Source organism: Rhinolophus sinicus, linkage group LG01 (assembly GCF_036562045.2).
Source record: "Rhinolophus sinicus isolate RSC01 linkage group LG01, ASM3656204v1, whole genome shotgun sequence".
Classification (NCBI taxonomy): Eukaryota; Metazoa; Chordata; class Mammalia; order Chiroptera; family Rhinolophidae; genus Rhinolophus; species Rhinolophus sinicus.
Window position 1 is genome coordinate 7,726,417 of NC_133751.1, and position 70,554 is coordinate 7,796,970.

A 70,554-nucleotide genomic window follows, 5' to 3' on the forward strand; every position below is an offset into this window, starting at 1 on the left:
TCCAGGAATTAGGTCATGTGCTGCCGGATAGCATAGTTTCTCTGAGTCAGGCTCCTACACCTCCGAGTCCTTCAAGCTACATATACTACTTCCTAAGTATGAGACCAATTAAAATGTACTCAAATATAATAAAACAGATTGAGATACAGAGCAGGGTTGCAAAGCTAAGGAAACATCATCATCTTTACAGAGTCAACAACCTAGAAACAGCAGACAGCTGGAAAATGGCTGAGACCGCTCCACAGCTGTGAGACCTCCGTCAGACCAGTGGCTCCCAGTGTGACCAGCACCTGGGAACTTTTAGAAATGCACCGTCTTGGGCCCAACTCTGGGCAATGTTTTAACACGCCCTCCAGGTGATTCTGATACCCTCTCACCCTTAAGAACCACAGGACTAGGTTCTTCCTCTCAGGCTAAAGAGATCGGGCACAGCAAAATCACTCACCTTGATCCCAGAACTAGACACTGTGGGGACAGAGCAAGGAGTGCAGTTTCCAGACTCTCAGCATCACGTGGAAAGGTGCTCATTCGGGTGGTAAACGGCCATCAGCTGTGGCAAGTTGGCCGTCAGCTGTAGCCAGTCGGCCGTTGGCTACTGGTCTAACTGCCGTGGCTACGCTAGCAGAAAAGAGGGGCTAGCAAGAAGATGGTGGCTGAGCTAGCAAGCGCGGATTGCAGTTAGCAAGTGAGGTTGGTTCACAGAGAGAAGTGGATGGCGGGTTGTGGATCGTGTGGCTCCTGTTTCCTGTGTCTCCAACCCAGCCGCCAGCGAGAATATAGTGGTGTGACTCCCCTATCTATGGCTCTGTGGGTGTTCCTTTTTGGCCTCACTGTATCCTGCGTTCTTATGTGGGGAGTGGGAGCTGAGACCCCGCATGCCACCCTGCATGACAACTTCTCATTGGGAGATCCTAACGGACACTCCTGAAGGACAGAAACTGATCAGACTATAGATAGCACCATTCATTCCACAAATGTTTATTAATCATTAGGCCCAAAAAAGACATTCACCAATGTATGACCACTTTGTCATGGACTAGCTGGCCGTGAGGCTCGGTGGCATCAGGAGGCAGGAGGGCCAAGTACACAGGGGTGTCCGCCCCCTCCTCTAGAGTCCTGCAGCCGGAAGCCCCAGCCATGTCTGTCTTCACCCAGCCAGGGCAGCACGCATTGAGCAGAATCCTGTCCGCTTTTCTCTTCTCATCCAGACGTCGGGCCAGGATTCTCGATAAGACTGTGACCCCCAACTTGGACACCCCGTACGCCGAGTTAGGCCAGCCTTCCCTCTCATGCACTTCATTTTTTGTATCCTCCACAAACTTTTTCATGAGGTCCACCAGGTCCTCCTCTGTGAGTGTTTCACATCGAAATTTCTCCTGCAGATTTTCGCTGCAGTTTTCAAGAGCATTTGTACCCACGCGACTACTGATATTCACCACTCTGCCTGAAACAGAATAATAAATAATATGGAAATGTGACAAATAAACAATTGTTGGTTGACTATACAAAATATGCGACTAAGTCATGGTGCAGGTTTAATTGCTGATTGGAAAAAAAGGACTCTTAGAAGGTACCAGGGCGGTTTAACATTTTAGGTGAGGAGGTCTGTAGTAGAATCACCAGGTAGGTTATAAAACACCCCCCCCCACACACACACATACACACCCTCCGGGTGCTTCAGAGCCTGCTTTCCTAGGGACAGAGCCCTCACTTGAATAGGGCCAGAGGAGGCCACCTCTATCCCTGACTGCCAAAATCAGGGTCAAGTTATGCCTGGGGGAACGACCCTTGTCTGTCTTTCATGATGGATACTTCCTTTCACATGTTCAGTTGGTTGATGCTCCAACCTGGTTTTGATTTTCCTTATTTTTTAAAGCAATCATTAATACCTAATAAAGTACTAAATGAATTATTCATATTAACAATAATTCACGGCTACTAAAGAGGCAATTCTATCCATGAACACAAATATGCAGGCCAAAACTACAAAACAATTTGAGGGGGCGGCTGGATGGCTCAGTTGGTTAGAGCACGAGCTCTTAACAACAAGGTTGCTGGTTCAATTCCCGCATGGGATGGTGGGTTGCACCCTCTGCAACTAAAGATTGAAAACGGCGACTGGACTTGGAGCTGAGCTGCGCCCTCCACAACTAGATTGAAAGACAACGACTTGACTTGAGGCTGATGGGCCCCGGAAAAACACAGTCCCCCAATATTCCCCAATTGAAAAAAAAAAATTGGAAAAAACACACACACCACATTTCTAATAAGAACCACAGAGTTGTTTTTCCTAAGAATCACAGTTGACTTCTTGGGAAAGAAATCCTCAGGGAAGCAAGTCTTCTCTCCCCTCTCCCAGCATAGCTGTAATTTACACTCATGATTCTTTGTTAATAACGGTCTCCCCTGCTAGACCCTGTCCACTGTATACTCGGAACCCAGAGTAATGCCTGGGTTATGGTAGGCACTCAACAAATATTTGTGAAAAAGTAAGAAAAGTTATTTGTTGAATCCTTGGAAGTGTGGGCAAGATCTTACCTAATAAAGAAACATTTCTTTGGGATGTTCTGAATTAGCTTGACAAAGCTTGGTATGAGAAGAAAGGAATACAGGGGAAATCGTAATAATGCTAGAACAGCTACTACCCCCCTCAAGCCCCCAGATGAGCTGGGTGTGGCCCTGTCACCCTGGGGAGCTGGAGGAGGACTCGCTGAGATTGCAAAAGGCATGAGGCCTTTTTGGGACGTGCAACATCTTATACTGTTCTAGGGTTGCGTTCATGACACGGGGCCCAAAAGCATAGCGTGTGTCACACATATCTTTTAAAGCTAAATGTTTGGGTGAGGAGCCAGACACAGTACTATGAGAAAATAATGCAGTTTGCTATTCCCCCCCTACAGAGAACTAGCACCCCTGGATGATTTCTGTGGGACAGGCCCATGGCCCACTCCTTGTGAAGGGATGAAATCGGACAACCCACACACTGGACTTACCGTGAGGCTTTATTATTGGCAGTAATTCGGTACAGACATTTCTTGTGGCAAAAAAGTTTGTCTTCAGTGTCACCTCTGCTTGAATGTCAAAGGGCGTGGGATCATCAGCTTTCAAAAAGGAAAAGGAAACAAAGACAAACTCAGGCATTTCCCCCTGAAATTCACATGATGAAGTGGATCTCATCTCTACTTAAAGGAAAAACAAACTAACTACAATTTCTAAGTCACTAGGCTGGTGGTTCTCAAACCGTGTGTCTGAGTCACCTGTAGGGCCTGTTAAAACACAGCTTTCTGGGCGGCACCCTCCGAGTTAGGAGCGAGATGTCTGGGGGTGGGGCTCCAGTTCTCAGGCGATGCTGCTGCTACTGGTCTGCCAGCCACACTTGGAGGACCCTTCACTTTGATCACTGCTTCTCAAACCTGGAGGGGCACAGGTGGCCCCGAGATTCTGTTAAGATGCATGTTCTAATTCAGCAGGTGTGGGGTGAGGCCTGAAGTCCTGTGATTCCAGCGAGTGCCCGAGTTGCACATGCCGCTGGTCCAATGCCCACACTGAGGGGCAAGGCTTCCAGCGCACCTGTTTCCCCAGGTGTCGTCCCAGGTATTTATGCACCAATCCCTCAGCCGTTGGCCCCAGGGGGTGTCAGCCACTTCCCACCTGCACTTCCCAGAAAGCGCACAGACTGAGGTGCAGGTTGTGGCTGCACAGCGACGGTGAGCACCCAGGACCGGGTGATGAGGACTCGTTTCACACTATACGAGTAGTTCGTTTTATTCCGTTTTGCCTCTAGGTTTTTCTTCCCCACTAAGTTGTAAGTGAGGCTGGCCTGTTTCTTTCTTTCTACCGGCAGCGCATGACAGTTCAATAAGTTTCTTAAAAGAGTCATAGAGTAAGTAATCTTGACTCCCTCCCGCGCCCCCAAAGTAGCAAAGATGCTACTTAAACCCGCACTTATGTGTTTGATAACAAACATCAGTTCCCGGGGGGGAGGGAACAGGCTCGCTTCCTTTTTGCTGGAGCCTATCAAAGTTCTCCGTTAAACAAAGTCTCCAGTCCACTAACGGGCAAGTGCGCGCTAATCGGGTCTCAGCGATTCATTTCCTGTCCTGGGCAGATGCCTCTTGGCATCTATGAATGCGCTCTTTGAAGGAAAGCGAAAGCCCAAAGTGAGCTTGGAGATCCTTGGCAAGAAAAATGTTTCTTGCATTAGACAAAAAGCTGAAGAGTTTAGCAGGGCGTTGCCCCCTCCCAGGAGGCCGGTTCACTTGCAAAACGCAGCAGCCGACCGTTCCGGGAGGGCCCGGGGCGGCGCAGGCCGGCACAGGCCGGCGGGTGGGCAGGCGGGCGTGGCAAGCTGTGCCCGGAGTCCCGGCCCGCCTGGAGCTGGGCGAACGGCTCCAGCGACTCCGCAGAAGCGAGAACAGAAGGCATCCTGGGGGGCGCGTGTTGTCCTCCCCCGTCACTCAAGTGGATGTGTGGGGCGCCTGCAGCTCGCTGCCCCGCACCCTCGGAGACCCCAGGGACCTCCCGCTCCCGCACCTACTCTTGAAGGCGATGCCCGCGTTGTTGACCAGCACGTTGAGGCCCCCGTACTCCTTGAGCAGGAAGTCGCGCAGGGCGCGGATGCTCTGCAGGTCGTCGATGTCCAGCTGGTGGAAACGCGGGCTCAGGCCCTCCGCCTGCAGCTGCTGCACGGCTGCCCGGCCCCGCGCCGCGTCCCGCGCCGTGAGCACCACGTCCCCCGAGAACTGCCGGCACAGTTCGCGTGCGATGGCGAAGCCGATGCCCTTGTTGGCTCCGGTCACCAGCGCCACGCGGCTGCAGGACGACATGGCTGGGTGGGTGGATGGCGCGCGGGGCACTCGCGACGACAGCAGACGGGGCTGGGGACCACGGCGGGAGGGGCACCTGCTTTGGATACCTGGCCACGGCCAGAGAAGCCGCGCAGAACTGAGTTCTGGTATCCAGTGCTGCGACTTCTAGAGAACGAGGTCCCCGGGCCTCAGCCCCTCCCTGCGAGGAGGGGCCTTCTGTTCCCGAGGTTTCGTAACACCCCACTCCCGGGTCCGCCCCCTCCCCGAGCTGCATCCTCTCTAGAGCCTCCCCTGAGCCAAGCGGTGGTCAGCTGGGTGGAGCGGCTGTCGTTCTCCGAAAGCAAAACCGAACGGTGATGGGTCGATAGGGTCTAGATATTCATGGCGTTGAAGAAACTATTTTAGGAGAACCCCAAGTGGAGAAAAACAAGTGCTGAGTAATTTTCTTGGGCAGGCGCCCATCATCCCCTGTATAAGGAGAATGTTTGCTTTTTCCTTAAAATCCAATGAAATTATTTAGACACGGTTAACTGCTTCTGAGGACGTAGATCCCCCTTTCTTGCTTAAGAGAAACTCAAGAGGGAGAATTAGAGCAAAAAGGTCCCATGAGTAGATTTACGGGTGTGCGCAGGGTACATCGCTCTGTGTGATCCCAAGTGGGAGGGAATGTTTATGAAGCTCTAACCGTGGGCCAAGCCATTTAATGGCATGTTTTTATTTGGTCCGTTCATAATTCCCAGGGCTGCTAAGAGTCTGCATTTTAGGTTTGTCCAAGGAGGATTTCTATAATTTTTTTCTCTCTCAGTGAAATCTGTGTACCTACAAAGTTCAACTGAAAAGGAATTCTCAAAGGTGTGTCAAGGTGTGGATGGGCTTAGAACTCCCCACCCACCTTCTTTGGTGTAACTGAGTGTGTTTGATCCAAGTGCGTTTGAATGGTGACTTGCAGGTTTATGGAAACCTTCGATCTCATTGTGACTCAACTTTTCCCAAACAGAGCTGGCTGAACTGCTTTTGCTTGTCTCCTCTCCGTGAAGTCAACAGGTGAAGTCAAGTGTCAGGCACCTGCTTTGTGTGGTCCCCGACTGTGGCTAAACCAGTATTTCTTTCTTCCCCCTACAGATTATTTGGAACTCTGTTTTGAAAATGTAGGGCTATTCAGGTTTTGTTTCTTCTTGAGTGAGCGTAATTCATGGTTTTCAAAACAGTATATTTCGTCTAAGTTGCTGACTCCGTTGTTATGAAATTGTTCACAATATGCTCTCATTAATCCTTTTAATATTAGTAGTGATGCCATCTCATTCCTGATATTGGTAATTTGTGTCTTTCCTTTTTTTTTTTATCTGTCCCTATAGGTTTATCCATTTTATTGATTTTTTTTCAAGGAAGCAGCTGTTGGTTTCATTGATATTTTCCTCATATTTTCTGGTTATATTTCTGTTCTAATCTTTATTTCTTTCCTTTTGCTCACTTTGGGTTTATTTACTCTTTTTCTAGTTTCCTACCCTGGAAGCTGAGGTCACTGATTTGAGATCTTTCTTTTTTTAAACTTTTATTTATTTTAAGTGTGTTTTTCCAGGACCCATCAGCCCCAAGTCAAGTAGTTGTTGCAATCTAGTTGTGGAGGGCGCAGCTCACAGTGGCCCATGTGGGGACTGAACCGGCAACCTTGTTGTTAAGAGCACCGCACTCTAACCAACTGAGCTAACTGGCCACCCCTCTTTCTTCATTTCTAACATGGGCTTTAAGGGCTATTAATTTCCATTTAAGTACTAAGTTAGTGGCATCCTATAAATATCAATATGTTCTGTTTTCAATTTCAATCAGTTTAAAATACTTTCTAACTTACTTTTTCGATAACGTATTTGACCATGGGTATTTAGAAGTATATTTTTTATTTTCCAACTTTTTTAGGGTTTTTCTAAATATCTTGCTGTTACTGATTTCTCACTTAATTCCATTGTAGTCAGAGACCATACTTCGTATGACTTAAATTCTTTTAAAGAGTTTTAAAAGCTGGGAGAGATATATTAAAGCATAGTTTTATATAATGGTCATAACCTCAAAGAGGGGTAAAAATTGATGAAGGAGAAAAGATATAATTCAAAAACAAAATACAGAGGGTGCCAAAAAAATGTATACACATATTAAGAAAGGAAAAAACTATTAAATGGTAATACTCAATATACACCAATAACAAAAGATGAATGCAAGTCATGTGTATACATCTTTTTGGGCATCCCCGGTATGTGGGAAGGTGAGTGAAGATGGAATGGGGCTCAGATGGGACTTGGCCTTGGACTCAGGCACCTCTTGTACCAGGAGGGAAGGCAGAGTGTGTGTGTCTAGTTGCAGGCATGTTGTTGGCTTACTTCAAGGGCATTATTTCCTCTTGGAAAGATGAGCGATTTGAGGTCATTAGCAAGTGGGACCAGTTTGGGAGATATGAGGAAAGAATGGCCATGTTGTAGAGTGGGAAAGTGAATGTACTAGGGAACTAGGCAGCCCTGACTAGCAGAGTTGGGGGTTCCTTTGTGATCTGTGGTCAAAATGTCAAGAGAGCTCTCTCAGCCTCCTGCGATGTCCCCCCTGCATCTCCAGCTGCTAGTGCAAGCTGGGGCCAGTGGAGTTGGAGGGTTGGTGTTTTGCCAGGCTCACAGGACAGAGTGAAAGGTGTCTGTAAGGAAAGGATTGTAGTGTAAAGCTGTGGCCTGTAAGGATGGGGGAAAGCACACGAGGAAGCTGGAGATGTGTAATGAGGGAAGAACAGTAGGGTCGATGGACTGGAGGTCCCAGCGGGCAGGGAACCCCTGGAGGAACCCAGGTCCTGGGGTCAGTGTGGGATTCTTTGAGGTTAAGGTCTCTGAGGCTGTGTGGATGAACCATGTGACAGGGGCAGGCACATCACGTTGGTAGAAGGAAGTCAAGGGACTGGGGAGCCCTAGATACTGGGTAGATGCTGCACATGGCTACCCACCTCCTCAGAGGTGAGGTCAGGAGTGGAGGGAAGAAGATGCCGAGCCATGTGCTGGCCTCGACGTGTGCGCCCTCTGCAGGTACTGTCCTGAAATTGTTGATTTTTTAAACAAGGTTCCCCACCTTCATTTTGCACTGGACGCAGCAAATTATGTAGCAGGTCCTCACAGCCATCAGTGAAGGGGTGTGTAGGGGATTTTGGGGCAAGTCTGTCTCTCATAGCAGTGATCCCCAACATTTTCATGTTCTATCCCCGGGGATATTAAAAATAAGTACTCATGCTTGGTTCCATCCGCAGGTATTGGGATTTAATTGATCTGGGGTATGACCACAGCCTGGTACTGTTAAAAGCTCTCCTGGTGATTCCAATGGGCAACAAAGTTTGTGAGCCATTGGGTTATAGTAACAAGGAGGGTTAATTGGTTAAAAGCGACAATCTTCAAGAGAGGGGTTTTCGAACAGAAAGGGTTTGTTGATGGCAGAAGTTATTGTGGTAGAATAATGATTCCCTTGCCCAGGTGTCCATGTCTTCATGCCCAGGACCTGTGAATGTCACCTTACATGGCAAAAGGGACTTTGCAGATGTGATTAAATTGAGAAGGGAATATTGCCCTGGATTATCTTCGTGGGCCCAGTATAGTCACACGTTTCTTTATTAGAGGGAAGCAGGAAGTTCACAGCCAGAGGAGACAGATGTAAGGCCAAAACAGAGGACAGAGAGGGATTGGAAGATGCTACACTGCTGGGTTTGAAGCTGGAGGAATGGGACCCCAGGAATGCAGCCTCTAGAAGCTGGAAAAGGCAAGGAAATGGCTTCTCCCCTAGCGCGTCCAGAAAGAATGCAGCTCTGTCCATTTCTTTCTTGACTTAGGATTTATGACATTCAGAACTACATAACATGATAAATTTTTGTTGTCTTAAGATACTACATTTGTGGCCAAAAATTTGAGTCACCAATGTGCAGGTTCCCAGCTGAGGTCAAAAAAGGTTGTTACCAGGTTAAGGTCCGGCTACTCACCGCCTCATGAGCCAAAAATTGAGAGACAACGTTGGTGGAAAGAAAAGCAGGTTTATTCAAAATGCTGGCATTCCAGGAAGATGGCAGATTTCTGTCCAAAGGCCATCTCTCCGTTCCCTGCACAACCAAAAGATTTTATAGACATGTAAGAAGAGGCAGAAGAAAAGAAAGGGGGAGGTCATCCAGCAAGTCCCAGGCGATTTGGAAAAGAAGAAAAGAAGGCACTTCCCAGAGTCTGGTTGGTTTCAGGGATTATGGTGAATCTTATGCAGATGTTGACAAGCTTCTAAGTCAATGTAAACAGTCATTAAGCTGCTGTGCACACAGCCTCTAGCAAACAGAGTCGTTAGGAGGTGTCCTGAGCAGGCTGTGGCTGTCAAAGTAGCAGTTTCACACACATTTGTGTCTTTCCACAACGTCAGACTTTATGAGAATAAAGCCATGGGTCTAGTCCTACGGGCTTGGTGTCCCACGGGCGTTAACCAAAGCTCCAGCCGGAGCACAGTCTCCAGTAGTCAAGGTGGAGCAATTTCACACAAGAGGGTCACCCAGGTGTGCAGGCAGCAGGGTTAGGCCAGGCGAACCGTCTTAGGAAAGGATGAGAGAGAATCTAGTGTTCATCCAGAGTCCCTTCAGCATAAAGGTGCGGAGTGTCGGAGTTTGGCTGGGCTGGTGAGATTGTCAGTAGGGGAGGCGCTCCGTCTGTGATGAGTGCAGGTGTGGCTGTCAGCTTGTCAGTTGAAGCCTGAGTGAGGAGCCCTCAGAGAGCTCTGATCTTATATGCCTGAGACCGGGTGCGGTGCCCCCACCTGTAGTCCAACAGAGCCGTCAGATGGTCACACTCCACCCTGCGTCTGGAGTTACCTGGTCAGGGCGCTCACTGGGTACACCGTTCAGGGGGTGGTCTGGCATGACTGTCACTTTGTAACTGACATAACTATGGAATTATTAGAGTCCATTTTGTGTTCATAATTGATGCTCTGTATAGGTGGGAAGCAAAGAAAAGAGAAAAAAGTCTTAAAAGGGTTTAAGCTAAATTGCATTGTTGAATCGAATTAAAGTTAGGGTGTTAGATCCTGAAAATAGAGAACACTGTGTCACCAGTACAAAGTGACACTCTGCCTTCTTGTTTCTTCTCTCAGACTGCAAACAACTATCCTTTTCATGGTTTATTTAGTGGTATGTATGTGGGTGGGTATTGCATATTTGTGCTTTCGTTGGTGACATTGCTGTTTGAAATGGCCCGAGCATCATGGGGAATCGCTGTCTGGTGCTCTTGAGCATAAGAAGGCTGTGACGTGCCTGATGGAGAAAATATGAATATTAGACATGCTTCTGTCAGGCATGAGTTTGCAGAGGAAGAAAAATAATTTCCCCTTTTTCTTTCAGAGTTCTTAGCCGAGAGCCCTGTAATAAAAGACATTAACAAGAGAAAAACGGGAAGTTTATTAACATGTCTACCTCATGTATACATGGGTGATAGATACTCAGGGAAAAACGAGGAACTCTCCAAGGTGCCTTAGAATTCAAGATCAAAACCATCTTAACGGGAAGAGTAGGGGGCATGAGGCAATTTCAGGGAGAGTAAATGACTTTTAGGAAAGATAAAGGGGCCCTTAGAAGAATAGATGGGAGGTATCACAGTTTGCAACTGTTTGGCTGTGGTTTTCTCTCCTGTGATAAGGTCCCATCTTCTCTGCTTGATGACACTGCTGGGGAGATTTATGACGATTGGAAGATTTGTCTTTAGACAGATAAGGGGCATTTAGGGTAAGCCTCTTCCTGCATTTGCTGGTTTCCAAATGCTATCAGCTCCAAATAGTGTACCAAAGCGGTGTATTTTGGGGTGGCATATCCCGAACTCCTAGTCATATTTTGGGGTGACACATTCTGCCACCCTTCAAGTGTTAGTGCTGTTGACTGTGAGTTCAGTGTTAATAATCAACAACATGGTAGGTCCAGGAAAAAGGAAGAGGTGATTCCCCAGTCTGTGCCCGAGGCTGCTCTGGGAAGCGCTCAGGTCACACCTATGATAGTATGTGATGAAGCTAAGGAAAAGATGGAAAGGTGGCTAAACTTGTGCATTTATGAGACAACAGCTGTTTTTTTTGTTTTGATTTTGTTTTTTAATTGGGGACTATTGGGGAACAGTGTGGTTTTCCAGGGCCCACCAGCACCAAGTCAAACTGTTGTCCTTCAAACTAGTTGTGGAGGGCGCAGCTCAGCTCCAAGCCCAGTTGCCATTTGCAATCTTAATTGCAGGGGTTGCAGCCCGCCATCCCATGTGGGAATTGAACCGGCAACCTTGTAGTTAAGAGCTCGCGCTCTAACCAACTGAGCCATCCGGCTGCCTCCCATTTTTTTTTTTTTTTTCAAGTGTAGTGGAGAGCATTGTAGTGAGTCTGAAAGCCAAGGAAATACGTAGTCACGTTATGCAGGATCAGGAAAATCGATAAACCCTTCTTGGCTGATGCTGACTGGCTCAAAAGGTGATATGGTCTGAGAAACTTTAAGCTTACAGGCAAGCCTTGTTCTGCAGATTAGGAGACTGAGGAAGAATTAAGAAAATACCTGCCAATATTGTAGAGTAAAAGGGTTCTGTGGAAGAGCAGGATTTCGATGCTAATGAAACTGGCTTGTTTTACAAGGAATGTTACTGAAGGCCAATAATTAAGTTTGCCTGCTTGGGTGCTCTGGCCAAAAGACGCATGAGGAGGGGTTTCCAGGAAATAAGGGAACGAGTTTATTAGAATTGGCCAATGTGGAGACGGGCGAGCTCGTGTCCTGTAAGACCCAACTCCCTGATGGCATGTAGGTTACAGATCATATAGGGTAAAATCACAGGATACCATGGCTAAGGGTTCGGGGTCACGTGGGAGCTGATTGGTCAGAGGTGAGAAAAGGGTAACAAATCATTTCTTCAGGTCTTGAGGACACCTCGGAACTCAGCTCCATCATCCAGGACAGGTTTCAAGGAGAGGTGGCCAAGGCAGTTGTCTTGTCTCAGGCTCAGGAGCTGAAACAAAACATAGATTAAGATGCTATCTTTAGCCTGCTAGGGGCTTAAACCGTGGGACCATTAGTTCAGAATTGGGCTGTTGTCTTCTGCTGCCTCACGGGTTAAGGATCTTCTACACGAGAGACTAAGGGCAGGTCATTGAAGTGTGCTGGGAGAGAAGGGAAAAATTGATGGTTTCTAAACTACAGTTTAAAGCAAATCAATATTTCGAGGCCCCTCAGTTTCAGGATGCAAAGGAACCTATATAATGCAAACGGCATTTCGGTTGAAAATATTCTGACCAGAGGCTGGCAGGAACCTAACCTCAAGAAGCAATAGTTCAGTTTTCAGTAGTTCAGTGTTTGCAGTGACTTCATAGAACGTAACTACTGTGAATAACAAGAATCAACTCCATTTCACGCATCCAGCCCAATATTAAACATAGAAAATTAATGGAAAAAAAAACAAGTTTCTCACTTAAAAAACTGAAGACTTTAGAAGTCTTATACAAATTCAATATTTCATATCACCCCAGTGCTTTATATGTATCTTATAATTATATAATACGTAGAAAATATAGAAAATACAGTAAGCTTTTCTGTCAACGCAGTGTAAATGGTCTCAGTACCTCCAATTCATTCCAGTGTGTCACACACATCATTGGCATATCTGTGTGTGCTATCACAAGAGAAAAGTTGGGAAAGACTATATTACAGACTTATTTATCTCATTTCTGTGAGACTCAAACAGCCTAATGACCATCCTTAATGGAATGGTTCAATGCCCACGTGATAGGATACTACGTAGCCACTAAAAAGAACGAGGCCGCTCTAAATGTAGAGCAGAGGTTTCAGAATACATCAAATGAGAAAAGCGTAATGCCATATAGTGTGTATGTTAGTTTTCTATGGCTGCTGCAGCAAATCATCACAAACTTAGTGGCTTCACACGACACAAATTTATTATGTGATAGCTCTGTCAGTACAAGTCTGATGTAGGTCTTGATTGGGCTAAAACCAAGGTGTCAGCCAGGGCTGCATTTCTTTCTGGAGGTTCTAGCGGAGAATTGTTGCTTTTTGGCTTTTTGTTGTTGTTTTGGGTTTTGTTTTGTTTGTTTGTTTGCCTTTTTTAGCTTCTAGGAGCCGCCTGCAATCCTTGGCTTCCTTCCTACATCTTCAAAGCCAGCAATGTTGCACCTCTGACCATTCTTCCATAGTCACATCTCCTGACTACAGCCTGGGAGGGTTCTCAGCTCTTAGTAGGAGGACCTTGGATCCACTTGAATAATCCAGGGTAATCTCCCCAAATCAAAATCCTCACCCTTAATGACATCTGCAAAATCCCCTTTGTCATGTTAAGTAACATACAAGGTTTAGGGAATTAGGACTAGGACCTGTTGGGGATGAGGCATTATTCTGCCTACCAGAGCTTGCTACCTTTTGTAAAAAACAATTTAAACAGAGCTCTGGAAGGATGCATAAGAAGGTGGCAACAGCCCTTGCTTCTGGGTAGCTGGGGATCCGGAGGCTGACTTCTCACTGTATGTAGCTTTCGTTCATTTTGATTTGTAATCAGTGTTCATATATTTGTTTAAAATAAGTGAAGAAAAACACTAAAGCTCTTAAACTGTGTGGTGGTTCATTAGCATTGTATTGTTTGTCTTCTTTTGTATCTTAAATTCTAGGTAATTAAAAAAAAAATACAACTGCTTCCAACCACCAAGATGATCGCTAGATGGCGCCCTTTTGCTCCTTGTCCAGGGACGGCCTGGTCACAGGGTTCCACCTTGGCCAGTGTGTGCATCTTAAACCTGGCAAGTTGCTTTCAGTTTCACTGATTTCTTTACAATCCCTATGCTTGAAGGCTGCTTCCTCCCCTGTAAAATGGGGCTAATGATAGTACCAGCTCATGGAAGCATTATGAGGACAAAAGAAGAATCTGCCTAAACATCTCTTAACAGGCGCATCTAGGAAGCACTGGATAAATGTTAGCTGTTGATATTAACATCCACCTTCCTGGTTAGGGAGTTTCTTCACTAACTCCTAATTGTGTCTTCGGAGCCCTCAAACATTTGTTTCAGGTAAGGAAGAACTGTTTCTTGTGTACTTAGCTTAACAGGCAATACTTAATTCTAGATCTGCACTCCAATTTCCCCAAATACAGCCAACTCCACAAAACCACGTTGTATAGCAAATAAAGTTCAGGTATACCAGAATTCTATGGCTATTATGAACAGTCTCGAAGTGAATGCCTTAAGGGGTATGACACAATTAGCAGGGATTAGTAGAATCATTTTTTTTTTTTTAAAGATTTTATTGGGGAAGGGAAACAGGACTTTATTGGGGAATGGTGTGTACTTCCAGGCCTTTTTTCCAAGTCAAGTTGTTTCAATCTTAGTTGTGGAGGGTGCCGTTCAGCTTCAAGTTGTTGTCCTTTCAGTCTTGACTAGTTGTGGAGGGCGCAGCTCAGCTCCAGGTCCAGTTGCCGTTTTCTAGTTGCAGGGGGCACAGCCCACCATCCCTTGTGGGAGTCGAACCGGCAACCTTGTGGTGAGAGGACGCGCTCCAACCGAGACATCCGGGAGCTCAACGGCAGCTCAGCTCAACGTGCCATGTTCAATCTTTAGTTGCACCTTCCCTTGCGGGACTCGAGGAATTGAATCTGCAACCTTGTGGTTGAGAGCCCACTGGCCCATGTGGGAATCGAACCGGCAGCCTTCAGAGTTAGGAGCATGGAGCTCCAACCACCTGCGCCACCAGGCCGGCCCCTGGGCTGCAGCTTTTAAGAGCTCTGAGACTCACGCTGCTAGACACATTCACCACTGTGCCTAAAATGCAACAGAAATCGTTATGTAGGAAGGCGCACACAAGAATGGTGATATTTGGGACAGCACTTACCTTGTAGGTGGCCACAAGGGAAGGAACAGAATGTATTTTTGGTATACATTGGGCTTTACCTGTTTTAATATTATAAGTAATACTCTTTTATTTCTAATGTTGGATTGAAAGGATCTGGGGGTTTGTTTCATCATTCTTTAAAATTACAGTAATGAAATATTTCCCTTAAAATTAATAAATAAGGAAAGACAATGAGAAAAGTTCTGTGAGCCTACTACCCAGAGCAACTAGTGAAAATTATTTTAAAAACCCAACTATTTAAAATGTATGGAAGTGTTCCTGAAGGCATATACAATAAATGAAGAAACATTTATTCTGGAAAATCTAGTAATCTCAGAAAGAACAAAGAGTCTGTGGTATTTAAACCATGACCAGCTCGCTCCTTCCCCTCTTCCCGTCCCAGTGTAATGGAAACTCCACTCTAGGAGGGTGCATCAGAGAACACAGGCCTCCCTCTCCCCCAAGGGTTATGGTATCTTCCCAAGATGGATAAGACACCAGCATTTCTCATCCTGCCCAAGCTACCTGTTGCTGAGAGGTTCAGTTCCTGGAAAGGGTATCCAAGAGGTGAGGGCTTCCTTCTTCCACTCAGCCCTCGCTTGTGGGACAAAGGCTCTGCCTTGTTCTGGGCATGCTGAGAATACTGGGTTCTAGTTTTCCCTTGCCTCAGCTTGTTTGTCAGGTAGAAGTATCACACAAAGAGAGGCAAACTGATAAAACCAGAGACGACTGCCCCTGCCCCCAACTCTTAAAGCAGAAATGTCACTCAAAGAGCAGTATGCCACTATCCCCACCCCTACCTTCAGATCTGCTGCTCAGAGATTCTGCTGAGGGGAAAGAGGAGGGAAAGAAGAATACAGAGGTCTGAGCTCTTCCAAAAGGTTGTGGTTTTATTTGGCACAGAGTAGGAAAGTTCAGCCCTAAGGGCATTCTGGAAAACAGCGGAAGTTGTGGTAAAAAGTAATTAGCAGGAGGTTGATAGCTTCATTAGAGACAAAAACTAAATCATATAAGTCAGCAAGTTTGCCAGAGAAAGCTAGAGGTTATCTTGTAAGAAAAGTAGCATAAATGGAATCACTTTAAAATGGAGCTGGATCTGCCATCCTCGAGGAACTGCCTCGCATGTCTCACTCCTCAAACCTTTGGAATGTTAGAACAATGCAAAATAACCTTTGGACTGGGCCTAAGGCAACAATGTGTCCCAAAGAACTGTTTGCAAAGATAACAGGAAAGCAGGTATGATGACTACTGGGTTGAAAATTAAAAGCATTGCTTAGAATCGGCATCCCTAGGTTAGCTTATCTGCACCAATAGAAATGCCTTCCTTCTATTGATGTAATTGTTCCCCTTTCCTTTCCCATCGACACCCTTTGTATTGCCTCCTAATCAGAACACTATTTGGGTTTCTGCCTGATTCAGTGCCTCCTGAATAGCTATTCCTTTGGATCTCAAGAAAATGTGTGTTGCCTGTCACTTTGGCCTTTTATTTTTAGGTTAACAGTTAATTATTACAATGGTTTAAACCAAAGAAATAATAGTTTGTTTTATCGGAACACTGAGCACGTTGAAGGGTAGTTAACATGGGCCTGGAGTGAAACAATACAGAGTACAGAAATTCCTACAAGCTTTGCTAATGGCTGGGCTTTTCTCCTGCAGGACTTTCACGAGGGCAATGAGTATGCAAAGAGTACAGAAGATGCCCAGAAACGCAGACACTCAAGAAGGCAGTTCCCTCGGGAGGGTTTGCAGTTCTCCAGAGACAGCTGACGGCCTATTGGAGAGCTGGGATGTAGGAAAAGGCTTTGGAAAAACGCAGTAGAAAAACTCTTAGGATCTGGTAAGTGATAATAAAGGGGCACAGCATGGCTACCTGGTGGGTGGGTGGATGGTGGGGTCAGTGACCAACGTGATTTGACAAGTGTCCTCTGGAAATGTTTGCTTTAGAAGAAGAAATTTGAGGGAAAGGAGGACATCAGGAGGGGGAGAGGCAGGAGGACAAAATATGTATCTGGAGCTCCGGGAATGTTCTAGGTGGCCTTGGGCCCACCATCCACTGAAGATGAGGATGGTTGCTTTTTCCTAAAATGCAGTGAAATATTTAGACAGGGTAACTGCTTCTGAGGACATAGATTCCCTTGATTTCTTAAGAGAAATTAAGACAAATAGGTCCTGTGATTACTTAGGTTCCTGTCATTCCCAGTGCGCCCCCAAGTGGAGGGAAAGTTTATGAAGCTCTTACTGTGTGTCAATAAATTGACACACAATAAATTGACTGTGTAGGCATTTATTTAACCTTTACATAATCTGTTTGCTAAGGGCCTACATTTTGGTTTTGTCCTAGGTTGCAGTTAATAGGTGACATACGAGTATATAATTAGGTGCCATTTTTAAGGTATTAAGGGACAAAAGAGCTTTGTGATCCCAGCATACATTTCCAAACCAGCAGCTGAGATGCTATTGTCTTAAGACATCGATATTCCTCTGGTGAGAGTTTAAAAAACAAATTCTAACAGGAAGGAAATTGAGAGCCTTGTTGAAGGGCGAAGCGCGCAACTTGTAAAGGACACATACTTTTAAAATAAGGGCCCTGCCTTTGCTTTCAGGGGCTATCATTTTTCATTGTCAGCGTCTAAATCACTGAAGAGTGAAAATAATCATGGCAGCAGTGGCACCTTTACAACATGGAGCGCTTCTGGGAAGGGACGCGGAAGACTGTCCCAGAGGCACATTGGGAGCCAGGCTTGGTGTTGTACAGCTCTAAGAAGCTCATCTCTGCAGTGGGTGGTGCTGGCCTCACTTACAGGGACTCACCAGAGGACACTCAGAACTTCCAATGTGATTTCAACATGTTTGTGCACGTGTATATCAGTACATTTAATCTTCACAGCATCCCTTGTACAGTGGAGGAAACTGGTACAGTATGATGTAGCATTTTGCTCAAGATCATGCAATAAGGTAGCAGAGCCAGGACTTTTTGTTTCGAGATATTTGTCTTGAATGCTTTCAAACACGAAAGCTGAAAGAATAGTACAGTGAACACCCATATATCCTTCGAACTAGGTCCAATGTTAAGACTGTTTTACTGTAGTTATGTGTTCATCTTCCGTGTATGTTTTGCTGACTGTTAACGCTGCAGACCTCATGACACTTCATTCCTACATAAATAACACATTCACATTGAAGAGACTAGACAATAATTCTCGTGTCCACTGATACCCAGTCCATAATCCGTTTGCCCCAAGGTCTCAGATTATCTGACGGATGTCTTTCATACAAGTGCCTACTCACATTTCACACTTGGCAATTTTTCCCCACCCATGTGTGGCATTTAAGGAGAACAGACCAGATGTCTTTCCGTCACAGTGTTGTTGTTATACTAGAGGCTGGTAAACTAAAGCTGACAGGCCAAACCCCGCCCCACTCATTGGTTATTGTGTGTGGCTACTTTCATGCTCCAACAGCAGACCTGAGTAATTTCAACAGACTGTGTAGCCTGCAAAGCTGAAAATATTTACTGTCTGGCTCTTTCTATGTTTGTGCACCCTTGGGTTATACTATCCCTTCTCTTGAGCTCACTTTTAGGTCTATTAGATTTCTGAGCAGGTTCAGCACGTAAATAATCTACACGATGAATCTGTAGAAAGAACCATTTATTCATCTACTGATTTTCAGTAATTACTGTCATCCATGCCACTTTTTCTCCCCCTACATCACAAAAGAATTCACAAAACTCTCAGAATTAGTAGCCAAGTCAAAGTGAGTCAGTGATAGAAACATATATATATTTTTTGGATAGGGATTTTTTTTAACAGGGTAAGTATTCTTTTGGTCAATTCAGGACAGATAACATCATGGGACCCATGAATGAAGCTGACTTGAGCTCACCACTGCTCAACTTTTTTCTCCATAACGAACTGACCGTGAGGCCCCTCAGCATCTGAGGGCAAAAGGGCCAAGTACACAGGGGTCTCTGCTCCTTCTTCTGGGCTCTTGGTGGCTTTGGGTCCCGCCATGTCGGTTCTCACCCAGCCTGGACAGCAGGCATTCAGGAGGATCTTGTCCCCTCTCCTCTGCTCTGTCAGGTTCCTGGCATGGATTCTGGACAGGACTGTGACGCCAATCTTTGTCACTCCATATGCGGTATTAGGCCAGCCCTCCTTCTGGTGTATTCCATTCCTCGTGTCTTCCACAAACTTGTTCATGAGCCCCACCAGCTCCTCCTCGCTGATGGCCTCATTTCTAAACTTCTGCTGTAGTTCTGGGCTGCAGTTTTTAAGAGCTCTGAGACTCACGCTGCTAGACACATTCACCACTCTGCCTAAAATGCAACAGAAATCGTTACGTAGGAAGGCGCACGCAAGAATAATGAGTGTCCAATTTGCTGGGATTTTGGACCAGGATATTTCCCTTCGAGTAACAAATACCAATTTGCTATGAGCATTAATGCAGACTGCCCCTGAGTGAAAGACATGAAACAGGTTTGAAAGCTGTCATGCCCATAGTGTCTCAGATGATGTCAGGAATGTTCTAACGGGGAGGGCAGTGCCCAGGAGTTCCATGAGAAAATGAAGATGGTTTATATGGGAGCACGGTAAAGGGAATGTAAGGCGAGACTCATTGCACTCAGGAGTAGAGAGCCTCTTTTCCCCTGAGGCCATTTTGGGGACACCTGAGGCCCTTACAGTCGCTTGTATAGTGCTCTACCAACAGGTGTCTACTGACCAATAAAGAGCTCATTGGTCTGTGGATGGCAGTTCCAAGGTGAACAGAGAGTGTCTGGTTAGGAAGGCTGCCTGGATTGAGGAACGTAAAAACCAATCAGTTCAGTGGGATGAATTATACGCTATTTTCTCTATATTTGGGTTTTATCAACTTGTGAACACTAACTAATGGCATGACAATATAATCAATGAGTGGGTCATTGGAAAATGGACTATTAGAGGGATGCCCATACGAGCTGTGGCCCAATGTAAGTTATATGGGAATTTAGGGAGGAAATTAATGCAGGACATGCTTATGCCCATCAGAAGGGCCACTTCCAGGACTTGAAGGGGTTGGTAACCAGCAAATGGATATGTTGGTATGTTTGTCTCAAGTGACCATCTGGGTCCCTAAGTGCACGGGAGCTGCAGTGATGCAGAGGTGGGATAATTGTGGACATAGGATTTTTGTACCCTCTGAGGCACAAAATGCCAAGAGCCATTCTATCTACTAGCAAGAGAGACAGACTACAGATGGTTATGGGGGAGATTTCCTGAGAGGCAAGCCCTGCAAAGCAGGCAAGTCGGATTGAAGGTTTTAGGCTGGGAAAAGACGAGACACGATGCCAGGACCAGGCAATGCACACCCAGAAGTCAGTGCACGTTTTCCAGTGGTAGAGCAAGACTGGCTCAGAAGACACTGCACCAAAGCTTTACCTCATCCTCAGAGCAGCGGTTTGGTAGGGAACTGGAACCGGCAGTGGAAACACTGGCTGTCTCAACATGATGAGATAAAGGTGTGAAGGGCTGGCTTACACAGATGCACGAGCGTGTACTCACACTCAACATGAGGGGGGCCAAGGAGATTCCCTACTGGATAGATGCTTCTGCTTCTTGGGGAGCCAGGAAAAGAGGGCTAGGGAGGATGCTGGGGTGACGGCACAATTCTTCCCCATATCGCCTCAACTTTCTTGTCCTATCTGACCTGATACAGTGGCCCCAGGACCAGGGCGGCAAGCAGGGATACTTCCTAAGCAAGAAACTGTAATTTAATTACAGTTTTAAACCTTTAGGTCAGAATTCCTAAGCGCCTATAGAGTGAACTGTACCTTTACCCCACATTGGAGTGGCAGCAAATACAGCTGCACTGACTAGCGGCTGACGTAGCCCACAAGGTCTGGACCTGTGCTGCAGCTCATCCTGTATGAATGGGAGCGGACCAGAGGGAAGGCACTGGTTAGACCAGTGTCCTTGTGGACAGTCAGGATTAGCACCGTGGCTGAACTTCACGTCCCTTTTAAAGGTGAAAAGGTTTGGGTAAAAATCAGTATCAATGGGGACAAGTCAGAATGGTAGCTGAGGGTAAAGGAATGAATAAATGAGTTACGCAACAAAAGGGATCCAATATTACGGTGGTGTCTCTGGAGGCTCAGAGTAAGAGATGATATCGTGTCTTAGCTCAATGCTACCGGATGCCTGAAAGGGTGAAGCCATGTGCTGCCAAGAACACTCCTGTGTTTGGGACCTGACAAGGTTGAATGGGACCCTGCGAACCTGAGTGGCATGGCTCTGGGAGATACGGTCATATGAAATGGTTATGAACTGAAACAACTGGAATGTTCATAGCCACTTTATTCATAACAGCCCCAAATTGGAAAGAACCCAAATGCCTATCCACTTACAGAACAAACTGCTGGTATACAATAGAGACGGATGTCAAAAGCATTCTGGACAGGGCACAACTATAGTGACAGCAGGCCGGTCAGTGGTTGCAAAGTTAGTGATGGGAGGAAAAGAGAGTACAGAGGAGCACAAAGGGAGCTTTGCGGGGTGATGGGATGTTCTCATCTTAGTTGTGGTTATTACATGACTGTACAAAATGGCCAAAGCTCACCAATTTGAACACTAAAATGGGTGAATTTTATTGTATGTAAATAACTCAATTAAAAAATCAACGATTAGTTCTCCATTTCAGAGTATAAGTCCTTAAAAAGGCCTGCACAATCCCCTCCTATCTTCACCATCCCTTCCTCTCACCCGCTCCACTCACACCACACGACCTTTCCACTTCTCTTACCCAGCCACCCCAAGCGGGCCAGTCACCAGTCTGTGAAACATTTCTGTTGTGAGACAAGCTAAGGACAGCCACTGAGAGTAAGCAGTTAGAAAATTTGATAGCAACTGGCATTGCTGGAACATCCAAGAGCATGGTCTTTTTTCTAGTAATTCACCGTTAAATTTCACCAAAGTACATGAACTTGACAACTAGGTTAAAAATGGTATTCATAAGAGTCAGACTGAATGTGGCAAAGTTTTAGGAATAAAATTTTGCTTTTTCCTCCATATGTATGCTCAAGAGTGATGTGATGATAATCTATGTAAGTCAAAAGTACTCTGTCCATGAGTATATAATAAATATTCTAAGTGATAAGGAAAAGTTTTGTTCAAGGAAATATTAAAACAGGAATATGAAAAAACGACCAATATGCCACTCTAATATGTATCGGCCATGCAAAAATTTGTCCACTTCTCAAGATACTCATTGTTTTACTAACAGGGACTGAATCAATAGCCTTAGGTAGAAGCCAACCAATAATTTCCTTACTTTGCTTCCGCCTTTATCTCTATAATAGTCTCTTCCCAAACACCTGCCAGCGGAGCATTCCTAACCACTCTCGCTTTGGTGCTTCCCAATTCAAATAGATTTTTTTCCTCAAATAAACTCTTAAATTTTGGCATTTCTCAGTTAATTTCTTAAGAATACTAAATAGTTCTGCACAAATAGTTCTATGCTAACTAAAGAATAAGTAGCAGTTAAGGGGAAAATCAAATGAGCACCAAAACATACAAAAGTATGTAGTGGCTTTATAGGATGGGTTACCTGTTCCTTTAAATCTCTCCTTACCCCACACTGGCTCCTCCAAGTGTTAGGCGTATTTCGGGTCCTACTGCTGTATGCATTATATAAATTCTGTACTAAAATGTGCTCAACCGTCCTTTTGCTGGAAGAAAGCCTTGGCGGAGGTCCAGGGCGTGGCCTGTGAAAGTAAAGGATTCTGTTTGGCCAAAGAAAGGTTTGGCCCTTGGCCCAGGTCTGCTTTAAAGTCTTGAATATCCTGTCTGGTAATACTATCCTCTATTTGGGGGGTCTCGGTTCAGGGTCCGTAATCTGTGTTAGCAATGTGTCTAATGGTGAGGCTACCTGGTATCAGCTGGAGCTCTGGAGGGGCTGGAGAGTAAGGTTAGCCAAGAGGTCAGTCGGCCACGTCTATGAGAACCCCCAACAAAAACACCAGACATGGCTGGGGTGAGCTTTCCTGGCTGGCAGTACACACATGGCTGCTGGGAGAAATCCATGCTGTCTGTAGGACTCCACTGGGAGAGGATAAATGGAGGCTCCAGGCCTGGTTTTCCTGGACCCTGTCCTATGAGACTTTTCCCACTGATTTGAATCAGTCTATATTTCCTATAATATACTGTAATTTTGAATATGACAGATTTGCTGAGTTCTGAGTCCTTCGTGATTATGGCACTTGAGGGTAGTCTTGGGGACCTTTTGAACGTATAAAGACCAAGTAATATTTATCCCAGATGTATGGTTGGTTTAGCATCTAGAAGTTACACTATATCAGTAGACTAAAAAAAAGATCCACATGATCAGACGCCGAAAAAGATTTTAGGGGGCCTGATGAACTGGTGGTGGTGGAGGCTCCACGAGCCTGAGTCAGATCACTCAGCGACAGGGAAAGGGAGGGGGAGGGCCCTGCATGGGAACCTCAGGGAACTCCAACGTGAGGGGCACGAGCAGTTACTGGTCTCTGAGGAGCCTCCTGTACAAAGACCTGAAGGAGAAGAAAGGGCCGCTTGTGCAAAGACCAGCGGGACAGAGAGCACAGATGACCGCTGGACAAATATGTAAAGAGTCCTGAGGGCGAAGGGCAGCTGGCCCAGTGGAGACACATCCAGGAGGCCAGTGCAGCTGAGCAGGGAGAGATGGCAGGGCCTGTAGATGAGACCAGAGGAGGCAGGGCCAGATCAGGCCAGAAACACCGCAGCCGGGCTCTTCGTCACTCACCTTGGGGTTTCATGAGGGGCAGTAGCTCCGTGCAGACATCTCGGGTACCAAAAAAGTTTGTTTTCATCGTCACTTCTGCTTGAATATGAAACGGTGTGGGATCATTAGCTTTCAGGGAAGAAGGAGCATAGAGTTAATAAATAGTAGCCATGTGGTAAAATTCCATATGATATAAAAAAATAGTGCACGTGAAATCTGGTGAATTTTGTATAAAATTGGTGTCTAGTTAATAGTATTGTGCCAATGACAATTCCTCTTTTGATGATGTTCTATAGTGTTGTAAGATAGTACCATTTGGGAAGGCTGGGTGAAGGGTGAACAATGGGATCTCTGTGAACCAGTCTGTGCAATGTTCTTATTTAATAATCCATTCAAAATTCACCCAAGTGCCCTGAAGTCCAAACCAAAAACTGTGACAACCTGGAAAAGATCCCAAGGAGTCCGAGCCAAGGAAACGAAGGTCATTTGGCGAGGAAACACTCCCCATTACCCTAGTACTCTGATCTAGCGGCACTCCGTCCCCTCTCTCTACTTCCCTAGGGAGGCATTCTGCACTCCATAGGCGCGAGAAGCCCCGTCGCAGTGATTCCCCGACAGATCCAGCCCACCCTGGCTGGAGGTGCTCGGGGCTGCTGCTCCCCTGAGACCAGCCCCTTACTCTTGAAGGCGATGCCCGCGTTGTTGACCAGCACGTCCAGGCCCCCGTACTCCTTGCGCAGGAAGTCGCGCAGGGCGCGGATGCTCTGCAGGTCGTTGATGTCCAGCTGGTGGAAGCGCGGGCTCAGGCCCTCCGCCTGCAGCTGCTGCACGGCCGCCTGGCCCCGCGCCGCGTCCCGCGCGGTTAGCACCACGTCCCCCGAGAACTGCCGGCACAGATCCCGTGCGATGGCGAAGCCGATGCCCTTGTTGGCTCCGGTCACCAGCGCCACGCGGCTGCAGGACGACATGGCCGGGTGGGGAACGCACCCGGCACTCGCAGTGACAGCAGACCAGTTGTGGATGCCGAACGAGGCGGGGCACAGACGCGCTTGTACGAGGCTCGGTGTGCAAAAGTATGGCGCACTCCCGAGCGGTATTGCTGAGCGCGCAAGCGCAGGTCCCACCCGCCACTCAGGGCGTAGCTTCCCAGTCAACTCCCCCGGCCGCTGGGCGTGCGGGAAAGGGGATGGGTGGTATGCAAAGCAGGGCGGCTGAAGACGGAGGCTGTTGGCTGCTGGCGACTGCCCGCTTGTCAGCGGAGAATCATTAGATCGGTCGTGTGACTCGACTACGTTTAAACTGAACCCTTATCCTAGGTTCTCCAAGGGTTTTTCCTCGTATTCCCCTAACCAAACATTCACACTAGCGCTTGAAGAAATGGGGCATTTGTATAGACATTTTTCCCGCTGGTGTTTAAAAAAATATCGCTGGAATTGAAGTCTTCGGAACTGGGGTTGAGGAGTCAGCTGGGGAGAACATGGCAAGAGATCAAGCGTGTGTGGATTCCTCCCCTAAGTATGTGAAGGAAAAACTACTGACTTATCCTTGGCTGGTTTTCACAAGGATGGTTTAGTAAACCATCCCTAGACACTTGTAAGGTTATGAAGTTACTTATGTCCAGGTCTTCCAGTGTACAGGTGCAAGGGGGCTTGGCAGCCCTTTCTCACACTCAAAATAACTTGTCAGGATGCATCTATTTTAAAGTGAGGAATTATGCTGAGAGCATGCCTGGGATGTAGGAGTGGCACCTCACCTCTGTGGTCTTCTTTCCCAAAACCCCATAACCCCAGTTCTTCCTTGACAGAAACATCCGAAACACCTCATCAGTACTCCCAAAAGGTATTGAAGGTCATGAAAAACAAAGTAAACTCGGAGAATTTGTCATAAACCAGAGAAAACTAAGGAGAAGTGACAAATATAATGTGATAGTCTGAAGGGAATTCTGGAATAGGAAAAGGATATTGGGGGGGAAGTAGTAAAACCCAAATAAAGTGTGGAGCTTAGTTAATACTGTTGTTCCAGTGTTAGTTGCTTAGTTGTGACAAATGTACCACCTTAGTAAGATGTTAATAATAAGAGAAATAGGTATACTAGAAATATATTTGCAACTATTCTAAAACTGACTCTACTTTAAAATTAAGTTTATTGAAAAGAAAAGGGGGCGTTTTTTGGAGCAAAAATTAATATAAGACCCAGTCTTATATTATCTAAGACCTGGTCTTATATTATAGTAAAATAAGACTGCGTCTTATATTAATGTTTGCTCCAAAAGATGCATTAGAGATGATTGTCCGGCTTGGTCTTATTTTCAGGGAAACACGGTATGTGTGAGAATGTGATGACTGGAGCTGTAGCAACTATCTTGAGACCACGAAGAAACAAACTAAAAGGTGAATAGCCAACTCCTTAATGATGGTATTGTGGAAAATTAGAAAGAGCTTTGGTCTTTGATGACATCCAGCCCCCTTTTCTTTTCAATAAACTTACTTTTAGAGTAGATTCAATTTTAGAATAGTTGCAAATATATTTCTAGTATACCTATTTCTCTTATTAACATCTTACTAAAGTGGTACATTTGTCACAACTAAGCAACTAACACTGGAACAACAGTATTAACTAAGCTCCACACTTTATTTGGGTTTTACTACTTCCCCCCTAATATCCTTTTCCTATTCCAGAATTCCCTTCAGACTATCCCATTATGTTTGTCACTTCTCCTTAGTTTTCTCTGGTTTATGACAAATTCTCCGAGTTTACTTTGTTTTTCATGACCTTCAATACCTTTTGGGAGTACTGATGAGGTGTTTCTGACGTTTCTGTCAAGGAAGAACTGGGGTTATGGGGTTTAGGGAAAGAAGACCACAGAGGTGAGGTGCCACTCCTACATCCCAGGCATGCTCGCAACATAATTCGCCACCACCTGGCCGAGGCAGTGCTTGCCACATTTCTCCACTGTGAAGTTATTTTCCGCACTTTTGGAAGCAAGTCACTAAGCATAGCACATAATCAAGGTGGGGGTGGGTGGGGCAGAAATTGAGCTCCATCCCTCGCAGAGAGGAGGATTCACCTAAAAGATTTGGAATTTTCCTGCAAGGCTGAACAGGGGACAATTAGGCCAGTGAGGGCGAAATGGGGCGGGGCTACTGGAGCAAACGGGCGGAGGAAGGGGCTGGGCGGGTAGAGACCGGTTACCCACGCTGGTTGGTCCCGGAGGGACGAGGCTGAGGGCCGCGGACCAAGGGGCAGGTTGGGTGCCTGCCCGCGGGGTCGGGCCTGGAGGCGTGCTGTAGGAGGTACCTCCCCGCTACTGCGGAAGGAAACACCCCGCAGGCCGGCTCTTTGGAGCGGAGGTTCCCGGCCCGCGGGCCACTGGGTTTTCTTACCCCGGAGTCGGACCTGGGCGCAACCGGAGCACACTGCACATGCGCGAGGCGTGTGCCCGCTGCAGAGGAGGCTGAGCCTGGCGACCGAGCGCTTGGTTTGGGTTAGAGAGCACTCAAGGCCGGCCTGCCGCGCTCAGCCTGTCCCCGTGGTGCTGCTGCTGCGGCCCGCTTCTTTCATTCCTGGTTGTCTACGGTACTGTTTGGCGCCTCCGCTTGCCTGGGGCCCGCCCCCCGCCAGCGCCATCTTGGAGGCTCCGCCGGGCGCGGACATGAGGCGGCGGACTTCCGGTTGCCCGGGTAACGGGAGAGGCTCGCTCTGACGCTTCCCGTATATATTTTAATTTTTTGGTGTCAGAGGACAAGCGAGTTGGGATCGCAAACCCCGCCAGGCTTGGCATCGCACTGCCCGTACCGGGAGGCTCCATTCGTTGGAAGCCGTTCGCTTAGCGAAGGTGGACCCAGGAAGCCGCTGCTAGGCCCTCGGGGCCGGGCTGAGGCGCCCAAGGCCGGGCGTTTGCCACCCGCGGGCGTGAGGCCCACCCGGCCGGAGTACTGCGGGGGCAGCGGCTGCGGTGTGTTTCGGAACCGTAGGGTGACTTGTAGGTCCGAGGACTGGGGGAGGGAGAATGGTGCCGTTTGCAGTGCTGTTACCCGGGCTCCGCTGAAAAGCTGGCTCGCGGGACCGCGCTCGTGGCGTGGCGTGTGCAGGCGGAGCGCTGGGCACCGGGGGGACGAGCCGCGGTCGGCGCTGGGACCCGAGTCGCCGACTTTTGGTAGATCAAACAGTGACCCTTCCACGGCTGAAGCGGACGTTAATAGTGCCTGGAACTCTCGTTATAGGTTTTTGTCTGGTATTTTCTAGCACTAGAGTTTAAAAACAGCTGTATGGTTAACATGCATATATATACATACGAGTAATATTCATTATGTCACGTACTCATGTATATAAGTCACAGAATAAGAGGACACCAAAGTAATAGTAAACGACCCCTCCCCTTGCACATTTTTAAATATTCTTCCTTAAATTCTCTTGTTTTATAAACATACGTAATGTGCTCAAAAACAAACCTAAAAGGGATCATTGCGTTTGTAATGTTCTGTAACTTTATTTTTTCACTTAATATATCTCGGGACATTTTTACATATTAGCACACGTTTTCTTCCTATTCATGGCCGCGTAATATTCCGCTCCTTTACCTGTATTTGCCGTTGTTTTCAATGGGTTTCATTTTTAGGCTTCCAAGGAAGTAACATAGAAACTATAGTAGTTATTTTAGATTTTATGATCATTTCTTTGTTTTGTCTGCTTGGCTCATTTTCTGTCTAATCTGTTGCAAACCCCCATTTAATGGTATTTATTTCAGGCTCTTGGTTCTAAGAATTATTACTTACTTCAAACTGAAAGAGGATTTTTGTTTTTTCTCTAAGAATTCCTAGCTGATGGGGAGGCTCAAGGCTTCTCTTCATCGAAAAGTATTGTTAGATTGATGCTTAGTAAATGTTGATTAGAAAAAGTCACGAAAGCACATGATTATCAAATCAATTATGAGGATTTCCACGGTTAGTCAGCATTTAGTAGGACCTCAAGATAAAACTATTTTAGAGGGACCAATAAAACGGGCCTTCCATTACTGCACAAAGGATCAAGATTTAGCTCACAGTATAAACGTTTTATATACAAAAAACACTTTAGAGAAATAGTTTACCAAATAATACATGTTTGTATATTTAAATCCTTACAGGTGCAAAGAACAGTGATTATCATATAACTGGGGAGAAAGGCAAAGGAAATGCTTTTCGTTTTAGTTTGGGCCCCTAAACAGAAACTGCACCTTTAGTATGAAGAAGGGAAGAGGAAGAACAAGCCGGACCAGAAGACGAAAACTCTTCAGAAGTTCTGAATCAAGAGGAGGTACAGGTTTGATTTTTTTGGTGCCAGTGATGGGAAAAGGAATCATTTGTTGATTGGTATTAACAGATGCACATAGCTTTTCTCCACTGCACATGGGCAGTGTTCATAGGGGATATTTCTTGAAGTATACTCTTTTTAACAGTGCCACTCTATTCTTTATAACCCTTGTGGGAATACAAATATATTTCTCATGACTCTGACTATGTCTTCTCTGGGGATGACTTCCCAGGTTTCTGTTTGTGGTCCCGACCTCCCTCCTGACCTCTAATTACCCATAAGATACCAATGTTTGGATATAAATTCATCATTTCAAGTTCAATGTCACCCAGTTTGAATAATATACTATATGTGAAAGTGCTTGGCCAACTAGAAAGTACTACATTAATGCAAGTGTTATTTTTCATAAAAATTAATAACACTTCTCCTAGTTGACTCCACGCCAGCACTGTCTGAGGTAATCTTTTACTGTTTTCCCTTCTTTGCCCTCTGTAGCCAGTGTCCTCCTAAGTCTTGCCAGGTCTTTCTTAGCTTAACTTTTCCCTTCTCATTCTACCCATAGATGATTTCAACTGGCTCTTTGCTGGTTTACCTGCAGCTGTGGTTGTTGCATTCGTTGCAGTCAGTCTAACTTTCCTAAGGGACTGGTTCCATGTCACCTTTTTTGTTTAGGAGACTTCAGGGATGCTTATTCCTTTCTTCATGCTATCCAAACTCCTGACATTAACTCCCTGTCTAAGTGGCTCCAGCCTGCCACTCCATGTGTTGGGAGTATGTTCTCTGCTCACTGTCCCTGAGCACACCGCATACATTTCCACCTCTGCCATTCTTCAAAATACTTCTTCAGCCTAGAACATCTGTTTTCCTTCTCCCTGTGTGTTCATTTTCTCTCTCACCTTCAAGGCTGAGCTGCGATCTTATTTTTCGTAATGCCATTTCCAGTTTTCACTAATGTCATCCTTCGTTATCATGCTTATTGGGTATTATTCTTAAGGACCTACTGGTTTTCCAATTGTTTTTCATGGAAGTCTTGTTTCCCCACTAAAAATGTCAACTTGTTGAGGGTGAAGAACACGGTGAGCCGTCCCCACAGTGGGTAACATCATGCTGGGTGTGTTGTGTTTGCTCATTAAATGTTCACGTATTAGATGCTCTTCCTGTAAAATCTGTTCTCAAGGTTGGGTAACATATTTTGTGAGCCTTATATCTTGGATCATATATGAGGTGTGATTAAAAAATACAGTGAATGTTTACATTAAAAAAATTTATTACAGTAAAAGATACATTAGCATTAATCGCCCACAAAATACTCCCCTCGCTTCGAACACACTTATCCTGTCGTTCTTGCCACTTTCTGAAGCAGTTCTGGAAGTCCTCTTTCATGAGTGTCTTTAGTTGCGCTGTCGTGGCTGCCTCAATGTCCTGAATTGATTCAAAACGTTTACCTTTCATGGTCATTTTGACTTTGAGGAAGAGCCAGAAGTCGTACGGTGCCAGATCCATGAATAAAGTGGATGAGAACACACTGTAATGTTTTTATTTGACAGCAATTGTCGTATGCTAGAAGCGATGTGTGACATGGAGCCTTTCTGTTCTGATCACAAAAATGTGGTGAATGCTGCTGCTGAGTGCCATCCAACGGAAGGGCAGGGATCTTCAATATAGGAAGTGGCACATTGAACCTTAGTAACAGTGTGTGACAAGTTTCAACTTGTTCGGTGCAGTCAGTCAGCTGTGAGCTACAGTTGAGAGAAGGTGTGTTTTAAAGTGCCGTAAATCATCCTCTGGCAATGCTCCATGTCACACATAGCTTCTGGTACGGCAATTTCTGTCAAATAGAAACCTTATGTTGTGTCCTCATCCGCCTTATTCACTGGATCTGGCACCGTGCGACTTCTGGCTCTTCCCCAAAGTCAAAATGATTCAGGACATGGAGGCAGCCACAACAGCGCATCTAAAGACACTCATGAAAGAGGACTTCCAGAACTGCTTCAGAAAGTGGCAAGAACGACAGGATAAGTGTGTTCGAAGCGAGGGGGAGCATTTTGAGGGAGATTAATGGCAATGTGTCTTGCCGTAATTTAAAAAAAAAATTTAAACATTCATGATATTATTTGATCACATCTTGTATCTCTGTTTAGGTTATTGATTTGAGATCTCTTAAATTTTTTTATTTTTAACAGTTGTGAAATACATGTAACATAAAATTCACCATTTTAACCATATTTAAGTATAATTCAATAGTGTTAAGTACGTTCACCTTATTGTACAACCAATCTTCAGAACTCTTTTCATCTTGTAAAATTGGAACTCTATACTCATTAAATAATAACTCCTCATTTCCCGCTCCCCCCAGTCCCTAGTAACCACCATTCTACTTTCTGATTTCATGACTTGACTGTTCTAGATATTTCATATAAGTGGAATCATGCAGTGTTTGTCTTTTTTGATTGGCTTATTTCACTTAGCATAATGACCTCAAGATTCATTCATGTAGCATGTGCCAGAATTTCCTTTCTTTTTAAGGCTGAATAATAAATACTCCATTGTCTATATCTATATCTAGAAGTTATTTAAGATATTTAAGTTATTTCTACCTCTTGGCTATTGTGAATAATGCTGCTATGAACATATTTCTTCGAGTCCCTGCTTTCTGTTCTGGATATATATCCAGAATTGGAATTGCTGGATCATATGATAATTCTATTTTTAATTTTTCGAGGAACCAACATACTGTTTTCCACAGCAGCTGCACCCTTTTACATTTCCCCCAACAGTGCATAAGAGTTTCAATTTTTCTACATTGTCGCCAACATTTTTTATTTTCTGCTTTTTGTTGGTAGCCTTCCTAATGGGTGTGAGGTGATACCCATTGTGGTTTTGATTTGTTTCCGTAATGATTAGTGATATTGAACTTTTTTTATATGCTCACTCACTGTCTGTCATCTTTGGGGAAATATCTGTTCAAGTCCTTTGCCTGTTTTTTAATTGGGTCTTCATTTTTCATTTGGCATTTACACCTCACCTGTAAATTTCTGGGTCTCACAGTTCTGGAAGCCAGAAGTACAAAATCAAAATGTCAGCAGGGATCATTCCTTCTGAAGTCTGTGATGGAAGGATGTGTGCCAGGCCTCTCTCGGCTTGTACAGGGCTGTCCTCTCTCTGTCTCTTTAGTCATCTTCCCTCTGTGCATGTCTGTGTCCAAATTGTCCCTTTTTATAAGGACACCAGTCACATTGGGTTAGGACCCACCCTAATGACCTCATTTTATCTCTGTAAAGACATGTGTTGGAGGACCCATGGCTACTGTATTAAATGAAGAGCATGCAGACTGTGACCTGCTGCAGGAGGAGGCACAGCCACCCACACGGGTCGGCAGGGGGCTCCTCATTATCCAAGCTGTCACTTTGGGGAAGTGAAAGCCCCAGGGCCGTTTTGAGTGAAGGCGCAGTTTCAGTACATTCACACAAAGGAAGTCAAGTCACAAGGTTTGTTACTTACAGGCCCCAGAAATGGGCACAGTGAGTGGGGGAAGGGCAGTCCTCCATCCCAGGTCCAGAGCAAGGAGATCAGGGCAGCAAACACCTGTTACTTATAAAGTGGTTGGGGCCCAGGTCACTAACTTTTTACAGGCTCAGCTCTGTTTAAGTGTTTATTTGAAAAGGTGCCCCGGGAAAAGCAAAGTGGGAACCTGTGGCAGGAATCCTAAGCTGCGTCTTTATCGAACTGTCCAGACTGTGGGTGTGAACGGGGTGTCACACTGTCAGATGCCTGGGCAGTAACTCTGAGTAGCTGTTTTCTCATCACAAGACCCTGTCTCCAAATAAGGTCGTATTCTGAGGTCCTCAGCATAGGAATTTTGGGGGACACAGTTCAACGCATAATAGATCCTTTTATTCATCTCTCTTCCCTTGTTGCTCTGGCTGGAACCACCAGTACAGTGTTGAATAGAAGTGGGCAGAACAGGCATCCTTGTTTTTGATCTTAGGGAGAAAGCACTCAGTTTTTCATCATTCAGTTTGTCAGCTGTAGAGTTTTTGTTATATACTCTTTGTCAGGTTGAGGGAGTTCACTGCTGAGAGTATTTGGAATGAATGTTAGATTTTATCTGTTGCTTTTCTTGCCTCTTTGAGATGATCATATGGTTTTTTTGTTTTCATTATTTGTGCGTTTAAAAGTTTATTCACTTTTATGATAACACTGACTTAGACAGTTCATCAGAGATTTTCTTTGATCTGATTATATAGTGATTTTAATCATTTTTTCTTTCTGTTGATTAGTGAATGAGAGCTACAAGCCTGAATTTATAGAGCTTAAGAGGTGGCTAAAAAATAGGAAGTTTGAAGATCCAAACTTAATACCTGCTAGATTTCCAGGTAAGTTCTGGCATTCAACTCTCATGACCTTTCTCACATGCGATGTGGGCACAGGTGACAGGAAAGCAGGGGTGACTTTTGCAGGTGGGCTGTATTCTCTCTGGGAGCACATCTTGTGTTGTGTATCATGCTTCCTGCCTTGTTATTATAATATTTGTCAAGGTGGATTAACATGCTTTACCTTGTTGTAAAAATAATTTAAATGGGCTTGTAAGGAGAAATTCCAAAATTTTGAAATAAAATTAAAAGTTAAAAAAGGAAATGAGAATAGAAAAATAAGGCCAAAGCAGGGATAAGGATAATACATAAAAGCCACAAATATAAAATTCCGTACATCTCTCAGAGGTGGCCACAAATTAGTTGCATCTTTCTAGCAGCCCAGACAATTTATGTGATCAGTTGATTGAGTCTTAGTGTTCTGTAAACAAAACTAAATTGTGTATTCAGCCAAAGTGCAAGTATTCTTGGAACTTAGACCTGAGGGAAATGTCTTCACTGGGTCCTCAAAGGGAAGACACTTGTGTCATGTGACCTCATGAGGACCTGTGTCCTCATCAATACACTTATAGTGGTTTCATGAGACTTTTCAAGTCATGTAGGGTGAGGGGTGATTGTGTGGCTCAGCTGAGTCCAGAAGGGAGGTTCCCACCAACCAGTGGACGTACTTGTTCTCTGTGTGGCTCGAGGAGAGGAGTCCTGGCGAGGCCTCAGCTAATTCTGCTCCTCGGCTGCTTTGTGGCTCTGCTCCCAAGTGCCGGGGGAGGAGCCCTGTTTGTGGTCATAGCTGTGACAGTCCCCTGAGCAGAGTGGATAAATGTTCTTTTCTGGAAGTTGAGATTGTTACGGAGTTTGGATCAGCATTCTCTTCTGGAACATTCCTTACAGAAGTTGGGCAGCTTGTTGTGGCTATGGACCTGCATGCAGGGCCACCCAGCTCTGTCCATAAGTGGGTTTGAGGTAACCCTGGGAGGTGCTCTTCAAAAGGATTTGGGGTTTGCTGTGGCACAGAGACAGCCGTGCAGTTAGGGCCATGGAGTGCTGCGTCTCACCTGAGAGAAAATTTAAACCATGTTTAAACAGCAGCCTCTGAATGCTGCTGTCAGCCGTGAAAGGAATTATTCAAGTACCTGTTAGGGAATTGAACTTTGAGCAAATTAACTTCCTTATACATCATGCAAGATAAGTGATTTACCAAGTGTGTCCCTTGTCATGCAGGGTGTCATGCGTGGTCTCTGGTCCTGCTGCCCACATAAGAACACAGGATGTGGCTAGGTCACAAAGGAACACCCACGGAGCCATAGATAGGGGAGTCATACCACTATAGACTCGCTGGTGGCTGGGTTGGAGAAATAGGAAGCAGGAGCCACACTATCCGCAACCTGCCGTCTGCTTCTCTGCCAACCAACCTCACTTGCTAACTGCAATCCACCTCTCTGCAATCCGCAAACCTCACTGCACCCCTTGCAGGCTCAGCCACCATCTTCTTGCTAGCCCCCATTTTCTGCTAGCGTAGCCACAGCAGTTATATTAGTGGCCAATGGCTCACTGGTTACAGCTGACAGCCAACTAGCCACAGCTGATGGCCATCCAATCACAGTTGATGGCCATTTACTACCCGAGCCAGCACCTTTCCCTGTGAGGCCGAGAGCCTGGAAACTGCACTCCTGGCTCAGTCCCCACACCCTGGGTCCAGTGAGGTGATGTGTGTGAAGTTGTTCCCTGTGTGTCAGTTACACATGATGACTTTGGGCTAAAATACTTCATCTGAGCCATTTTCTAGTAGGGCCACTCCTGCTTAATGATGGTGAACTGTATTTGTCTGCTGCTAACAGAATGTTTACCTTCCTGTTTTTGAGTGTCAAGGAATGATCAGCAAAAGCCGATTTTACTGGATAGTTCTTCACGAGATGACGACGAGAAAGTAGTATGAGGAGTGGATTCATTGTGCCTCAGGCCTCCTTCTCCTTGGTGTCACTTTGCCTTAAGGAGAACAGGTTTAAAATCCAGCAGGAGTTGGCATATGGTATAAATGGAATGTCAGAAAATAACCTGTCTATGATTTGGAGCAGTAAAGAGTTACTGCTTTTTTAAAGAGGGGGAACAGCTCTCTCTGGGCCCACCCCCACACTCTGGGTCACAGAGGAGCTAAAGCAGAATGGTTTGGCAGTGATCAGAGCCCACTACATACAGTTCTTGGGGCAAGGAAGCTTCTGTCTTAGCTTGGGCTGCCGAAGCAAATGACCATAGCCTGGTAGCTGAACAATTTGTTTCTCACAGTTCTGGAGGCTGGGAAGTCCAAGATCATGGTGCAGGCCGATTCAGTGTCTAGTGAGGACCGATTCCCGGTTTGCCAGTTGCCATCTTCTTGAGTCCTCACATGGTAGAGCACAGGGAGCGGGAGCAAGCTCCCCGTCTCTTCTTATGAGGCCACTAATCCCTTTCGTGAGGGCTCCACCCTTGTGACCTAATCACCTCCCAAAGCCCCACCTCCTGATGCCGTCGCATTGTTGGTTAGGATTTCAACATATGAACTTAGGGAGACACAAATATTCAGTCCATAACACCTTCCCTAAGTTCTTTATATATCTTTAGCTCTTTTTTTGAAAAAAATTATTTACTTTTTTCAGTTATAGTTGACATGCAATAGTATTTTATATTAGTTTCAGATGTAAAGCATACTGGTTAGATATTTATATAATTTATGCAGTGATGCCCCCGATTAGTCCAGTTACCCCCCCGGCACTATACATAGTTGTTGCAACATTATTGACTATATTCTCTATGTTCTACTTAACGTCCCCATGACTATTTTGTAACTACCAATTTGTATTTTTTAATCCCTTCACCTTTTCACCCAGCTTCTCACTCCCTCTCCCTTCTGGCAACCATCAGTTTGTTCTCTGTATCTATGAGTCTGTTCATGTTTTATTTGTTCATTTATTTTGTTCTTTAGATTCCACATGTATGATAGGACTCTCACATTTATGGGAGTCTGTCAAAATGTATAAAATTCTGGGGAATAATCTGTTTGTGGAGGGGCGAGGCAAGACTCCCAAGGTGCTACATAGCAAGAGTCAGTTTTTATACTCTCACCTGATTTATGCTTTGGGAGTTGACTATTTCCTTTTACCACCAAAGCGCTGGCCTTATCTGAGCCTCCCATGTGGGTTTGTGAAGCAGAAATTTGAAGGCAGCGAGAGGTCTGTGAGAAGCTTGACTCTTACAAGATCCTAAGGGTCACTTCCTACCTTGCCTTAGGAAGTGCAGGTTACTGTGACCTGGTTTCTGACGTTGAACACTATATTACAGAAATACAGGTATCTTCCAGACTCATGCCATATGCCAGCTTACACCCATATATATGTTTGGAGAGACATTTCCACTTAAATTAGCACGAGTCTTTTAAAGGATGGCACCATAGAAACAAAATCCTTTCATTAGTAATTGATTCCAGGGAGGGTTCTGGCCCACTGGGATGCTTGGCTCTACCATGGGACACACAGAAAAAATTCAGTAATGTCTTAAACCAAAAGCATATGTCTGATAACAGTATGCTTCTTGGTGTGGGATGTTAGACTTATGAAAGCAAATTTGCCAGACACCTGATGCAGGACGTGAGGCACGAATTCCCCCAGCCACCGGGAGCTCCCAGTGGTCCCACAGACACTGACCTCTGCTGAATTATATTCCCCCCTTAGCCGAGAGAAACAAGGTCAAGAAGTCTGAATTTGAAGAGATGAATACTTTCGACCCCCTTTAATACTTGTGGGTCATACTAGACCTGTGCCCGCCCGAAACACTGTCATCTGACTGCTGTAGGAGGGCAGCTTCGGGCACAGGGGTAACCTCTGGATGTCGGTGCTGGTGACAGTGGAGCTGGTGAACTTGCTGTTGTGTCTGTGCTCTGGCCAAGGCCGTGGCTCGCGGGCAGCAGCTGGCCCTGGGTCTATTCCGCCCAGCTCGCCTAGGGAAGGAGAGCACGCTTAATGGGTTGCCTCGTCGGGGAGGGGAGGGTGTAGTCCACAGGCTTTGTGGGACCTGACTGGATGTTACTGGTCAGTCACAGAGGTCTCAGTCTCATTGCTGGGGACAGCTGGGTTGTGGTAGTGGGTAAGTGTGGCCTGAGGTCTCTGAGGTTGGGTGAGCATTAGGGGTAGGCTGCCCGTACCAGCCGGTGGCCCCCAGGGGAGAGAGTCCAGCTTACAGGCTCCTGTAAGAGACCCAGCAGCAGATCTGTATAAAGCCCATGATCTTTAGGTCGCGACTCTGAAGCTTACTTTGCCCTTCAGTGATTACAAAACAAACCCCAAAGGAAGTCGGGACATTTTCCAGAATAGCTTCTTGATCCTCTGGGAATCCAAGGATGCGAGACTTCAGCTTTGTATAATTTTGAAGTTCGTTCACCTCTTTTATTCAAAACGGTATCTCTGAGACCTTGAGGATATACTAGGCTTTACCCTTTTTCCATCTTTGTGTTCCTAGGTACAGGAAGAGGGCTGATGAGCAAAACATCCCTGCGGGTGAGAATTTCTCTCATATCCTTGAAATCCAATGTAGATGTTGCTGCTTTGTTTTGGTGATTCAAATCACGTGAGTTAAAAATATTTCAGACATGGAGGCATTTTTTCTATCTAATGGATATGTTTGAGTTCAATTCTGTCTGTTGGAATTAAGTTTGCTGCGTATAAGAGACAAACCCAAAGTAACAATGCTTAAACTGAGCAGTTTATTTTGCTATCATGTAAATGAGCCTGGATAGGCAGACCTGGGCTGGCGTGGTCCCATGGCCATCAGAGGCCCTGATTCCTTCTAGCTCTGTACCCATGTCCTTGGAGGGACCCCTACACCCTCAGGTCCCGGATATAGAACCTGGACCTTGAGCAGCGGGACCGAGCAAGGGGGTAAGGAAGGGCAGACTTTCTCCTGTTGAGGAAATTCTAACCCCGTCTCATCCGCCAGTGACCAGGGACATGGCCTAACTAGCTGTGAGGGAAGTGAGACGTGGGGTCCTTTCCCTGTCACTGTGCCGTTCCAATGGGATTGCAGTGGAGAGGAGAAGGAGAGAAAGCATGTTGGGGCAGGCAGCGAGCAGGCTCCGTCAACAAATCAGATCATATTTTAAACATGCCAGGGAGGGAGCTGCCCTCCTCTGAGAGGCTGTGCTGAGTCAAGTAAGTAGAAGCTGAGCCAGCAGAGGGAGGAGGCCTCGGAGCCTCGGAACCCGTCCTGCCCAGGATGCCTTCAGCCATCTGTGGCTCTGGAGGGAGCACAGCCCCAACCCTCTGGGCTTCTGCTTCCTCACCTGGAAAACGGGAAGTGAATGACAGACGATCTCCAAGGTCTATTTTCCTTCTCCCTGTGCTGTTTTCTGTAAAGCTACAGTTTTCTGCAAGCTACAAATTCATTCCTTAACATATTTTTAATTATTTAAAAATTATTTATTTTTAATTCCTTAACTTACATAAAACCCAGCTATGTACATATATTTAGCCTAAAGAATGGTAGCTTTTAATGTTGTAATTCTATTATGCTATTTTTATTTTTAAAAAATTTTTAATTGTGGTAAAATGTACATAACATAAAATTTACCACCTTAACCATTTGGAGGTGTACAGCTCAATAGTATGAAGCAATTCACATTGTTTTGCAATATTTTTATTTTTTGAACAGAGGTGTAATTGACTTCATTCTGTAGCAGAATTTACGGAGGAGAAATAAAGCTCTTATGTATACAGCAGTAACTATAGGTTTTGTTTGTTTAGATCATGAAATGATAATTGGCAGTTGCTTTACATGTACTTTAAAAAAGTTTGAAAGGTATGATAGTTCTTTTTTTATGTACTTTTTTTTACATGTACTTTTAAATGTGGCCTTTTTGTTAAACTTTACACGTAGTGAAATGCGTAGATTTTAAGTGTCTAGTTTGTTGAGTCTTTTTTCTTCTTCTTATACACCTTTTTTTTTTTTTAAGGAGGGCACAGCTCACAGTGGCCCGTGCAGGGATCAAACGGGCAACCTTGGTGTTATTAGCACCACGCTCTAACCCACTGAGCTAACCGGCCACCGAGAGATTTACCCCAGTCAAGATAAAGAACATTTTATTGTGTGGCTTTTTTTTTTTAATCAGAAAGTTATGGGTGTCAGAACAGGAAGGGATGGTAGTGATCATTCAGCTTAATCTCAGTTGACATGAGGAAACCAGAAATTGCACCCAGACGATTTTTGCCTGAGATTTTTTCACCAGCTCAGATGCCAGTGTGGGGACAGAGTCTCAGAGAGCAGTTTCCAGGCTCTCAGCCTCACGTGGAAAGGTGCTGGCTCGGGTAGTAGATGGCCGTCAGCTGTGGCTAGTTTGCCATCAGCTGTAACCAGTTAGCCATTAGCCACTGATATAACTGCCGCAGCTGCGTTGGTTAGTTGGTCGGTTGGTTGGCAGGCAGAGAAGCGGACGGCAGGTTGCAGGTCATGTGGATCCAGCCTCCAGTGAGACTATAGTGGTGTGACTCCCCTACCTATGGCTACCTGTGTTGGAGCAGCCTGATCTGCATCTGTTGACTCGGCTCCTTGGTGGTCTGTGGGTGGGTTGTCCTGGGTTCTTAGTAGGTGATGGTGGAATTAAGGACTTGAAAAGACACATACTCGCGTGTCCTTCCCAAAGCATGGGCTTTCTAAACTTTCCTTTCTTTTCTGATAAGGAGGGACAGGTGATTATTTCGTTGCCCGAGAGTTGCCTGATCACCACGGACACAGTGATGAGGAGCTACTTAGGGGCGTACGTTGCTAAGTAAGTGACCACTGACAGGCTCATCTGGTGCAGGAGCTTCTCCTTTGACGTCTGGGTCCTTGGCCAGTGTGTCACCTAAGGCAGGGTTCAGTAGGAGCAGCCCCTTTGCATAGGCAGCAGACATCTGAAATGATGTCTGTGAAGTTTGTGCTTAATTCATTGTAAACTGCATTTTATAAAGGTCTTTAATTGGCGGCCTGGGATGTGGGTTTGAATCCTGCTCTATTGCTTACTAGAAAATGAAGACTAGATGGGATAACAGAGGTACATCATGACGGGGTGTCTTAACTCATAGTAGCCTGTTCTCCTTCATAGTAGAGCTTGACAAATGTTAATTACTCTCTTTTATTTTTACTCTTATTGTACTTGCTTGAATTCTCTTTCAACTATGAAGGGCTGTTGACGTTACGAAAGTGTCAGTGTTCCTTAGCATAGAAGAGGGGAGGTCGGCCTGGGAGTGGGGACTGTCTGGCTCGTCTTACAGCGGCCTCTGTTTGGGGGCTTTCTGAGGACAGTGTGGGTGAGAGCCTCAGCAGGAGGCGTTTCTAAATCTTGAGGGTTGAAAGATTGTATTGCTTCTTAACCCAGGGTGACTTCTGGGCTTTCCTCTCTGGCTGATGTATATTTATTGGCCTGAGGAGAAGCACGGATGCTCTTAGTATTAATGTTTTCCGTACCATTCTGAAATTTTGAGTTGAATGTATGGTAGTATAAGAATCTGAAACTTTGAAGAATTAATGTAAAGTTTTTCTAAATACATTCATGCAACATGAGATCTTTATAGGTCACAAATAAAAATGCCGCGATGTATAATTTGCAATAGAATGGGTAAGTTTAGGAACAAAAGCTTTAGAACTGTAATAATATATAATGAGCTTTTATTATTAGGGTGGTGCAAAAGTAATTGCGGTTTTTGCATTTTTAACCTTTTAAACCGCAATTACTTTTGCACCAACTTAATACCGTATATATTTTTCCGTCTAGGTTAGTATCATACAGTAGAACTTATGCAGTGATAGAAATGCTTCAGTTCACTCTGTGTTGTCCAGTGTGGCAGCTAGTAGCCACGTATAGGCATTGAGCATTTGAAATGTGGCCAGTGTGACTGAGAAATTGAATTTTCAACATTTAATTTTAAATAACTAAAATTGAAATACGTAACTACTCATACCCAGTGGGTGGGGCAAGTCTAGGTTCTTTCCACCAATTTTCCCCCCCCAAGTTTTATGTCATTACCCATATGAAACAAGTGGACTTCCAAAAGCTTTAAAACTAGAGAAACAAGTTGGGAGCAAACAGGTGTTTGCAAAGACAAGGAATCTCTTGCAAACAAAGCTGGGTTAGTGAGTCAGCTCCTTTATTGGTGTGACTTGCTCAGAGCACTGGTATTTGCGGGAAGATGGGAAGAGGAGAGCCTCGGGGGAGGAAGAGCCCCCTCGGTGCATTATGGAAACTGGGTGTCCTGACGCTGTGGCACAGTCCCTCTGGAGCAGAGCAAACCTCTAGGATGTCTGCATCTTTTGCTTACCCCATATTTTGAATAAAAGTAATTCCTTTAATCGGGCTTTTCATTGTAAAAGGTGGCAGCCTCATCCGTCTCCACTGCTGGCTCTGTGCACCTTTTTAGTTGCAGAAAAGCATGCTGGGACTCGTTCTCCCTGGAAGCCTTACCTGGAGATTTTACCGAAGACGTACACCTGCCCTGTTTGTTTGGAGCCGGAAGTGGTGAATCTTCTTCCCAAACCTTTGAAAGCAAAGGCCAGAGAGCAGAGAACCCACGTGCAGGAGTTCTTTACTTCCTCCAGAGACTTTTTCTCTTCCCTGCAGCCTCTGTTTTCTGAGGCTGTTGAGAACATCTTTAGCTACAGCGCCCTCCTGTGGGCGTGGTGCACCGTCAACACCAGAGCTGTGTACATGAAGCTCGGGCGGAGGCAGTGCTTTTCTGCAGAGCCAGACACCTGTGCACTCGCCCCATACCTGGATCTGCTGAATCACAGCCCAGATGTCCAGGTGAGAAGTTGACAAGTGGATACATGTTCCGTTTTGATTGGAAGGACTCTGACATGTAGAACCTGTGACTTTGAATAGTGAGTGAAACCACCGGGAACAGTGTAGCTGGCTTTAGGTAAACCTACCTGCCGTCAGGTATGCTCCTGTCTCCTCCCGTCCCCATTTTCCTTCCTGGCATCCTGTTCCTTTGCCCAGGTTTCCTTCAGGGCTCTCCAGGCCCACACATCCTGGTGCTATATCCACTGGATGGGCTTAACCAGCCGCCTGCCCCTCCCTCCCTCACCTTGGTGCAGAGTCTTCCTTCCTCCTTCTAGAACTGTCCTACTCCCTTTTAAACGTGGTGGCCTTGCTGTCATCTGTCATCGTGGCAGTCGTCACTGATCGACTTGCTCCTTCCCGCTCTGAGCTCTGTAGTCTTAGAGGACGGGGACTTTGCCTTGTTCTTCTTTGTAATCCCAGTGCTCAGCGCAGGGCCTTGCACATAGTAGGCCTTCAGTAAGCCTTTATGGAATTTGTGGGGAAAAGGAGTCTGGGAAGTAATTGATGAAGCCCGCTTTGAGGGACGGTCACAGATGTCGTGTTCCCTAGGCCCTCTCGGTGGCACATAAAGGAGGTGATTATATGCTGGGGAAAGGCCTGGCCTTGAGGGTGAAGGATGTCCGCGGTCCGCTTACCTGTACGCCATGCGTGTACCCTCGGTGGCACCTGGCCGGGACCCAGGCTCGTGCTGTCGTCTTCACACCCCACGTTCCCCTGAGAAGATGGATGATGCCTGGTTAGTCCGCTGCCAGTGAGAGGAGCGCGTGGGGAGGCCCTGCCCTCACTGTGCTTTCTGACGCCAGGACGCTCTCCTGACTTGTCTGCTGTTACTTCTCTAGGAAGATGCATTTCTAACAACATTAAGCAAAGGAGGCCAAGATTAGAAGGCTCTTTCTGTGGTTGTCAATGAAATAATGTCTGGGGTGTATAGTACAATAGGGTACTGTATACAGGGGCTCAGCCAGGCCCCGCTGGTGTGACTTTAGTTTTACGGGGCTGTTAGTCACTTAGGAGTGTAGGGCACTGCATACTGCAGCTGGGGGCATGTGGCTGAGGACCCTGGAAAGGCCTCAAATATTTACTCTCTGGCCCTTATGGAAAAAGCTTACTGGCCCACGGTCCAGAGTGCATGGCAGCTGGCTTTTGGCGTGAAACTCCAAACCATGGCCCTGATCTGTTGTTGATGGCACAAGGTAGGCATTTCATTCAGCCTGGCACTCATCCTCACCTCACTGGGGTTTGCTGCTAAGTAAGGAGGCCTCAGTGCTTGCACCCACTCCCTACTGTGGGGAGCAGTTAGGTCTTCTTGGTCTTTTCCTCTATACCTATCAGCTAACAAAATTGTCACAAAAATTCATATGACAGTATCAGCCAATGTCATGCTGCTCAAAGGCTGGGTATTGTAAGACCTGAAATTTTATGTGCTGCCTTGACATCTTTGGGCCTCACAGGGCCCAAAGCCTGACCGGATACTCCCCAACCTGGCAGGAAAGGCTTCCCACCTGGCTCGTTGCTCTGTCAGCCAGACTAGCTACACCCCACCTGGTCCTCAGCCTAACAGGTTTCACCTGCCAGCCCTCAAAATTATTCAAACAAGCAAATCACATCTTCCCACGGGAACCGGGGGAACCAGTAACCTCTTGTTACTACAAAGCCCGCTCCCCATGGTCCCTGCTGGCCACTCTGCTCCTGAGTGCAGCTCTGTGTCACCCTCCAGGGCACACTGCAGCTTTGCCCCGCCAGGCTGTACATGTGCCACATAAACTGCTGTCAGTCACATCTGTCCATTGTCAGGTGGTGTGTGTTCTGCCATCCTCAGAACCCTGGGCAGGACTCCCTCCCTCACCAGTGGGGTGAAGTCGAGGTGAACAAAGGCAGAGTGCAGACGTGGCGTTTGGGCCGCATGTGGTTAAATTCAGTGATGGGTGTTTGAAAGCTACATCTGGCTTCAATTGGTACAGTAACTTCATCTTTTTAGTTTTACTCTTTGCGTTTAAAAAAAAATCTTTTAATGATTTTCCTTTCAAGGTAAAAGCAGCTTTTAATGAGGAAACTCGCTGTTATGAAATCAGAACAGCTTCCAGGTGTAGACAGCACGAGGAGGTGTTCATCTGCTACGGCCCTCACGATAACCAGCGGCTGCTCCTGGAGTATGGATTCGTTTCCACGCGTAATCCTCATGCTTGTGTTTATGTCTCAGAAGGTTAGAATTAACTTTGGTTCTTATCACAAAGTGACACAAATTTTTTTTCTCCATTGCAGATGTGGTTATTTTAAGTTTTAATAAAAATGGCAAATCTTAAAATGCATATCATTTATTTTCCCTGAGGTAGGCCAGCCTTATTCGTACTGACCACACACTTTCAGTATTGAAGTAAAAACAGTAAAGCTTTGATCGATATTGAGGATAAGAACTGAGAATGGTTTTATCGCATTAGGTCAGACAATACAATGGAAGGCAAGGAAAACTGCTATGGACATAAATACAATATTAACAGATGGAAAGAAAAGGAAATTTTTGTGACAGAGACAAAATTTTAGTGACAGAGACATTGTTACTGTCACTGACTAGGATTAGGGCGCAACCAATAGAAAATATTAAGCACCTAGTGTGTGGAAGGCACTGTGCTGATCACAGAGATAAATATATCACACACACCTTGTTTGGGGGTTTAATGCCATGATGAACTATTGATTTCATTTATGTTCTTTTATCGTCTAGGTAGCCATTATCATTGGTATTGCTATTTCTTTTTATTATTGTTAGTTTCAGGTGTACAAAACAATGTAATAGACGTTTACACCCCTCACAAAGTGATAGCTCTTTCCCCCATTCTACTATCTCTCTGACATTGTATATAACTGTTACAATACCATCAACTCTATTCCCTATGCTGTACTCCACCTCCTGTGTGTGTGTATATATACATATATATATATGTGTGTGTGTGTGTGTGTGTGTGTATATATATATATATATATATATATTAAATTATAGTTGACATTTAGTATTATTCAGCTTCAGGTGGAAAGTGCAGTGGTCAGGCATCTACACCATCCATGAAATGGTCTCTCTAATAAGCGCAGTGCCCATCTAATAACCTATTTTGTAGAGTATCAGATGGGTATTGCTATTTTTAAAATAATAATTGAGCTCTTCAATTTATGCTATGAAAATTCCAAATATAGCATGAAAAACAGTGCATCGCAGGCTGATTTTTTCCCCCTTCTCCTGAAGCAGCAGAGACAGTTTTCTAGGTTATGAAGACCTGGCCAGAGATTTGTTGAGTGTATAATTTGAGGTAGTTTTAATATAAGTTCTGATGGAAATAGAAACTCGATTGAGGTGATACTACACCACCCTTTAGGCAGAATAATGTTATTTATCAAAATAAAATAGAAAAGCAAAAATGGCCTGGCTGGTTCTTTTAGAAAACTAGCTTTGAGATTAGCCTCATATAATCAGAATGACTTTAATATTGGTGACCATGAAATACTGATTTGTGAACAAAATTTATGTGTCAGTTATTTTTACATTTGAAAAAGAAAAACAAATATAAAAAGGAAATTTAAAAATAGAAAAATCCCTCATTACCTTATGGCTCCAAGTAACTGTTAATTTTTATATTCACTTTCAGTTGTTTATGATTACAATCACTAGTGTCCGGACAGTTTTGAATTCTGGCTTTTAAAAACTTAATACTGTAAACATTTCCTCGTGTTTGTACAGAGCCTACACTTTTGGTGATGTAACTTACCAGCCGTCCTGCTCATGGCTTAGTGACCTGGTTTTGTTGGTCGGTTTGCTTAGTGGCCGCATGAGCTGAGGTTGTGGATGTTTGGTTCTCTGCCCTGGAATTCTTGTAGCTTTTCAAGGGCTAATTATGATCTCACTGAGTTGGACCTGAGTAGTTTTTTTTTTTTTTTTGGTATGAATTAGGCAAACTGTTTACTTATGTCTTGTTTGCTAAGCTGAGAAGGAAAGGTCTATATTTTTGTCTGAATTATACCCTAAATCTCAGTCTGATTTTTTTTTTAATGTAGATATACTTGTTAAGTATCTTCCATCAACAGATAAACAGATGAACAAAAAGATTTCCATTTTAAAGGATCATGGCTTTATAGAGTAAGTGTTTCTTTCTCTCAAAATTATTCCTTCAGAAAATTTTGATGAAAAATTGAGGGTTAGGGTTTCTAGAGGTGTGACATACCTCCTGACTCGCACCACTTGACAGGTAGGTATTTATTGAGCACTTACTATGTGCAGTAAATTGTGTTTGATGTTGTGGGGCACACAAGGAGTGGAAGATACTTTTCAAGAAAGTTTGTTTCTTTGCCCTGTACATGTTGGAAACATAAGGTACCCACTTGAAATATTAAATTACTGTACCAGAAAAGAGCCCTACATGGATTGATTGGTGGCCCAGTGTGTTTGTCTCTGACCTGGGGTGGGGTGGGATGGCACTGGGCTCCTCCTGGGGGCCAGGCTGGCCTCAGTCACCCACCTGTGGGGCAGCCAGGTGATTCCAGCCGAATGGGATAAACAAGGTCAAGGCTCTCCCTTTCAAATATTCTTCTGTCGATAAAACTAAGCTTTAACTAATCCAGCCTCAGTACGAGGGCAGTCTAGCTGTAGTGGTTGCCATTTGGTCCCAAGGGTAACGCAGATTCTTCATCATTTATCTCACTTGACCTGTGGCACGTGCCTTCTGGCTGTGGCCTCCTCATCGAAGTTCAGCTTCTTAACCAAAATAAATTGGAAAATCCTCTTTTTTTTTTAATTTTTATTTTTTAAAGAATTTTCTATTACTCAGGCTTTATTCTTAAGTGTTTGCAGACTTATTTTTTTCTTTTGTCTTTGTGACCAAATTCACAGGTTATATAATGTTTAGTACCCCTTTAAAAAAAGGTTGGGCTCCTTAGCCATTTGCCATGGTGTCATGAAGTACTGAAATGACGGATTTGTCCTTGCTTTTTCACTTTAGAAACTTGACATTTGGATGGGATGGACCATCTTGGAGGCTGCTCACAGCTCTTAAGTTGTTATGCCTGGAAGCTTCAGTATTGTAAGTTTCACGTGTGTTGGTCACGAGCTGTAGTTATAATCAGGAATGCAATTGTGCATATTGGGGTTGCATATTCTTTAGGTAACTTGCCTATGTGGTGAGTGTTTCAGTACTAAGTTTTCACCACTTCTGGAATTCTGGTTTTAGCATCATAATCAGAGTGCATGGTCCTGGGAACTTTGTAGTACACCCAGATATGTCCCCCTGGTGACATGCCACCTGTTGTGTTGTTCAGGGGAAATGCGCCCAAAGGGTGTGCATGGGACCTGTTCAGAGGAAGCGCTCTGAGTAGGTAGTTTGTTCCCAGGAGCAAACAGAGCTCCTGATGAAGGGCCCCCCTGGTTCTGCCCCAGGGGCAGCTCAGACCTCTGGCCCTGGGGAGGCCTGGGTGTTTCTCTGGGGGGTCAGGTGGAGGGGCCCTTGATGGACACCGCAGCCTGCGGAGGCCCTAATGTTTCCTGGGCCTTTGGGTCCTCAGCTCACACAGCTGTGTGTGCCCAGCCCACAGCTCCTTCAGCCTGGGCTTGTCAGGGGGCCGGGGAGCAATGCCCACTATGGAGCAGAAGCTCAGGTGAGGAAACTGTGTGCGGGGAGGACTTCCTGGAGGTGGTGGGCCCCATCCTAGAGGAGCTGGGAGGACTCAATGAGACGATGCCTGGAAATCACCCTGAGCATGGAGCCCACAAGTAGCTGGCGCTCATTTAATGAAGGCTGTTACGTTGTTATGATACTGCTTCCTTGTTCTTCTGTAGAAACTCAGGGAGAAAATTACTCCCTGGTCTCAACACCAGAAATAGCTGTTTATTCTCAGCAGATGGTGGATTTGTCTTACAGACACCGTGACTTTGTATCTGATGTGTTTCCCTCCTTATTGCTCACTAGGAAACTCAGAGGCAGATTTGCGGTCCACTGAATGTGCAGGATTTTAAGGCAGCCATGTATCCTGGTTGCTGTGTCTTTCCTTCTCTCCTCTCATCTTTCTTTTGTCTTATTTTCCCTGTCCACTCATCTTGCATTTATTTTGTCTCTTGTGTACCTATGTAAATGTCTTCATATCCTCTTGGAAAAAGATATGAGTCCTTTTCAGGCACGTCAACCTCAAATGAAATACAATAGGATGTTTTCCTGAGGTAATCCTAAGGCTTCTGTTTTTCCCTTTGGGTTATTTCGAACTGTCTGGAGGGGTGCGGCAAAGAGAGAGAGAGAGAGAGAGAGAGAGAGAGAGAGAGAGAGATTTCTGCCTCTCATCAGCTGTGTGTGTGTGTGTGTGTGTGTGTGTGTGTGTGTGTGTGTGATTTCTGCCTCTCATTAGCTTTGCCACTTAGTGAGTTCTTTACCGGTCCTAATTTTCAGTTTCTTTGTGTCTAACGTGGGGATAATGTTGCCTTTGCTAGACGGTTGTGAAGATTAAATTAGGTATGATTATGTACGAAACACGGTGCCTGGCGCATAGTAGTTTCCTTCCATTCTTTCCTGAAAACTCATCTATTCCTGAGGTTTCATCTGTCATCCCTAAAGCTGAAGACATCTGAGACTTTATTTCCTTTGTGGCTGGTTAGCTGTTTGAGTTTCTACTGAGTTTCTAAGCACCTTCTGTGTACTTCCACTCGGATACTGCAAGTCTTTCCCCTTCTGAGCTGCTTCCACTTCAGATTCTCCGTGTCCGGAATCTGTTCCTCCACCCTCTTTCTTCTTGGCATAGAGCTGGCTCTGCCACCTTCCGGCTCGGCATCCTGCTGTGGCTCCCTCTGGCCTACCCTGAAACCCTGCACTCTGCCTGCAGATCTGGCCCCACCTGCCCTCCGAACCGCATGGCCTCTGAGCCTCCGTAGTTCAAAACAGGACTGAGCTGCATGCAGAGAAGGGCTTCACTTAGATTCTTCCTTTGATCCTTAGAGCATCTTCCCTTGTGAAATATGTTCCATTCAGTTTGCCATGTTTTAGGAAAGACTGTCACTCAAAGAGAGGACCCTCGGCCGCCTTTTGCGCTTTAGGCCTTTTGCTGTGGACTCACCATCCTGTTCTCCTTCTGTATTCCCGTGGCTGGTGGAGGTGACTGACCACTGACTATGTGCCTGACACAGGATTGTGTGATAATAAAAGAGTGCCAGTCCCCTCTCTTCTTACTCTCAGCAACTGCATGTATGTGGTGGGAGTTAGGGAAGCTGCGTATGAACGAGTTTTATTGCGCTTCTGGAAAGGTGGGAGAGGAATTTGTGTGTTGTGTTGGGTGTAGAAGCCTTCTCTGTTTTTTGTGAGCCTGCTGAAATGACCTCACTGAACATTTTGGTTCTAGTACGTGCTGGAAAAAAGTACTTCTTGGGGAAATAATTTCAGATACAAATGAGAAGACAAGTTTGGACATAGCCCAGAAAATATGCCATTATTTCATAGAGGAGACTAATGCTGTGCTTCAAAAGGTATGTTTCTGGAATTTTGCGTCTTTTTCTTACAGGAGTTATTTGTCCTATACATGTTGGGTGGGGCTGTTACACCTCCTTATGGGTTGTTTAATGGCTTAAATGAACATTGATGCAATCTGTTTTTCTGACTGTTAGCCTTGTGTCTGCACCTTTTAACAGGTAAAATTGTTGCATGAATTCTTGGTAATAGATATTTAAGTACTCTTTCCCTTTTAGTTTTATTTAGTAAATGTTTTAATTAAATGAGAAATCAGCTCATTTGAATGAAAACATTACTGGGATTACAAAATGTAATGAACCTTGATGACATTGTGCTAAGTGAAATAAGCCAGAATACAAGAAGACAAATACTCTATGATTCCACTTACGTGAGATGTCTAGACGACGTAAACTCATGGAGACAGAAAGTGAAGGTTACCAGGAGCTGGGGGGAGGGCGAAGTGGGAGTGATTGTCTAGTGGGCACACAGTTTCTGTTTGGGATAATAGAACAGTTCTGGAATTGGATAGTGGTCATGGTTACATAACGTGTGCTTAACACCCCTGAATTGTACATTTTAAAGTGGTCAAAATGGTAAATTTCAATTTATGTATATTTCATTACAATAAACATTTGTTTCAAAATAACTTCCAGGTTTCTCATATGAAAGATGAAGACGTGGCTTTGCTAAACCAACTAACTTTGGTGGAAACACTGCGGACAGAAGAGCTAAAGATTCTCCAGGCATCTGCTGAGCTCCTCCATAATTTGCAAACAGCGTTTACGTAACTTCACTGACGTGCTTTTGATCACCTCCTATGGTGGGTGTGATGACTTCAACATTTTAAAACTAGGTTTACTTTATGTAGAATCATGTATAGTCAATGGATGGTTTCTGTTAAACAATTACATACTTAATCCGGTTTCTTTAACTTTTTCTGGTCCGTGGGATGGAATGGTGGCCCCTAGGACCTTGAAGGGTATCTGCAGGGGACAGAGCAGATGCTGGGGCTCCCGAGCTGTAAGTGAGGATAGATGTGCCGTGCTAATGGCACTTCCTCGTATCTCAAAATAAACAGCCGTCCTGAAGGAAGAAGTCTGAGAAAAGGACTGAACATGAGGAGAGAGGGAGGTGGTGAGGGACCGGGGTCAGCCGGCCTCCGTGTGTGGTCTTTCACTGGGTGTCCTGCTTCTTATCTGACTCAGCAGCTGGAAAAGGGCGAGAAGCTGTGCTTCTCTCCTGCTCTGATACCACTGGGTTCAGGGGCGCCCTGGCGGTGGGTGGGTTTGGAGGGGGGCATATGGGGTAGTGCTCGGCAGTTCTGGGTGCCAGCCGGGCTTCTGCTGCTCTGAGCTCGGTCAGATCAATTGGAATTTTCCATGCTTGGTTTCCAGTCTGAGAATGAGATTGTTGGGCTGGAATGGGGGTTCCCTGTGCTGCAGCTCATTGCCCTCCAAACCCGACCCACCTGTGGCACCTGTGGTAGGCAGAGGCCCCAGGTGGTACGGTCCCTCCCCCTCCCAGCCGCACTGCTCTCTCAGAACCAGGAAATTAGATGATGAGAGGGACCGTCAGTGCTGACTGATTTTTATGAATGGACAGTTAATTCGTCGTTACTAAGTGAAGGAGAAAGCTGGGGCCTGCCTCCTCAGTCCTCCCTCTAGTTCAGTTTTCCAGAATGAGTTTGAATCTCTCGTCACCAACGTCCGTTCCCCGTGCTCTTTGTGGTGGGTGTTTAACTCTTTTATTCTGCTGCATTTCTCTCATTTTAATGGGGATTAGGATTAGGAGAAACATTTTTGTGGTCCGTTGGACATTTTGAATTATGTGTCTTTGCCTTTCTTTTTTGAATTATAAAAGCATTTCAGGCTATCGACTTCTCTCTGAGTACAGTTTTTATATTAAGTGTGCTCTGATGAGTACTTGTTAGATCTTGGCTCTGAATTTATACTTTTCACAGCGTTTCCATGCCTGTTAATTAACATTCAGGACAACTGCGTGTGATTGGGGGATGGGGTGGGTCAGAGTAGGTATCATGTCATTGTCACAGAAGCAAATATGTGCTTATAATAAAACTGGACCACACTGACACCTGAGACAATAACATTTATTAAATATTAGTAATACTGCAAGGCCTTTATGTGCAGTGGTTTTTGTTTCCTGTCTCTTTTATTTTATTCGTTTTAGGTGCACAAAACAAAGTACTGGTTAGACATTTATCATTTATATCCCTCACACTGGGGCAGCCTCCTTCCCCCCATCCACTATCCCTCTGACATCTGTGTGCAGTATTTTATTTAAGCCTCGCAACTACCCTACTTTAAAAATAACGGGGGGGGAAGAGATTGTCTAAGATTGCACACCTAGTACATGGTAGAGTGGAAATGCCCACTCAGTGTGCCCTTGGACCACTGGCCACAGCGTTGCTGTGTTTGTGTCCAGAATTTGCCGTGCTGTCCTGACAAGGGGTGAGTTCACGGTTCCATGCCTTCATCTCTGTTTTCAGTGGGCATGGTACGTGCAGAAAGTGGAGCTGCTTAGACTTCTTACGCAAGCATTAGTGTGTGTGCATTGCAGACCTCGCTGGGGAGACGTCAGAGGGGTGGGCATTGCTCTTCCTGCTAGGCCACTTAAAGTCTTGCTTAAACACAGTGGGAGCCCTGCCTGCCAGAGAGCAGCCTTCTTTCTTCTCAGCAGGCCCGGGCCCGCACTGGGTCCTCACTGCAGGTCTCCTCGCTTGGAAAGGCAGGAGGTGGGCGCAGGTGCAGGCCCAGGCCGGCTTGTCCCGGGAGAGAAAGGGGTCTTATCGGGAAGTGAGGGGCTTGGCTCTCTGCTCTGTGGACACAGCTGCTCAGCCCTGTTCCCTTGCCCACGTGGCATTGCCGTAGGTGTTGGAGGAGCCTCCTGGGGGCACTTTTGGGGTTTCCAGGGGAAGGTGCGCTCCTGGCCTCTCACACCCCGAGGCAGAGCCTATCTAACTGCTGACTGGGGGGGAAGGACTGGCCGCAATGCACGCCCTTCAGCCTCACTCCTGGAGCCTTTCCCGTCTAGGCCTCTCCAGCACAGCTGGGCCTCAGTGGGGATGTCTGCTTGATTCTGGGCTTCAGTGTAGGTAAACTGGCCTAAAGCCACCGTCATATTTTGACCTCTAGCCTTACTCTTTTACGTTGTATCCTTTTGGGAATCAGGGTGGGAAGAGGGGGGCACTTCCGCTGTAACTCTCAATGGGCTTTGGCCTCCAGGGACCCCTGGACATGTCATGCAGGGGGTGGAGCTGTGGAAGGACAGCGTTGTGGAGGGACTGTCCAGGCCGGGGCGGGCTGTGGCCTTCTCGTCCTGCCCCAGACTGTGCAGGGGCTGCCCCCGTCAGACACGTTGCCCAGAGTCCTGCTTTCTCGCCTAGGTTTTCCTTCTTCCCCAGAAACCGAATTCATCTCATTACAGAGCACAACGAAACCCAGCGAGTGGGGCCCACTGACCTCAGAAGGCAGGCAGCGTTAGAAATAAAACATTGTCAGTATTATATCTTGAATATTTATTCTTGTTCATGTATGTAGCAGGTGTTGACTTTATTTTTTTAATAGCTACAGTGGAATATGCTGTACCATCGGTCTGCAAACTTTTTCTATTAAGGTCCCAGAAGAAAATATTTTAAGCATTCTGGGCCATACAGTGTTTGTCCCAACTCTACGGAGTGACAGCCACAGACAGCATGCAAACGAGCTGCAAGGCTGTGTTCTAAAACAACGTTCGTTACAAAGGCAGGCCACGGCCGGAGTTCGCCAAGCCCTGCTATACCATGCTTTACTTTTTCTGTCCCCTAGTCATGGACGCCTGGGACCTAAATATATTCATTCCTATTTGAAGTTGCTTTACACCTTTGGAAAATAAAGCCCTTAATATGAACAACTTTGCAGACTTACATGGTAATTGTGCTTTAGTTGTCTAGTGATTAGAAAAAAATACACAATGACAAAAAGCAACTGCTCAGAGACATTTACAAATGAGAAATCTTTCATCATTCGTGGCAAATCTTCGTTTATTTGAAAGAGTAGTGTAAGACTCTCGGTTTGTAGACAATGCTTGGTACCGTGTTTTCCCAAAAATAAGACCGGGTCTTACATTCATTTTTGCTCCAAAAGACGCATTAGGGCTTATGTTCAGGGGATGTCCTCCTGAAAAATCATGCTGGGGTTATTTTCCGGTTAGGTCTTATGTTTGGGGAAACACGGTATGTGTATGCAGTCAGACTCCTTGCCAGAAAGCTCCTTGAGAGGCTGTCCGCTGCCAACAGGGGAAACCCAGTTTCCAGGCCACATGCTGCCTCGCTTGGCTTGTCCCTGCCGTCTCTGTGAGCGCCAGCAAACCCGTCTCCACCCCCGGGAGGCGCGTGGGCAACCCCCTTTTACCAAGGACACCGGTTGTTTTTCCTGGTCTCTGACTTGCCACCCCTCCCCATCCCCATTTTGCTTCTTCCTCCTTTTGCTTCCTTGCACATTGGGCGTGCGTAGCACACCCACCCCTTGTTGGTGTCTGGGTGTGGAGTCAGTGGCTGGTAAACCTCCTTCTGCTCATTAGCCCAAGGGGACAGACCCCAAGAAGCTAAGGAAGATTCGAGGCATTCTGCAAGTCTCAAGCTAAAAACAGAAGAGGCGCCCTCAGCCAGGGGCACTTGAAATGCTTCTGCCTGAAGGTGGAGACTGGTCAGGACTTTAGGGGATCAGAGCTGTAATTCTGTGACCGGGGCTTTCCCTGAAGCACCTGGTCACCCGCCCTCAGAGGGGCCGTGGGGGTGCAGAAGTTGGGAATCTGTTTCAGCTCTTCAGCTGGTGAACAACAGCTGCCTTCTGTGTGGAAGGTCAATGCTGAGAAGTAAGTTTTGTCCTGAAGAGGAATGTGTAACAAAGCCTTTATTGGTTGGTCAGCTGACATTTGAATGTAGAGCTTTGTCACCATGTTGGTTCACTTGGAAAATAGCTTTCTTTTATAGCTCCACAAAGCCACGTGTGAATGAAAGGGAACGCAAACGTTAGGAGGGAAGAAATAGGCCTAATGCACTTTTCTACAGCCAGCCCGTGTGCCACACACAACAATGCCACTGTGCCACACGCAAGTGTCACATCACACTCAACAGTGTCATTGTATCACACGCAACAGTGCCCGTGTGCCACACGCAGGTGTACCTCATACAACAATGCATGACATACAATGCCAACATACTACATACTTCAGTGGCATGGTGCCACACACGACAATGCAATGTACGGCACACAGCAGCGTCAGTGCAGCATGTGTGACAGTGGTACCACAGAGCCGTGTCAGTCACCACGTACAGCATTGCCACCTGCTCTGCAGTGCTGTTCCCTGTCACCTTGCAGAAGGCTTTTCTCTGTCTTTATCACTCTGTTGTAACCTTTCCTTGGGGGATATATTCATGTTGAATATTCCATGAGATTTTTAACATTAGGCTGTGAGTAAGTTTTAAAGAACTACTCACAAAAATACAGTAGCATTTAACAAAATATAAGATTACCACTTCACACCCACGAGGACAGCTGTCATCAAAAAGATAGATGCTTACACGTGTTGAGGGTGTGGAGAAATTGGGGGCCCCATACACTGCTGGTGGGAGAGTAACGGTGGTAACTGCTGTGGAAAACAGCCTGGCAGTTCCTCAAATGACCCAGCACCTCCCCTCCCAGGTTCATACCCAAGAGAAGTGAAAACACGTCCCCACAAACTCGAGCATGGATGTTCATAGCAGCACGATTCATCACAGCCCCCAACCCAAATGTCCATCGGGATGAAGGGGTGACACGAGTTCTCTCCAGAAAATGGAATATTATTCAGCCAGAGGAAGGACTGAAGTACTCGGGCATGCTACAACATGGATGAACCTTAAAGACATGCCGAATGGAAGAATCCAATCACAAAAGACCACATAGGATTTTATGTATATGGAATGCTCAGAATAGGCAAATCTACAGAGATGGAAGTAGATTAGTGGTTGCTGTGGGGTGGGGTGGGGTGCTGGGGGGTTTGGAAGGTGAGAGCTAAAGATTTTGGGGTTTCTTTGTGGGGTGACGAAAATGTTCTAAAATTGTGATGGTTGCACAACTCTGAATATAGTAAAGCCCATTCACACTTTAAATGGGTGAATTGTATGGCAAGTGAGTTGTATTTCAGTAAAGCTGTTTAAAAAGGAGAAAGATTCGTACCTCGTCGGTGAGAATTATGTCCGTCTTCTCACTTGCAGCTAACGCTTTTTCACAGGTAGGTCCAGAGTTTGTCAGCCTGACATAGGTGGGAAGCCCTGGCAGTGTTAGGCGCTTTGCCCCATGCATTACACGTCACTTCCTATAATCCTTACAGTGATTTGTTGAGGTAATAAGTTGCTGATTTTGTAAGTGTGGAAACAAAACTTCAGGTAGGTAAAGTTATTTCTGAGATCACACAGCTGTTAAGTGGCAGGGCTAGGATTCAAACCTCTGTCAACCTGCAGACCCCATACACCAAGGACTGTGTCTGTGAAAGGTGCGTGCAGGCTTAGGCGGGCACCTGATCTCACCTGGTGACGACTGTGTAAAATCAGAGTGTAGCTGGATTGGTCAGCCTTGGAAAGAAATTTGGAGGGCTGACTTCTTCCTATTTAAGTACTTTCCTTGCTGGCACAATCCACTGCCTACTTTTGATAAGCAAAGAGACTCCTTAGTTTTATATCAAAGAGCAGACTCATTCATGGCCCAGGGCACTTGTCATCAAAAATGAGAACCCATTCCCTGAGAGGGGTGTTATTAACTGTGTTATTAGCCACACATTATAGAAGAGGAAAGAGGCTCGGAGAAGGGAAGTAACGTGGTCGAGGGTATTTGGCTCTGACCGAAGCTGGCCACTGGGCCTGCCAGCCCTGGGGCCTCCTGGGAAGGGACCTGTTGCAGGCCAATTTCAGCTGCAGTCTGTGCCCAGCCCAGGGCTACTTGGCATTAGCCACAAAGCAGTCCAGAGATGGCAGCTTCCCGCCTGTGCTTGACGATGTCTTGAGAGGCCAAGCTGCAAACAAAGGCTGGTTGTTGCTAGTGCAGGGCTTAGGGCTTCTCAGCCAGAGGTATGGGACATGCAGAAGCCAGATGCTGCTTGTTTGGGTTTTGTGAAACTTGGAGAGATTTTAGGAAAGTCTGCGGTATGAACCAATGCAAGCCATTTATACGAAGAAGCCACTGGAAGCCACCTGGGTGTGCCTAGAAGTTGGGTGGGGCATGGTCTTAGGGGATCACTAGGGCGGGGCAAACATCAGGTGACAGCCAGTTTGATGGAGACTCATACATGGTATCTGCCTGCCTCTACAAACAGGGACGGGGAGGGCTCAATAAACAAATAATGGCTTCCACCAGTACCTTCGTCCGGGAGAAAGCTGCCCCTCCAGCCCTCACTCGGAAGCCACAATTCAGTTCCTCCACATGTGTACCTGGCACCTTTTGAGCTGCTGCCCCAGCACTGAGCTCAGAATGAGTGGGTCCATCAGCAAATATGTCCATGCGCGGTCCCTTTAAGAGGAGCGCCTGGGACTGCAGCCGCCCTCGTCTCACTCAGCCACAGTCTGTGCTGGTTTTCACAGCCAGAAATTATGGGGACTTCTCTTCCCGGCACTGGAACCTTGGGCTGGGGAGGGGCTGGGACCCCTCACTCCTCAGGGTGGGACCTCTGCAGCTGAGCTATTCCTCCTGATTTGTAATGGTCACACACAGGTGTGGGACCAGCCCATTCTGCGTCCCCACCCTTCCTACCAGTCTCGAGGTGGCTTCTTCTCTATGTCCCTAGTAGTTGTAGGGCTTCGGTTCAGCTATATGGCAGGCAATTCTCAGTGATGGTAGTTCTGTAGTTTAGTTGTAATTGATGTGGCCCTGGAGGAGGTGAGCACAGCATTTACTCCGCCATCTTGACCCCAGAACTTCTTATAACTGAAAATTTGTACCCTTTGACTGACATCACTCCATTTTCTTTTCCCTCCACCTCCTGGCAACCACCATTCTGTTTTCTATTCCTATGAAATAGGCTTTTATTTATTTATTTTTAGGTTATCCATGTAAGTGATATTATACAGTATGTGTGTTTCTTGGCCTGGCTTATTTCACTTAGCAAAATGCCCTCCAGATTCACCTACATTGTTGCATATGGCAGGATTGCCTTATTTTTTGTGGCTGAATAATACTCCATTGTATATGCACCACATTTTCTTTATTCATCTGTTGAAGGACATTTTACGTTGTTTCCTTATCTTGTCTATTGTGAATAATGCTGCAATGAACATGCGTGGCCAGATACCTCTTAAAGATACTGGTTTCAGTCCCTTCAAATCCCAGTGGAATTGCTGGGTCATAAGGTAGTTCTAGTTTTAATTTTTTGAGGAAACGCCGTACTGTTTTCCACAATGGCTGTTCTAATTTGCATTCCCAATAGTCTATAAGGGCTCCCTTTTCTCTACATCTTTATAAACATTTGTTATCTCTTGTCTTTTCTATTAGCAGTCCTAACAGGTGTCAGGTGATATTCATTTCTCATTGTGGTTTGGATTTGCATTTCCCTGGTAACTAGTGATGTTGACCACCTTTTCATATACCTTTTGTGTATCTTCTTTGGAAAAATGTTTATTCTGGTACTGTCACGTGGGGCGTCATGCGGGGTCTCTCGTCCTGCTCCCCACATAAGAACGCAGGACATGGTTAGGTCAAAAAGGAACACCCACGGAGCCATAGATAGGGGAGTCATACCGCTATAGTTTCGCTGGCGGCTGGGTTGGAGACATAGGAAGCAGGAGCCACACTATCCGCAACCTGCCGTCTGCTTCTCTGCCAACCAACCTCACTTGCTAACTGCAATCTGCCTCTCTGCAATCCGCAATCCACACTCTGCCCTCCACACTTGCTAGCTCAGCCACCATCTTCTTGCTAGCCCCCCATTTGCTGCTAGCATAGCCACGGCAGTTATATTAGTGGCCAATGGCTCACTGGTTATAGCTGACGGCCAACTAGCCACAGCTGATGGCCATCCAATCACAGTTGATGGCCATTTACTACCTGAGCCAGCACCTTTCCACGTGAGGCCAAGAGCCTGGAAACTGCACTCCTGGCTCTGTCCCAACAGGTACTTTGCCCTTTTTAAAATTGGATTATTTGCTTTTGTGCTCTTGAGTTGTATGAGCTCTTTGTATATTTTGGATATTCACCTCTTATATATGTTTGTGAATATTTTTTCCTATTCTGTAGGTTGCTTTTTCAATTTATTGATTGTTTCCGCTGCTGTGAAGACATTCTTTAGTTTGATGCATTCCCACTTGTTTATTTTAGCTTTTGTTGCCTGTACTTTTAATGTCTTATTGTGGGGACAGAGCCAGGAGTACAGTTTCCAGGCTCTTGGCCTCATGTGGAAAGGTGCTTGCTCAGGTAGTAAATGACCATCAACTGTGATTGCATGGCCATCAGCTGTGGCTAGTTGGCTGTCAGCTATAACCAGTGAACCATTGGCTACTAATATAACTGCTGTGGCTATGCTAGCAGAAAAATGGGAGCTAGCAAGAAGATGGTGGCTGAGCTATCAAGAGCGGATTGCAGTTAGCACGGTGGATTGCAGCTAGCAAGTGAGGTTGGTTGGCAGAGAGAAATGGTTGTGGATAGTGTGGCTCCTGATTCCTGTGTCTCCAACACAGCTGCCAGCGAGACTATAGTGGTATGACTCCCCTATCTATGGCTCTGTGGGTGTTGCTTTTTGGCCTCACCATGTCCTGCATTCTTATGTGGGGAGCGGGAGCAGAGACCCCGCCGGACGCCTTGCATGACACTTATCCAAGAAATCATTGCCAAGATCATTGCCAAAGATCTTTCCCCCTGTTTTTCTCTAGTTTTATGGTTTCAGGTCTTACATTTAAGTCTTTGATCCATTTTGAATTAATTTTTGTGAGTGGTGTAAAATAGGGGTCCATTTTTATTCTTTTGCACTTGGATTATCAGTTTTCCCAGTACGATTTACTGAGGAGACTGTCCTTTCCCCATTGTGTGTTCTTGGTGCCCTTTTCAAAAATTAGGTGACCGTATATGCATGGGTTTATGTCTATGCTCTCTATTCTGCTCCACTGGTGTATTTGGCTGTTTTTATGCCAGTGCCATACTGTTTTCATTACTATAGGTTTGTAAAAGAGCTTGAAATCAGGAAGTGTGCAGGAGTTTTGCTGCTTCTCCATTGTAGTCCAGAACATTCCCTGAGCTATTTTCATTGGTTTGTAGTGGCTTGTTTACTGTTTTCGTGGAGGAGATTAACACTGGGACCTCCCAGCTCTCCATCTTGCTGGGTCTCCTCCCTTTCACATTCAGAGCTTGAGAAATGATGGAGGCCAGGGTCCCACCCCGGAGGGTCTGATTGAATTGTTCTGGGGTGTGCCAAGTTATTGGGAGTTCTAAAGCTCCCAGGTGACTCTGACATACTCCCAAGCTCCCTTTATGAGCCACTGGGCTATACGAACCAGCTGCTTTAACTTCTCCCAGCTGGAACATTCGGTTAACCAAGTGTTACAATTACAATGGTTTTGGGAGGCAGGATAGAGAGTGCCAATTGCTGTACTACTGCACAAGTTTATCCTGCCTGAATAATCTTTTAAATAGTGCCAATCCATGTGGAGTACAAATGAATCCAAAGCCCAAATGTTTTAACATTTGCTTTCGCCAGTACAGTTAAAGATGAGTGCCCAGACCACAACGGGTGCTCAGTACATTTTAGGTCTTTTTACGCGTCTCCTCTAAAAACAAGCCACACCTGTAAGTGTCCCAGGTGTTTAAGTTGGTGCCTGAAAGACGCGAAGCGGATGTCTGAATCTGTGGGACTTTGCAATGATCTTGAGACACTTCCATCTTCATACACTAGATGGCATGAGAGGACCACTGAGCTGAGGCTGCTGACTCATCATTGCAGCTCTGTCAAAATCAGGAAACAGCAGTGTCCCTTTTTTTTTCTTTTCAGATGTTAGTAGGATCCAGACAAGGGAAAAACAACTCTGAGTGTTGCTACTGGGATAAAATGCAGACGGTCATATTCTGTGTGCCGTTGGACCTCTTTGCGTGAGAAACACAGGCACATAAACATTAGCTCAAGGTGATGGGTGCCTGAGAAAGGGCCTGGCCAGGTGTGGTGGGTTCAGTGGAGGAGGCTGGTGATGAGACGCAGGAACTGCCCTGTCTCTGCCTACAGACAGGCCCTAAATAGGTGCATATAGAGCACTTTCTTTTGAGGAGAAGAGAATTTCTCAGGCCAGGTAACAGGTTTTAATTTCTATCATCATTGATAGCAGGTAGACTCAGGTCCCAACACCCAGGCAACCAGGAAGGTCACTTTTAAGGAGTGTAAATTAACCACCTACACAAAGAAAGGGGGGCTACTTCTGTGACTCCTCTTCTGCCAGATGTTTCTAGGATTAGAGATGCATTTTGTGGAGAGCTGGCAAGGGGCCATTTCTTCGTCCCGATAGGAGGGCTGACCCATCTGTTGTTAGAGGTGTGCGTTTGATCTGAACTGAGTATTTCTTTCTGGGTACTTCCGTGGGCCACTCTCTGATTCCCTGCAGCACTGAGGTCAAGTGTGGGGATGGGTTTCATTGGAGTCTTAAAGACAGGTGGCAGTGGTGGGGAAACACTTTTCTTTGCTTGTCTTAGGCCATCCGTGGGTTGTGGAACTCAGAAGAGGAGGCAACTTCAGGGAGGCGGGGTGTGGGGACCAGGCCATGGCACTCTGAATGCTGGCTGTGCCTTTCCTTTCTTGTGGCTTTGGTTCCCCGCAGCGGGTTCTGACATGCTCCAAACTCGCAGGACGGAGCCAGGCGAAGCTGCTGACAGCCGCGGGCATTCTGGCCAGGCCGACTTCACGGCATTGTTCTCGCCCATTAGCTCAGATTTGTGCAGACTGATGGGTGTCCCTTCCTTTGTTTACATACTTTTTTTTTCTTTGTGAGGGGAAAAAAGAGCTGACTCCCTTTTAAGGGGCATGAAAACTGAGTTTTGTCTTCCCATCATCCTATTCCTGTCAAACAAAAGTCACCTTAGAAGTCAAGATCACATGGGGTTCGCCCTTGGCAGGAAGTGAGGCCTTACCTCCTAAATCTATAACTTACAGTAAGTTCTCAGCAGACCAAGAAAAATGCCTTTTATCATGTTCTGGTTTTTTCCTCCCACTGTTTTATTTCACTTACAACATCACTCAGGCCCAAATGGTATTTGTCAGGAGTAATTGGCAAACGCTGGAGGCTGTGTTCAAGGCTGCTTGAATGGAAAAATCTCAAAGCAGTTGTCCATGTTGAAAGAAAATATTACATTTGATCTTTTTTTTTTATGATTTCTGCAGACACGATGCATGCCTACATTTTTTAGCCTTATAACCCCTTTATATTTGAGGGGAAAAAATACCCCGCAGGAAGTAGCACTTCACAGTTAATTTACTGTGCTCCCAAGAAGTAACCACAACACGAGAAGTCACTTTAAAAACAGCACCGTGATTTATTTTTATTAGCTGTCTAATAAACCTGCCCTGGTTTGCAGGTTGTTACACATTGAATCACGACTTCAAGCTTCACGTTTCATGTCTCTTTCTACTAGGAAGTTTATTCTTCTGGATGAAACTGTGCCTAAGGACGGTGGCAGCCATCCACCAGCGCTGTAATGTCCTTGCACTCATTCTTGTTTGTACACTATGCTTCCCAATGCAGGACGTCATGTAGTCAGTGAAATAGACTCATGTGACCCAACTGAGGTCCACGTGGCCAGGACGTGACTGGGAGTGATGCAGTGAATGGTGACTGAGTCTCCCAAACCATTAGTCTTCACACTCTCTCATATGGACCTGTGTGTGTTTTCTCTTCTGAGGTACACAGCACCATGTAAACGACATTGTTTGGAGGCATTTTAAGGTCACAAACCCGATATAAATACAGCTTCCTCCATGTCCCACGTGTGTATCTGTGTAAACCTATGAGGAAATGGCGCAGGCCAGTGACTGAGGGTCTCAGAGCTGGCGGGAAGTACCCACCACCTTGCATCTACTGCACTGAGATGATTCAGGAGTGATAACACACACCAAGTGTCACTTCACAGTTGTAGGAAACTCTAGATTAGGGTTCAGCGAACTATAGCCAGCCCTTACTTTTGAAAGTTTTTTTTTAAATGCAGACTTTTTTTTATTGTGGTAAAAGATGCATACCGTGTTTCCCCGAAAATAAGACCTAGCCGGACATTCAGCTCTAATGTGTCTTTGGAGCAAAAATTAATATAAGGCCCGGTCTTATTTTACTATAAGACTGGGTATAGTATAATATAATATAATACCTGGTCTCCATTAATTTTTGCTCCAAAAGATGCATTAGAGCTGATGGTCTGGCTAGGTCTTATTTTCGGGGAAACACGGTATCACAAAATTTGCCATTTTAACCATTTTAAGTGTACAATTCAGTGGCATTGAGTACAATGTTGTGTAACCATCACCACTATTTCCAAAACTTTTCCATCACCCCAAACAGAAATACTGTACTTATTACACAGTAACTCCCCATTCGCCTTCCCCCAGCACCTGGTACCCTGTGCGCTACTTTAGGTCTCTGCAATTTGTCTATCCTGGATATTTCATACAATTGGAATCGTATACCATCTGTCCGTTTGTGTCTGGTTTATTTCACGTAGGGAATGTTTCTGAGGTTCATCCGTGTTGCAGCGCGTGGCAGCACTTCAGTGTTAGCACCTGCCCCACTGCAGTCAGGGGTGATTGACAATTAAACATTGTGTACATTTAAGGTGCATAACTTGGTGATTTAGTATACCCACATTATGAGATAATCACCACACTCAAGCTAATTAACATATCCATCACCTCACATGGTTACCATTTTTTTTTCGGTGTTGAGAACACTTAATATTTACCCTCTTAGCACATTTCACGTATACAATACAGTACTGTCAACAGTAGTCCCAGTATTGAGCATTCGATCTCTGGAACTTGTTCATCTTGCGTCATTGCTTATTTTTTATTGTGGTAAAAACACATAACTTAACATTTACCACCTTAACCATGTTTAAATGTCCAGTTCAGTAGTGTTAATTATATTCACAGTGCTGTGCAACAAATCTTGAGGACTTTTCATCTTGCAAAACTGAAACTCTACACCCATTGAATAACAACTCCCCATTTCCTTCTTCCTCCTGCCCCCGGGAACCACCATCTTACTTTTTGTTTCTCAGAGTTCGACTCAGTTAAGTCTCTCTGATGAGTGGAATCATGTAGTGGTTGTCCTTTAGGGACTGGCTTATTTCACTTAACATAATGTCTTTAAGGTTCATCCATGTTGTAGCATGTGACAGGGTTTCCTTCTTTTTTATGGCTGAATAATGTCCCATTGTATGTGGGTACCATGTTTTGTGTATCTGTTCATCATTTGATGGATACATGAGATGTATCCACCTCTTGTCTATTGCACTTTGAACATGAATACACAAATATCTATTTGAGTCTTTGCTTTCACTTCCTTTGCATATATACCCAGGAGTGTGCAAATAATGTTTTATTGTAACACAGCCATGTTTGTTTGTTTACCAGTAGTCTATGACTGCTTTCACCTTACAACAGGAGAGTTGAGTAGTTATGACAGAGACCATATGCGGTCAGACAATTAAGTTCGCGAACTCATTCTAGAACAAGTGCTCCTTACCTCATTGCTGAATATCACTACAGTCACCTTCGAAGTACTCCCCTTGGGAAGCTATGCACTGATGCCAGGGCCTAGTCCACCCTTCAAGGCAATTTTGTAACTCTTTTTCTGGAATGGCCATCAGAGTTGTCATTGTATTACCCCTTGATGTCCTGAATGTCATCAAAATGTCTTCCTTTCAATATTTCCTTTATCTTCAGGTAAAGAAAGGAATCATTGGGGGCCAGATCAGGTGAGTAGGGAGGGTGTTCCAATACAGTTATTTGTTGACTGGCTAAAAACTCCCTCACAGACAGTGCCGTGTGAGCTGGTGCGTTGTCGTGATGCAAGAGCCATGAATTGTTGGTGAAAAGTTTCAGGTCGTCTAATTTTTTCATGCAGCCTTTTCAGTACTTCCAAATAGTAAACTTGGTTAACTGTTTGTCTAGTTGATACAAATTCATAATGAATAATTCCTCTGATATGAAAAAAGGTTAGCAACATCGTTGCAACAAGTTCGCAAGTTTAATTGTCAGACCTCTCATGGCTCACAAAGCCGAAAATATTTACTATCTGGTCCTTTACAGAAAAAGTTGGCTGACGCCTGCTCTGGATCTAGTAAAATATGTACTTCTTTGACGGCTCTGTTGGAGAGTTCCATCTCATAGTTACTGGTTTTTAACAAGGCCTAGTTATTTACCTGGCCTTTGGCAACATTTTTTTCCCCCTCCGCAACATGTATGGGTGAGTTTCCTAGGGCTGTCATAACAAATTACCACCAACTTAATGGCTTATAACAATAGAATTTTATTCTCTCATAGTCCTGGAGCCTAGAAGTCTGAAATCAAGTTGTCAGCAGAGTTGGTTCCTTCTGACGGCTTAAAGGGCGAATCTGTTCTATGCCCCTGACCTAGCTACTGGTGATTGCCAGCCGTCCTTGGAGTTTCTTGGCTTGTAGCTACGTCACCCCATCTCTGCCTCCATGGTCGCATCACCTTCTCCCTGCGTCTCTCTGTGTATGTCTCTCCTTTTCTCTTATCAGGACTTGTTATCGATTTAGGGTATACCTAGTTAATCTAGGATAATCTCATCTTGAGATCTTTCACTTAATTACATCTGTAGCAACCCTATTTCCACATAAGGTCATGGTCACAGAAAATAGGGCTTAGGACTTGGACATTTCTTTTTTGGGGGGACATTATAGAACTTTGACATTTCTTTTTTTGCAGGGGCGGGGGGAAACTTTTCCTCTACTCTCTTAGGTTCAGTGGCTGGGACCTGTGAATTAAACTGACAAAAGACAGTCCAACAGGAGAAAACATTTATTTTGAATGCACATAGGGGCTACACAGAAAAATGAAAATCCCAAAAAGTAGTTAGGTTGGGGCTGGCCCAGTGGCTCAGGCGGTTAGAGCTCCATGCTCCTAACTCCGAAGGGTGCCGGTTCGATTCCCACATGGGCCAGTGGGCTCTCAACCACAAGGTTGCCAGTTTGATTCCTCGACTCCTGCAAGGGATGGTGGGCTGTGCCCCCTGCAACTAGAAAAACGGCAACTGGACCTGGAGCTGAGCTGCGCCCTCCACAACTAAGACTGAAAGGACAGCTTGAAGCTGAATGGCACCCTCCACAACTAAGATTGAAAGGACAACAACTTGACTTGGGAAAAAAAAAAGTCCTGGAAGTACACACTGTTCCCCAATAAAGTCCTGTTCCCCTTCCCCAATAAAATCTTAAAAAAAAAAAAAAAGTAGTTAGGTTTAAGAGCTTAGATACAATTTTTTAAAAGGTGATAAATTGTATAGAAGTGACTAGACAAAGGAAAATAAAATTAGGGCTTATTAGGGGAGGGTAAATTGTAGGAAGGTAAATATAAAGGGAAAACTAATGAAAGTAAGGGCTACTTGGGAATATTTGTTATGTAGACTCAAGTTGGCAATCTCCAGTGATAGGAGTCTCTGGTGACTAAGAATTGTTCTTCTCGTCCTGTTATGGGGATGGGGGCACGTTTACACATGGAAATTTATGCCCTGATTTTTGGCAGAAAGGACGAGGGCAGAGAGTTCCTTCTGCATCTGCTGTTTCTTAGTTGCCTTTACCTCGAGTCCTTATGCCAAAGGGGCATATTTTGGGGGAGCATATTCTGGTCTCTTTTAGCACCAGTCAGCCCACTACAACATATAATGGATGACACCCACATCCAAGCTGTGTGGATGTAGATACATCTGATATAATGACACATCCCATGGTTGGATTCAGAGTTTCAGAAAATATAAAAAATCCTAAGGGAAATAAGGTAAATGACACTGTGCTTTTTTTTTTTTTTTTTTGGTGAGTTTCATAAATACATTTACCCACATGCTGAGTAAAGCAGCCATGAAAGATTTCAAAAATTAGTTTATTTTTATTTATTTTTCAATTACAGTTGACATGCAATATTATATTAGTTTCGGGTATATAGCATAGTGGTTAGACATTTAATAACTTACGAAGTGATCCCTGAAACGTTAAGTCTAGTGTTTTAAGGAATAGATTATTTTTTAAAGGAGTATCGATTCTTTTCTCCTTCTGTATCCCACAGATAATTAAGCAGGTGTGTACTATAATAAATAGGTTTAAATAAACATCACTTTTGTTAAAAAATCACAACACGTGGAATTCACAGATGTTTGAATGTTGTCAACGGGACAAGATGGAGTGGTGCCTCCTCATTCACACAGGTGCTGCAAGAGGCTCCACAGCCAACAAGGGACACAGGCTGCCTGACTTTTCTTGTGATACATGCCTGAAACTTAACTTGAAATAACAATATTGCAGAAAAAAATAAGAAGTAATACAGCTTTATTGCAGATCTCTCCAGCATCTTAACTCTGCTCAGAGAGGAGGCAGGATATTATAGCATTCCCGTTCACTTGCAGTGCAGGCGCTGCTCACACATTCTTTGCTTATTCCTGATGTCTGTCTTATTGCAAATATATCCCAAATTGAAATTCAAAAGAAAACAACAAAAGAAACTGCAAAACCACTGCTCACAAACTGCACAACAGCTTGTAGTTCTCACCATTCTTAACGGTGTTAGGGCTTTTGGGTTGCGAGCGACAGGGCAGGTGGTGGACTATCTCTCCTTCATTCTAACCCTTTTTTTTTAAATCAAGGAAGTGCATCAGAAGTGGCATTATTTCACAGATAATATTTAATCCATTCTAAGTTATTGTACGAATAATAAAGTTTACATCAGAGCTGTTACATTTTTATTAATAACAAATTGTTTGTGCCCATCTGGTGGCTGGGTGGGATAATAAGGTTGAGTCTTATGGGCAAGATTGTTTCCTTGCTGAATACTTAGGAGCTTCCCCAGCCAGAGCGTGGCAGTGGAAATGGGAGTCACAGCTATATTTTCTGGAAAGAGAATGGAGAGCAGGACAAAGCAGAGAGGCGTTTTCATGTGAAAGTTCAGAGCCTTTTAGGCTCTCCTGAACATTTAAAAATCCTCAAGGGGTTACCATTTTTGACCCTTGCATGAAAATGGGTAAAATGAAGGACAGACCCACAAATAAGGATGCACCTGGCCAGCAAGTTGATTTCAGCCTCGTGAGACTATCTTAGCTCAGGCTGCTGTAGCTGTTTTTTTTTTGTTACCGTAGACTGGGTTGCTTAATAAACACTTATTTCTCAATGTGCAACATCTTGAAAGTTCAGGATCCGTGTGCTGGCAAATTGTGTGTGTGGGGCTGGGACTCCTCTTGGCTTTCAGAAGGCTGCCTTCAGGCTGTGTCCTCACCTGGTCAGGAGAGAGAGAGAAAGCCCTGCTTTCTTCTTTTGCTTTGAAGGCACTAATCCCTTCCTGGGGGCCCCACCCTCATGACCTCATCTAAACCTAATTACCTCCTACAGGTCCTACCTTCCAAAGGTCCCACCTTGCACATGTCCCATTGCATTGATGATTAGGGCTTTAACATGTGAATTTGGGGGTGACACAAACATTTTAGTTCATAACAGAAACCCTGAGCAAAGCACTCAGTTAAAATGTGCAGGACTCCTGGTCTACAGAAATTGTGAAATAATACATTTGTGTAGCTTTCAGCCACTAAGTTTGTGGTAATTTGCTATGCAGCAATACAACATTACTATAGGGAACATTTCAAATATCACTCCTTTATACTGGAAAAATATGTTAATGATCAACATGGAGTAAATTGTGAAAAGTAATGTTTGACAGCACAGGAAATTACATACATCAAATGTCTCAGAAAATTGCCTTTTAGTTTTTATCCATTAGACGTTGTCACTTCTGATGGGACCCCATGGATGATGGGCTGGACTGGGGAGAGTGGAGGGAATGCTTTTGGATCTTTCTCCAGAGAGTTCGGCAGGAGTGGTCAGCCCTCGGGAGGACAGTGCACCTGGGAAGCCCTTGTCGTGGCCATGGGACAACCTTGGCAGTGGAAGCCACAGTCAGTCCTAACTTGTACATGTTCTGGGGTTCCTTGTGTCCAGAGGAAATTGGCTCCAGGCAAGAGCATCTAAATTAAGGAGAGCCATGGCACTGGGAAGGATTGTTTAAAATAGATGGGACCAATATCTGGTTGAATTGTTTTTCTTTATGGCATGACATATAATTATTTCTTTAAACCTTATTACTCAGTAAAAATTGCTCAGGAAAATCCAGTTTGCCAGGTAGCTCCACTTGTCTTATAACTATTTTGGGCATCAACATAATTGTTAGATGTAGTACTATGATCATATCCTGACTATAGGTAATTAAACTGTTTACAAAATGATTTTTTTAAAAGAAAAATGATAATCAAAGCTGCTGACCTTTTATGACCCTCACTGAAGAAGTTTTTGGGTTTGTTTTTTTTAATGTTACAGATTTCTACAAAATAATTTTCCTTTCTTTCTTTGGCTTTGATGGGGTCCAAGGTAGTTGCATGCATTTCTAGCTTGCAAGACAACAGAGAAGTAGGCAGAGAAGTACCTTAATTGTTGGGTTCACGATGAAAATGAGAAGATGGAGGAATTTTGTTTTTGCAAATTCAAAAAATGTCCAGTCATTTGTACAAATGGTTTAAAAGCCTTGAGATTTTAGGAATGTGTATTTGCAATTATTCTCCTTTAATAATTAATTACTAATATGTTTTAATCACTGAGCACAATGTTTTGATCATTAAGAATTTACAATGTAAAGATTATTTCAAGGTCAAATTTCAAATGTTAATCACTGTAACCTAATGCATGTAAATCTCTACTGAATTCAGTTTAAAAATAAAAAGTAAATCATTAATTTGAGCTCGCATACTTACTGGAAATTGTCTTTTATTATTCTCTGCTATGGTTGAAGGTCATTTCTTTAATCAAACCTCAGAGTTTGATCCAGAGTCATGAGAAGAAAAATAATTCTTCTTTCTTTCTTTCTCTAAAAATACAACTCTCACAGGAAAACGTCTTCTAACTTTCCTTTTCTTTTAATTGTTCTCATCTCATCTTTAATTATTGCTGCTGCTGTTATGTTCATTCCTTTTGTTTTGTTTTGAGGGCTGATGATTGTGTCACCAGGCACAAGTCACGTAGCTTCGCTTGCTGGTCGAGCAACTTCTGCTTGATGTTTTCATATGAAAGCTTTATAGTGTGTCTTCCTTTTGCTTTAATGGGCATCCTGATTACCTGGGCCTTATGCTTAACTGTTTTCTAAACAGGGGCCATGTGCCACATGGATTACAAGCATCGATTTCAGACTGGGCCCCACCTGGATTTGGGTCCTGATACACCACTCACTTGTTCTGTGACCAAGGAAAGTTTACCTTGATATCTGTCCTATGCCTCTCCCTCCTCATCTGTAAGTGGTGACAAGCAGAGCACCCGATGTCCTAGGGCTTTCGTAAGGATGAACAGTGCATCTGTGTGCAGCCAAGGCTGGCTATTGTCCAGGGCAGTCAGTTTCAGTCACACTGCATAGAAAATGGAATGCCTTCATTTTGGATGCATGACCTGAGCCCACCCCACACGTTATTGGGTGAAATCTAGCTTTCAGTCCTGACCAGTTGAAAACTCAGTCTCATCCAGTTTAATTTAAAAAGCCTCAATTGAATTTAAATATCTCCTTTAGGTTATAACCTAAAGAGACACATGCTCCAGGAGACCTCCTTGTTTCTTTCTTTGAAATGGCTTTGGGTGGGAGCAGGGTGGTGTGTTCACAACTCTAACTTCCCCAGGCTGGTTCTTCTGTCTGTGGCTGGTAACCTTGCAGTGCGTCCTTCAGGCTGGGCAGTGTGTCTGGAATGCGTCTGCTATCCCGCCCTTGCTGGCTCGTGATGCCTGCCATCCCCTGAGACTCATTCTCTCCCAGGCCCCAGGCTGGGGATCCGCCCAGCTGCGGAGTGATTCACCCTGCTGGCTCTCAGCTCCGGGGCCTTGCCTCATGGGAA

The 70,554-nt window shown here is 45.2% G+C and overlaps 3 protein-coding genes across 13 annotated transcripts; 1 reads left to right on the forward strand and 2 right to left on the reverse strand.

Moving 5' to 3' along the window:
- Nucleotides 1-962: 962 nt before the first annotated feature.
- On the reverse strand, nt 963-5,033 carry LOC109446659 (carbonyl reductase [NADPH] 3). Its single transcript, XM_019730292.2, has 3 exons — nt 4,538-5,033; nt 2,994-3,101; nt 963-1,444 (listed from the first exon to the last, which is right to left on the reverse strand). Exons 1-3 carry the CDS (start codon nt 4,824-4,826, stop codon nt 1,008-1,010), a joined length of 834 nt encoding a protein of 277 aa, XP_019585851.1. The 5' UTR covers nt 4,827-5,033; the 3' UTR covers nt 963-1,007.
- Nucleotides 5,034-16,126: 11,093 nt separating this feature from the next.
- On the forward strand, nt 16,127-51,553 carry SETD4 (SET domain containing 4). 11 transcript variants are annotated; one of them, XM_019730283.2, is made up of 11 exons: nt 16,127-16,534; nt 28,577-28,746; nt 33,024-33,119; nt 37,602-37,639; nt 39,815-39,903; nt 41,484-41,913; nt 43,981-44,155; nt 45,997-46,078; nt 46,938-47,018; nt 49,315-49,438; nt 50,075-51,553. In XM_019730283.2, the coding sequence occupies exons 2-11, from the start codon at nt 28,674-28,676 to the stop codon at nt 50,207-50,209; spliced, it is 1,323 nt and encodes a 440-aa protein (XP_019585842.2). In that variant the 5' UTR covers nt 16,127-16,534; nt 28,577-28,673; the 3' UTR covers nt 50,210-51,553. The 11 variants fall into 11 exon arrangements, with proteins under 11 accessions (XP_019585842.2, XP_019585845.2, XP_074181727.1 ...); XM_019730286.2 differs by lacking the exon at nt 16,127-16,534 and adding an exon at nt 26,650-27,131; XM_019730281.2 differs by lacking the exon at nt 16,127-16,534 and adding an exon at nt 27,162-27,674.
- LOC109446658 (carbonyl reductase [NADPH] 1) lies at nt 18,331-24,565 on the reverse strand. The gene is made up of 3 exons (XM_019730290.2): nt 24,131-24,565; nt 23,473-23,580; nt 18,331-19,015 (listed from the first exon to the last, which is right to left on the reverse strand). Exons 1-3 carry the CDS (start codon nt 24,417-24,419, stop codon nt 18,579-18,581), a joined length of 834 nt encoding a protein of 277 aa, XP_019585849.2. The 5' UTR covers nt 24,420-24,565; the 3' UTR covers nt 18,331-18,578.
- Nucleotides 51,554-70,554: the final 19,001 nt, after the last annotated feature.

Coding starts and splice junctions, on each gene's coding strand:
- LOC109446658 (XM_019730290.2), bottom strand. CDS start 24,419: ATGTCGTCCTGCAGCCGCGTGGCGCTGGTGACCGGAGCCAACAAGGGC. Junction 23,581..24,130: donor CGCGGGCATCGCCTTCAAGA/GTAAGGGGCTGG, acceptor CTTCCCTGAAAG/CTAATGATCCCACACCGTTT. Junction 19,016..23,472: donor GCCCCTCATGAAACCCCAAG/GTGAGTGACGAA, acceptor GTTGCATTTTAG/GCAGAGTGGTGAATGTGTCT.
- LOC109446659 (XM_019730292.2), bottom strand. CDS start 4,826: ATGTCGTCCTGCAGCCGCGTGGCGCTGGTGACCGGAGCCAACAAGGGC. Junction 3,102..4,537: donor CGCGGGCATCGCCTTCAAGA/GTAGGTGCGGGA, acceptor CCTTTTTGAAAG/CTGATGATCCCACGCCCTTT. Junction 1,445..2,993: donor GCCAATAATAAAGCCTCACG/GTAAGTCCAGTG, acceptor ATTCTGTTTCAG/GCAGAGTGGTGAATATCAGT.
- SETD4 (XM_019730283.2), top strand. CDS start 28,674: ATGAAGAAGGGAAGAGGAAGAACAAGCCGGACCAGAAGACGAAAACTC. Junction 37,640..39,814: donor TGAGCAAAACATCCCTGCGG/GTGAGAATTTCT, acceptor TTTTCTGATAAG/GAGGGACAGGTGATTATTTC. Junction 46,079..46,937: donor AAGGATCATGGCTTTATAGA/GTAAGTGTTTCT, acceptor TTTTCACTTTAG/AAACTTGACATTTGGATGGG.